Genomic DNA, 71157 nt, shown 5'->3' with positions numbered 1-71157 from the left:
CTCAGCTTTCTGACTTATGCCCGTCACCTCCTTGCTTGCCACCACCGAACCCGTACAGGCCCACTATTGACCCACTGGTTGCTCTGCAAGCTCCCGTCGTTCAACAACCCCTTTGTAGCCATGGTGTGGACGGCGGTGAACGGCTAGTCTTCCCCCATGTTCACCGCCCCTTCGGCCCAGGCAATTTAGTAACCTGGCAACAGCAGATGCCCCACCTGCATGACCACCCAGAGAAGGTTCTGCAGACCATTCGGTCTGTGTTTACTGCATTCAGTCATACGTGGGGAGATGTTCTGCAAACCATTCGGTCTGTATTTACTGCGTTCAATCCTACATGGGGAGATGTTCAGGTAATCCTGGACACACTTTTCACCCCGACGAGAAATATTCCATTCTGGATGCCAATCGGCGCTGGGCAAGGGAGGATAATACCCAGACTCCTTGGCCCCTGACTGATCCCGATTGGAATCCCAATATGACCGACCAAATGGGCCTTTTAAAGCCTGGTAAAAATGGCCTTTTGGAGGCTATATGCAAAGCTGGTAGTAAAACGGCTAATTGGTCTAAAATTTGTGAATGCCAGCAGGAGCTTAATGAGCACCCCTCCGCCTTTTTGGCTCGGTTGTCCAAACAGGTTCGTGTATATGGGGGCGGTATAAACTCTGAGGCGGAGGAAAACCGTCCTATGCTGGTCTCCTTTTATGTCGATCAAGCAACATCAGATATAAAAAAAAATATTTCTCTAAACATGTTCCCGATTGGCCGGGAAAGCCCTTACACGAAGTAGTGTGCCTGGCCACTTTTGTGTTCAATAGTAGAGATGAGGAAAAGGCAAAAGAAAAGCGTAAACAGAAGAAGGAAGAGGTTGGTATGCTGGCAGCAGCATTGTAGGTACCCTTTGGCAACCAGCCCTGGCAGGGTCGGGACAGTTCAGGAGGGAGGGGTCGTGGGTGAGGAACAGATTGGGGAGGAGCATGGAACGGGGGAAGGAAAGGGAACTGCAACTATTGCAAACAACCGGGACACTGGAAAAGAGAGTGCCCCCTGCTTCCCCGAGGGGCTCCTTGGAAAAGTCAGGTAGAGACTAATTCTTCCTTTCCACCTAACGCTTCCCAGGACCTTGTTGACCCCTAGTGACTAGAGGCGGAGATTTTGGGAACCTTGGGAGAGTTGGAATGGGATTTGGGGTTACAGTCGCAAATTTATCTAAAAGTTGGGGAACAGCTTGTGCCTTTTTTAGTAGATACTGGTGCCACCCTCTCCACTTTAACTTTTGTTCAGGGCTCTCTTTCCAAAATCAAAGTTTGGGTGCAGGGTATAGAGGGCAATCCGTGCCCGGCTTCCCTATCCTACCCTGTCCCTGTTGAGCTTGGTTCTTTAATGCTCCCCAGGACGCTCCCCAGGCCTTTGGGGAACTGGTCAAACCCCTAGTCCAGGCCACCACAACATCGACCCCTGATCCTGTCTCCTGGACCCCGGAAATGGAAGCCGCTTTTGAATCCACCAAGAGGGCTCTGATCTCTGCGCCCTTGGGATTCCCAGATTACGGTAAACCATTTTCTCTTTTCGCTCACAAACACCAGGGGGTGGCCAGCGGCATCCTTTTGCAATACCTGGGGGATCGCCCACGCCCCGTAGCCTATTACTCAGTGCAGCTGGACACTGTCATTCAGGGCTCTGTCTCCTGTGTGCAATCGATTGCCGCTGTCATGGTTGAACAGCCACGACCTATTCTTTTGGGCCACCCTCTGACTGTCTGGGTCCCTCACGAGGTTGAGGTTCTCTTAAAACAACATTCTACACAGGCATTGTCTCCACAGCGGGCTCATAAATATGAACTAATCCTCTTGGCTGCTGACAACGTTACTTTACGCTGCTGCAACGTCCTCAATCCAGCCACGATGCTACCCATCCTGGAGGATGGTACCCCTCACCCTGTATGTATGGATGTCGTCGTGCAGGATGGTAAGCCTCGCCCGGATTTAGCTGACTCCCCTTTGACCAAGCCCGATTTACTCCTTTTCACCAATGGGTCCTCATACTATTTAGATGGCCACCAGGTCTCAGGCTTGACAAAGCCCTGGCTGGGATGATTTAATTGGGGTTTGGTCCTGCTTTGAGCAGGGGGTTGGACTAGATGATCTCCTGAGGTCCCTTCCAACCCTGATATTCTATGATTCTATGACTCTCCCATCCACTCCTCATTGCTCAGTGGGAGAGCACAAAGATTTCTATTAGGGATCAGGAAGACATCTTACCTCTAGTTGTCTTCTATGGGGAAAGAAGACCTTAAAACTCTTCTCTCCTTGTATTTTCAGGAGATGACTGCTAGCCCAAGTTTGCAGCTTCTGGTCTCCTGCACTCCATACCGTATGTCTTTGTGAGGAACATCTGCTCGGCCAATAACCCTTCAAACCCTCCTGCCTGCACCCCTCTTTCTATAGGAGCATAGCTAGAAACACTCCCAGGTCCTGCTCCTGCTGCATATGGGTCCTGTGACATTCAGGGAATGTCTACACTGCATTCAGGAGATAAAAGCTAGCTTGAGTAACAATAGCAATGTCATCGCTGCATTGGGTAGCTCCAATATGGACAGGGCAGTACAGAAAGAAAGTTTAAGGTGAAAATTGGAGAATACCAGCAGACAATAGAGCTGGCTGACTTTTTTCAAAGTTTTGACAAAAATGCTGTCAAGGCTGATTCCACACTCTGGTACTGCAAGTGTAGAAGGTGGGGCCTGCTAGGATTTTAAAAATTAATACTTGCCACTCCATGCTTGTATTAAACTCCCAAAGTTACAGTTCCTCTCTGACCTTGGCTTGGTAAACACTTCCACCACGCAAATGCAAAATCCCTTTTGGAACCCAGGAAGACACACTTGGGAATTCCTTCCTGTGGGGTACCCTCAAGCCCTTTCACCTCCTCCCCCCTCTGGGAAGAGCTGAGAAAGAAAACAAAGGAAATTAGCTGTTGCTACCAGCTAATTAAACAACATATGCACAAACCTCTTAGGACACCAAAAATCCAACCCTGTTCTTTAAAACAGGTAAATATTATTAAAAACAGAAAAGAAAGAAAAATGCACCTGTAATTTAGGCATTTGCTAGATTCCAAAAATTAAGCACCCAAACTAGCTTTCTTGACGGTTCAGCTTAAAGGTGACAAGCAAACAAAAGCATCTGGGGTTAGCACAGAGGAGTCCATTAGCCATAAGAAATAAACAGAAATAACCCTAATTGGGTCTTTCTAAACATTCCTGATCCACTTACACATTTGGGAGTCCCAAATAAGTAGTTCTAGGTATGATCTGATGATTTATGATCATACCTGTCTTAAAGCTTCTCATAGCATAACTGCTCCCTGTTCCCCTCTTTCACAGAGCAACAACAACAGAGACACAAAGGGGAAGTTTTTTCCACATTTAAAAAAGTTCTAGCCTTCCCATTGGCTCTTTTGGTCAGGTGCCCACTCCCTTTTCTTCACCTGGGGGACTTTGTTAACCCTTTACAGGTAAAGCAAGCAGAGAACAGCCACCAAAAGGGACTTTTTAGCTAATTGGCTGGCTGGGTGTCCATAAAAGAGAGCTACCTGCCCCCCCCCCCCCCGGCCCTTCATTTATCACAAATGCATTGAAACCATAAACTTTAACCAAAAAAAGGAGTGGGGGAAGAAATAAGAACATTTTGAATTTCAACAAAAGGGGGATGGGGGAGAATGTAGGGAGGAAAAATGTCAAAGTTTTTATAGTTTTTGAGCAACTATGCAGCTGGCTGAAATTTTTTATATTTCAAAATTTCATTGAATAAGTACAGATAATTTTTCAACAATTTTGTTGTTGCATCTTCCCCACCCCTCACAGCTTTAGTGGGAAGTGACTATCAAAATAGTAACTGTAGGGGACTTAGGCACCAGAATTTAAGAGTTCGAAATAAGACTGGGTGACTTAAGCAATCAATTAAAACAGCTTGAGAACTGAACATCGAATAAGTCATTCAGCAAAATTATTCCATGGATAATGTTGAACAATGACTATATTCAAGGGAATTGATTTCAGAGGGGTAGCGGTTTTAGTCTGTATCAGCAAAAACAACAAGGAGTCCTTGTGGCACCTTAGACACTAACAGATTTATTTCGACATAAGCTTTCGTGGGCTATAACCCACTTCATCAGGTGCATCAGATATATGAAAGCTTATGCCCAAATAAATGTGTTAGTCCCTAAGGTGACACAAGGACTCCTCATTGTTTTTATTCAAGGGAATTGCAATCCATTTGGGGGAAATTTTCAAACAGGCAAAGTTAATTTAGGGCCAGATTCTATAACTCGTTTAGGCTCCCAAGCCCCTTCTCTCTTCCCAGGGGCAAAATGGGATCCTCCCTTCCCACCAGTTTTAAACCCTGCTCTGCTGTGAGAACCCACACTCCTGGGCTGTTCACGCACAGCCTCTGATCATCACAGCATGTAAGCTGCTCCTTGGATTGTGCAACCGAATGATACTGGCCAATATCTCCAGCCCCAGACACAACTCCAGGAACCTCTTTCTTGCAGTGTCCAGTTATGACCACTGGACGCTGCAAGCTTATATGAGTTTGTCAATTTAACAAAAAAATTGGTATGTACCAGGCTTGTTATTCCAAGGAGAGTCTCTGACATGCTTCAAACCAAACACACTGCTTCAGTAGGATAAACAAAGAGATTTATTAACTACAAAGATAGATTTTAAGTGATTATAAGTCAAAGCAAAACAAGTTGGATTTGGTCAAATGAAATAGAAACAAAACACATTCTAAGCTGATCTTAACACTTTCAGTGTCCTTACATATTTAGCTGCTGCTCACCACGGGCTGGCTGGTTGCCCTTCAGCCAGGCTCTCCACTTTGATCAGTGCTTCAGTCGCTTGGTGGTGATGTCTGTAGATGGAGGTGGAAGAGAGAGGAAGAGCATGGCAAACATCTCTCCCTTTTATCATGTTCTTTCTTCCCTCTTGGCTTTGCCCCCCTCTTTCAGACTCAGGTGAGCATTACCTCATCGCTGTCCCAAACTGACCAAAGGAAGTGGGGTGATTCACTCAAGAGTCCAACAGACCCTTTGTTGCTGCCTAGGCAAGTGTCCTTTGTTCCTTTGAGGCTGGGCTGGGTTTGTCCCATACATGCCCTGATGCGGTGTGAACTGCCCCTCTGCCCTTGGAGAGTTTTGCCTGGGCCTATTTTAAGCCATGAGGACACATTGTCATCCTCATAACTATATATATGAATTTACAGCCCATAACATTACTATACCATTACTGTAACAACCATTACTATAACATCACTATAAGAACAATGCTCAGTGCATCATGAGCCTTCCGAAGACTCCCGATATGACAAACTTTGCATTGGATACCACACAGTCATATTATAAGGATGAACATGGGAGTGCAGAGTGTTCCCCCAAGGTACAGAACGTCACACCTCCCCTATTAGCTTACTGCAAGAGGGTTAGTCACTGACTAGTTCAAAGGTAGTTTGTGTTATAGTTCTCTTGGCACCCAGCCATCAAGGCCATCAGACGGTGTGCCTCAATTTCCTCATTCACACACAGCAAACCAGGTTTTTTATGGTTTCTCTGCTGTGATAAGCTATAAACCTGTTTACAGGTATTAACTGAAAAGTAGCATTATCATAAGGTTTAACATCCATGTCAAAATTCTTATCCCAAAACTTAACATTAATACAAAATTTTTATCTCAGATGTACATTTACCAGTATCTTTATGATATCACGCCCTCTTTTCAGATAGCGTAGTGTAAGGTTAGTTTGTTCATTACCCATGCTGTCCTTTGAGTCTCTCCCGTGTAATCAGTCACTGGATTGCTGGCACCCAAAGGCCTAGTTTTGGAGGCCATGGGTCTGCCCCTGTGGAACTGTGTAGGTCCTTGGGGCCCAGCACACTACAGGGATCTCTCCAAAGGGACTGGTTACAGGCTGTGGCACAGACCAGACCCTGTGACTCCATGACACCCTGCCTCAGGCCATTGAGAAGCTACTCAGACTCCAGCCTCCCAGCTGCCTCCTACAGGGCATCAGAGGATGAGACTAGAATGGAAAAATCCAGTGTCTACCTTCCATTCTCCCCACATCAATGAGGTCTAATGCCCTGATCCTATTTCTGATCTCCTAAGTCCCAGGATAAATCCAGGATAATGCCAATAAAAGTTAATCAATGGAGTCATTCCAAATTGACACCAGTGTAACGGAGATTAGGGTCAGACTCATGCGAAAGTGCTTAGACTCCTTTATTTAGTAATGTCTCCCTGTGTTGTTTATTGCCATATCTTAGATTTTAAACAAATTTTGTTCATCTTCTCTCAAGTGTTTTTCCTCCTTGGACTGTTCTGGTTTCTACCACCAGCAAGCACTCAGATGACAAACAGAATTGATAAATTCTCAGGTTAGTGAAACATAATGCCTTGTGTAACGTTTCTGTGTACATAATAAGTGAGTATCATATAGAGTGTCTGCCATGAAATTGGTATTGGCTTGGCAGCTCTCAACAGCATTATCTGGACTCTAATGTGGGGGTTCACTGATCTGGGTCATTAGGCGCAGCGGAATGCCCAGAGGGGTGGGTCCATCTCAGGTTCTAAACAGACCCTGAAGGGAAAACCCAGAATTTTGAGAACAGGGAAGATTGGGTGTCAGGAATAATTCCTCCTTCTCTGTGTTCGTTTATTCATTCACTCCCTCTTTCTCCCTCTGTTACTCCTTAGGGTATTCTAGTTTTAGTCTGCTCACACTCTGTCCCATGGTGGACAAGAACCTCTTTCTGCTGCCATGTCCCACTGAGAGGTCTTTTAATAGTGTCACTAGGCCATACTGAAAAGCCAGAGGTGGGCCCAGAAAGCGGTAGCTGGTGACTTCCTATACTGGACTGCAGTCCCTGGAAGTCTGTCAGAAAGGAGCGAGGGAGAATGAAGTAGCAGTAACTCTGGATCTGTCGTTTTGGCAGCTTCCTCTTTAAGGAGCTGTGAGTATTACAGAATTGCAAATGAAAATTGAGATCCTGATCAATTTCATGTGGAAACTAGAAGCGCTGGGAAATTCTTATTGCCAAGAAGGCCAGTGGCACATTGGGCTGTATTAGTGGGAGCATTGCCAGCAGATTGAGCGAAGTGATTATTCCCCTCTATTCAGCACTGGTGAGGCCACACATAGAATCATAGAATATCAGGGTTGGAAGGGACTTCAGGAGGTCATCTAGTCCAACGTCCTGCTCAAAGCAGGACCTAATCCCCAACTAACTCATCCCAGCCAGGGCTTTGTCAAGCCTGACCTTAAAAATCTCTAAGGAAGGAGATTCCACCACCTCCCTAGGTAACGCATTGCAAGGCTTCACCATTCTCCTAGTGAAACAGTGTTTCCTAATATCCAACCTACACCTCCCTCACTGCAACCTGAGACCATTACTCCTCATTCTGTCATCTGGTACCACTGAGAACAGTCTAGATCCATCCTCTTTGGAACCCCCTTTCAGGTAGTTGAAAGCAAATCCCCCCTCATTCTTCTCTTCTGCAGACTAAATAATCCCAGTTCCCTCAGCCTCTTCTCATAAATCACGTGCTCCAGCCCCCTAATCATCTTTGTTGCCCTCTGCTGGACTCTTCCCAATTTTTCGACATCCTTCTTGTAGTGTGGGGTCCAAACTGGACACAGTACTCCAGATGAGGTCTCACCAATGCCGAATCGAGGGGAACGATCACGTTCCTTGATCTGCTGGCAATGCTCCTACTTATATAGCCCAAAATGCCATTAGCCGTCTTGGCAACAAGGGCACACTGTTGACTCTTATAAAGCTTCTCATCCACCGTAACCCCTCAGTTCTTTTCTGCAGAACTGGTCCCTAGTCTGTAGCGGTGCATGGGATTCTTCCGTCCTAAGTGCAGGACTCTGCACTTGTCCTTGTTGAACCTCATCAGATTTCTTTTGGCCCAATCCTCTAATTTGTCTAGGTCCCTCTGTATCCTATCCCTGCCATCCAGTGCATCTTTCCATTATCCCAGCTGAGTGACATTAATATGAGTCTATTACCCCTTTTCAGCCACTGGAGCAGAGATGGGGCGTGACGGGTTGGGTCACAGAAACCCCTTTGGGAACTGCCACCTGATGTGCTGTGACTACCTCTGAGCTGGTTTTCCTTGGCATCTTGGGACTTCAGTGCCTTGCCTGGTTGTGCCAGACACACTAGCCTGCTACAAACACAGACCCAGGTGCAAACCACGTCCCCCAAAATCTGCAGGCTTTACTGAAAACAGCTTAAGAAGTGCTCCTGTCTCCAACACCCAGATACCCAGTTTCCAATGGGATCCAAACCCCGAATAAATCCGTTTTACTCCGTACAAAGCTTATACAGGGGAAACTCATAAATTGTTTGCCCTCTGTAACACTGATAGAGAGAGATGCACAGCTGTATGCCCTCCCAAGTATTAATACATACTCTGGGTTAATTAATAAGTAAAAAGTGATTTTAGTAAATATAAAAAAGTAGGATTAAGTGGTTCCAAGTAATGACAGACAGAACAAAGTGAATTACCAAGCAAAATAAAACAGAAACACACAAGTATAAGCCTAATACAGTAGGAAACTAAATGCAGGTAAATCTCACTCTCAGAGATGTTCCAATAAGCTTCTTTGACAGACTAGACTCCTTCCTAGTCTGGGTCCAGCAATCACTCATACCCCTGTAGTTACTGTCCTTTGTTCCAGTTTCTTTCAGGGTGGAGAAGCTCTCTCTTGAGCCAGATGAAGACAAAATGGAGGGGTTTCCAAGGGTCTTACATAGTCTCTCTTATGGGTGGAAACCCCTTGTGTTTTACTATGCAGAATCACAGCTACAAGATGGAGTTTTGGAGTCACATGGGCAAGTCACAGGTCCACGCATGACTCAGTTCTTTACCGGCCGACACCATTGACTACATGTTAGTTTGAACGTTCCCAGGAAACTCAGCTGTGGATTGGCATCTTTCAGTGTTTGTTGTTAGTTAAGTACTCCTAATTACTTGAATAACCACTTCACAGTATGTTGACCACATCTGTTTTAAATGCTTCCTACAGCAAACACTTTAAATACAAGCATAGAGCCAACGCTCATAACTTTTTATATAAAAATGATACATGCATACAAATAGGAAGAAACATTCAGTAGAACATAGCCTTTGCAAAGATATGTTACATGGCATATGTAGCAAAAAACATATTCCAGTAATGTCATATATACATTCATAAGCATATTTCTATAAAGCATTATGGGGTACAATGTCACATGGGGATTGTGTCCTGAAACAAAAAATGGATTAGACTGAAAACCTTGAACACAGTCCCAGAGCCAGGTGTGGGCCCCAGTTATACCAGTGTAAATCCAAAGACACGCCACAAGAACCCATGGAGTTAATCCTGATTTACACAGGTGTAAACACTCAGAGCTCAGATACCATGGTGATGGGTGTGGAATAAGAACCTGGGGGGATAGAGAGAGATTAGAGAGAGATGTGAGCAAGTCTGGCCTGCTGGTGCCAACAGAGTATGCAGATTACTCTCTCTCTGGCAGATGCTGCAGTATTGATGGAGAGCCAGATACTCAGCTGATGTAAATCGGCTTAGCTGCATTGAAAGCAGCGGAGCTACCTGTTTTACACCATCCGAGGATACAACTGCGCTGCTGGAGAAATGGAGCAGTACAAACCCTGTCAGGCACAAGGAAGGAGGCCCTGAGGTAAGCGTGATGTAGATATTGAGGAAGTGGGGGCTGCTGTGGGGAAGTGGCCTAGGGAATCGTACTTGTCCTGTTTCCAAAAAGTCAGCTACCAAGAGTTGCTACTATCAGGAGCCTGGAGTAGAGGGTGGGCCCAGGCTTCCCCATCCCTTCCCTGACTAATCACTGAGACTGGGAGACAACAGAGACTGTGTGAGGGAGTGTAGCTTCTCCTCACCTTTCTTGTTGGCTTATGATGAAAATGGCTCAGTAGGCTGTGACCTTTGCCTCTAGAGGGAGAAGGGCTATGTAGAGGGTCACAGTGAGCCTCTGAGGCTAGCGTAATCCGCCAGGAAGCACAGGACTCGCTGAGACAAGGTCAGAGCTTTGCCACATGACATTGTGGATGGAGCGGCAGAGGAGGAAGGTGAGGATGGTGAGATCCTGAGGTTCCTACTCAGACATTACCCCAGCAAAGCCACCAATGGCTCAGGGTCCAGGCCTCTGAGCTGAGTCTGAGAGTGAGATACCTGCACTGTTGTGGGACCCATAAGGAGAGCAAAGCTGGAGAGATGGTCACAACTGCAGGTGGTGTGAGTGCTGTTTGTGTGCAGAGCGGTGCAGCCGGCTGGAGACCAGGTGCCTTCCTCAGTGGATGCAGGGAGCCTCTTCCTTGGCTGTCTTTGCCTGGAAACACAATAGCACCATTATCATCCTCATGAGATCACAGAGATGATGTTGTTTCTGTTATTGTGTGTCTATATTCCACGCAGTAACAAACCCAAGGCCACGTAGTGCTCCATGGCTCTCCCCATGCAGCACCCAGTGCCCATGGGTCATTTGATGATGACAGTGGAGAGAGAACTCCGATCCCAGAGCTCTAAAAGCAAAGGCCCTGCTACCTGAGAGCCCTTGTTAGCTAGCGGACTACAGGGCATGTGGCACATGGCCAAGCCTTTTTCCTTCCATCCAGCAGAGGGCAGGGGTACAACTCCCCCCGCAAACTGATTTCTGTATCAAAGAAAGCACTGTTTCATGCTGATTCCCTGAACCACATAAGGTATAGGAAGCTGCTTTCTCATTAGTTTGGATCAGGGGTGATCCAGGCAGAGCTGGTACCCTGGAGCACTTTCCACGATGAATCATTGCACCGTGTCACACGGGGTTAACCATCGTTACCTCCCCCAGTAAAACAGATCCAGTGCATCAGGAATAAGGAGGTCTCTCCACTTCTCAGACACAGTGGGAGCCCAGAAAGGAAGCACAATCCAAAGGCTCAGCAGGTGAGTCCCAGACAGGGAGCAAAGTGAGGGGATGCCCACACCTCTCTCTGGTGCAGGGTCAAGTTCACAGCTCTGGAGAGGTGAAGGGGTCTCCCATCTCCAATGGCCCCACTCACCACCCTGGAGTTCAGCTGAACATTCCTCCGCTTCTCACCAGCTGGTAGATTCCCCTCACTGAGAAATGTCTTGTTAATGATGGAGTCCAGGGTGGAATAAATAATACAAGCAACAGCCGTGAAACCTGTTGGAACAGGAGATGATACCTCGTTCTGGACATAGGGATGCTGAAGTTGAAGAAAGAGCCAGCCAGGTGCAGCTAACAGGGAATTTCAGAGAGCATAGCTGCAGAGCCTATGTTTGGAGTTAGAGGGACTTGGTGAGCTGTTTGGTGGTGGTTTGTCTCCATGTAGCTGGAATTTGGGGCCCCTGGAGATGTCGGGTGAGAGAAGTCTGTTCTTGTCTCTGTGGGGGGCAGAAGAACCACCAAGATCTGGAAGCTGAAGCCAGACAAAATGAAACTGGAAATCAGACACCACAGCGAGAGCGATTAACCATTGGAACAAACTCCCAAGGGAAGCAGTGGATTCTCCACCCCATGCTGTCTTCAAATCTAGACCGACTGCCCTTCTGGAAGGCACCAGGCAATTTAGACAAACACAAGTTATTGGGCTCAATTCATGGGGCCAGTTCTATGCAGAAGGTCAGACCAGATGATCCAATGGTTCCTTCTGGCCTTAAACTCTATGAGACACCCAATGACCAGTGAGACTGTGGCAGAAATGGGCATCGAACTCAGGAGTCCTGCCTAATCACTGGAGCAGGCTACCTCCCTGGTCTGAGGCCAGAGAAGCATTCCATCTTGGAAACATTAAGCTGCAGAAAGCCGAGGCGAAGACATGACTTCTCAGTGAAGACAAGCAGAGAAGTTGGTCAGGGAGGAGCTTTCCCTGGTGCTGGAGGATTCGGGAGCAGTATCAGGACTTGTCTACTCTGCAAGTTACTGTGCTGCAAGCGAGGTGGAGAATCTATGGCGCACCAGCTTGCTGCGCAATAACATCCCTTGCAGGCACTGCTGTAGCACGCTGAACTGCAGCAATGCTGACAGGGGATTTTACTGACCCGCAAGCTGGTACGCTGGAGATTCACAACCTGGCTTGCAGTGCAGCATCTTGCCATGTAGACAAACTCTCAGTTAGGTCGTATGAGCCTGAAAGTGGGAGTTGAGGGGAAATGTTATTCTGGTTCCCACCCAGGGAGATGCTCATCTCCAGCCTGGGGTTTAGCTGGCTAAGAATCCCCTCCCCTTTCCATTCATACCACAGAGGCCCTCTGCTGAGCCATCTCCCCTCGGAGCCCCCACCTCTGTGAGACAAGCAGAAATGAAGGCGTCTGCACAGTCCCATGGCCAACAGCCTGAGAACTACTGGCACAGTCAGCAAGGTCCCCACTAGTGCTGGAGCCAGAGACGAGGCTCCTGGCCTGGGGATCCACGGGGACAGAGCAAGAATAGAACCAGGACGGGGGTTTGGTGCCTGGGAATCGCTCTGTGCTGCAGTTTGGTCCCTGGGCATCTCCATCTCCTGGATGGTACCTTGTGTGGTTGCCATGGTGACTGTATCACAGGGAATGTCCATCGTCTCCTCCTGAGCTCTCAGCCTGAGGCCCCGCTGTCTGCACTGCAGTTCCCTGTGACATGCAAGTCTCAGTACCTTGTGGGAGGGGAGGGGGGAGAGGAAGTGACAGAGCTTCCCACACTGAAACCACTTCCCCAGGAATCTGTCCATTCTTGCCCAGATCCTTACCCCTCTCCCACTCTGCCTGGGGTGTGAAGGTTTTTGGGGTTCTTCCCTGTTGGGGAAGGGGATGGTTTGGGGCTCCCCCTCTCTGCCTCCCCTTGGCCCATCTCCCTGTATCCCCTCCCCACTTGCTGGCTGTATCTCCCTGGGGGTTCTGCATCCCCTCTGCACTCACCCAGCTGGTGGAGTGGCGTTTGGGGTGGGGGCAGAATGGGGGGAGAAGTGCCTGGCTCAGCATAGCTGACCCTAGGGGCAGACTGCAAGTATTGCATTGAAAACCTCAGGCATTTTCTGATACACCTCAGGGCACTGGCTGGGCTGGATTAAAATTCCTGGGGCAGGGGGCAGTGCTGTTCTGTGTCTGTTTTAAATGCACTGTATAATCTTCTATCCCACAGCAGCTGAGAGCCAGATGGCCCCTTCACCTGTAGATCCTGTCCTCCCGTTCTGAGTCTTCATCTCTGGAGACCGGAGCGCAGTGGCCAGCATGGCCTGTTTCACGGCCTGCATCAGGAGCGTCACAGCCGATGCCACCTCTCCCTCGCTGGCAGCGGCCCGGAGGGAGCTGCTGTTCAGGAGGGAGTCGAAAGGGCGAGTTGCTTCCTAGCGATGGGGCAAGACACACCTTGTGAGTGAGGAATCTGGGGGCTCCAGTGCCACATCCCGTGTGGGGACAGTGACGTTGCTTGGGGACACTGGGGGTCAGACTGGCCTTTCCCAGCTAGGGGTGCTGCACGCCATGTACACTCACCACTAGAGCGTGCATGCACACACACATCCCCAGTGGAAAGCATAGATATTTTCTGAAGAGTATCTATCTGCACCTCTTCCTGCTGTGAGACCCCTACATGAACTAAGGGGTCACTGGGCTCTGGGGCACACCCAGGGCAGACCCTCTCACCTGTAATGGTAACGCCACACTCCACATGTGGATATGAAAATCTTTACAGTTGAATTCATGAAAGAGTAAACCCCACAGCTGCTGCTGCTCATCTCTCCCTGCAGAGAGACCCAGGGCAAAGGGTGAGTTCTGCAGGCACCGGAGGGCAGTGCAGAACTGAGGCAGGTGTCTCCTCATTGCCATTTGGCATCGCCACATGCAGAGGCCTGATCCTGCCAACCCTAACCGTAGCCATAGAGCTTTTCAGGATTGGGCCCCAGCTATGAAAGGTACAAACAAAAAGGCAAGATTGGTGATTTGGCGTCACTGGAAGGGCAGAGTTAAGCTTGTTGGTGCCTGAGCTGTGCATTTCTGACCTTTCTGATAAGTAGGTTTCCTTTCAGTTTAGTCGGGTCTGGCCCATGCTGAAGGACAATGGCTTTGGGGGTAAGGCACAGGACTAGTACTCAGGAGATCTGGGTTCAGCTCCTGGCTCTGATGTTGACTCTGGGTGCTCCTGGGCCGATCCCATAATCTCTCTGCACCTCAGTTTCCTCTTAAGCAAAGCATGGATAATCATCCTTCCTCTATTTGGTTTGCAAGCGCTTGAGGACAAGAAGTGTCTGTGACTCGCTCTTTGGAAGGGCCTAGCACAATGGGGAGCTGATCTTGGCTGGTGCTTCTAGGCACTACCGTAATACAAACACCAAAGCTTTTAGTCTCGACGTTTCTGTAGTGTTGGCAGAAACACTGAGCAAAACACCCAACAAATGAATGATCAGTTCAAAGGTACCTGCAGAGAGAAGTTCCTGCACCTCTCTAGGGTCCCCCTCTGTCTCCCCAGCTGCTCACCGCACCCAGCTCCGGACTGCTCCAGCCACAGTTCCACCACTCGGTCTCTGCACTGCTGCTGCTCTGCCTCCAGCTCCCTGGGCTGCTTCTCTGGCCCCTCTGGCTCTGGTTGCTGCAGCTCTGCTCCCAGGACAAGTCTGCTCTGCAGGCTGCTTCTGTGACTCTGCTCCCAGCACTGACCTGCTTCGTGGGCTAATTTTCTGGCCCCTCTGGCTCTGGTTGCTGCAGCTCTCCTCCCAGGACAGGTCTGCTCTCTCTGGGCTGTGCCTCTGGCTCTGGTTGCTGCAGCTCTCCTCCCAGGACAGGGTCTGCTCTCTCTGGGCTGCTTTTCTGGTCCCTCTGGATCTGGCACAGCTCTGCTCCCCAGCTTACCTTGGGCCCCTGCTTTCTCCTTAGCTCGGCCCCACCCTGTCCGACCCAGGCAATTCCAGCTCACGAGGAGGATGGGACCTCCCTGGCCTCCTGACTCCCTGATTAGCCTGCTCGCCCTGTCATTCAGGCTGACCTGGAGCATTGGCCTCTCCCCATTGTTCCTGGGGACTGTCAGTCTCAGGGTCCTGATTCCCCATCAACCCTTCCCCCTTTTTAGTACTGGGAGCTAGCAACTAAAACACCCCCATTGAATGTTGGTAAGGGGGCAACAGTCCTCTTACACAAGCACAAAGACATTCCCTTTTATAGCCCAGCTGCACTGACCTGGGACATGGAACCCAGGTGTCCAGGGCCCTGAGAAGTCAGTTAGAAAGGACCCAGAGGGGCTTTCCGGTGAGCTGGAGACAGTGAAACCAGCTGGAAACCCGGGGAGGTGGAGCCAGTGCAGAGGGTTTGCACAGGAAGCAGGATGCCTGGGGGGACACGGCTTTGGGATTCAGGATCCTGGGCTCCCGGGCAGGTGTCAGCCTCTTTCTGCTGCTGCAGTTGGAGGGAGGGGGATTGCAGGGTGTGATGGGATGAAATCCATGTTGATGAGTGACCCCGGTCGGAGCAGAGATCTCTCCAGTCTATCATGAGCCAACTCCTCAGGTCAGGAGTCTCTGTGGGGCTGGAGAACAGGGATGGGGACCTGAGGGGCTCTTCTTTTGCCCCATCACCTTGGATGGTGTCTGCTATCATCAGGTGCTAATGGATGCAGCATCACATTGGGCCCCATTCTTCTCTCACTGTTGATCTCAGCCAAGTCAATGGAAAGCAGAAGTGTCATGGCCTCACTCTCCTGAAAGCTCCTGAATCAAAAGGGTTGTGAAGTGATGCAAGAATAGTCACATCTGTTTTTTGCTATACTTGCCCAAGGCTAGCCCTACCCTGAGAGGGGCCAATCACCTCCAGGAGGCACTGGTGAGCAACCTCAATTCCTTCTGAGTGAAGGAAACTCCGCGTTTCCCAGGGGACACTCAGAACCTCACAAACTTTCTAGCAAACACATGGAACTTGGAGTTTGGAGGAGTCTCATAGACTTTAAGGTCAGAAGGGACCATTATGATCATCTAATCTGATGACCTGCACAACGCAGGCCACAGAATCTCACCCACTCACTCCTGTAACAAACCTCTGACCTAACTTTGAGCTATTGAAGTCCTCAAATCGTGGTTTAAAGACTTCAAGGTGCAGAGAATCCTCCAGCAAGTGACCCGTACTCCACACTGCAGAGGAAGGCGAAAACCCCCAGGGCCTCTGCCAATCTGCTCTGGAGGAAAATTCCTTCCCGACCCCAAATATGGCTAAACCCTGAGCATGTGGGCAAGACTCAGCAGCCAGACACCCAGGAAAGAATTCTCTGTAGTAACTCGGATCCCACCCTATCCAGTGTCCCATCACAGGCCATTGGGCATATTTACCGCTAATAGTCAAAGATCAATTAATTGCTAAATTAGGCTACCCCATCCTACCATCCCCTCCATAAATTTATCAAGCTTAGTCTTGAAGCCAGATATGTCTTTTGCCTCCACTGCTCCCCTTGGAAGGCTATTCCAGAACTTCACTCCTCTGATGGTTAGAAACCTTCATCTAATTTCAAGTCTAAACTTCCTGATGGCCAGTTATTCTTGTGTCCACATTGGTACTGAGCTTAAATAATTCCTCTCCCTCCCTGATATTTATCCCACTGATTTATAGAGAGCAATCATATCTCCCCTCAACCTTCTTTTGGTCAGGCTAAACAAGCCAAGCTCTTTGTGTCTCCTTTCAAAAGACAGGTTTTCCATTCCTCGGATCATCTTAGTAGCCCTTCTCTGTACCTGTTCCAGTTTGAATTCATCCTTCTCAAACATGGGAGACCAGAACTGCACACAATATTCCAGTTGAGGCCTCACCAGTGCCTTGTATAACGGTACTAACACCTCCTGATCTCTTCTGGAAATACGTCAACTGATGCATCCCAGGACCGCATTAGCTTTCTTCATGGCCACATCACATTGGCGACTCATAGTCATCCTGTGGTCAACCAATACTCCGAGGTTCTTCTCCTCCTCTGTTACTTCCAAGTGATGCGTCTCCAGTTTAGAACAAAAATTCTTGTTATTAATCTCTAAATGCATGACCTTGCACTTTTCACTATTAAATTTCATCCTATTACTATTAGTCCAGTTTACAAGGTCATCCAGATCTTCCTGTAGGATATCCCAGTCCCCCTCTGTATTGGCAATACCTCCCAGCTTTGTGTCATCCGCAAACTTTATTAGCACACTCCCACTTCTTGTGTCAAGGTCAGTAATAAAAAGATTAAATAAGATTGGTCCCCAAACCGATCCCTGAGGATCTCCACTAGTAACTTCCTTCCAGCCTGACAGTTCACCTTTCAGTTTGACCCATTGTAGTCTCCCCTTTAAACAGTTCCTTATCCACTTTTCAATTTTCATATTGATCCTCATCTTTTCCAGTATAGCTAATAATTCTCCATGTGGGACCGTATCAAATGCCTTACTGAAATTGAGGTGAATTAGATCCACTGCGTTTCCTTTGTCTAACAAATCTGTTACCTTCTCAAAGGAGAAGATCAGGTTGGTTTGGCATGATCTACCTTTTGTAAAACCATGTTGTATTTTGTCCTAATTACCATTGACCTCAATGTCCTTAACTACTTTCTCCTTCCAGGCACCTGGAAGTCAGTCTGTGTGCACATGGCTGGAATTCTAGCTGTGGTGGTCACACATCTGAAATAGTTGTCTTGATAAAAAAGCAGTTTAGTTTTACAAGCATGGAATCCTCTCCTGTTATTACCCAACATGCAGTACATGAAAACTGGTGGCTGGGGTCTGCCTAGTGAGACCCACAGCTCAGAAGAGCGTGTTTAACAGAAAAAACAAAGCAGCACCTAGAAACGGAGCAAACAGCCACTAAACCAATTCCTGCTCCAGGGCTGGCTATTTCACAAGGAGTAAGTACCACAGGCACTCACTACCAACCAACAGGTGAGGGACTGAGCAGTGATCCCAGGAGTGAGTAGGAGCAGGGAGGTGATTTCACCTTTGCATATGGCATTGAGGAGGCATAAACTGGAATACTGCCTCCCATTCTGAGGTCCCATTTGGAAAGGGATGTTGAACAATTGGAAAGGGTGCAGAAAAGAGCTACAAAAATGATTGAAGAGCTGAAGAAATGCCTGACAGTGAGAGCTCAATCTGTTTAGCATATCAAAATGAAGATCAAGAGGGGAATTTGCCAGCTCCTGAGTCTTCAAATCCAGACTGGCTGCCTTTCTGGAAGATGCTTTACTCAAGCACCTCTTTCTGGGCTGAATAGAGGGTAACTGGATGAAATTCTATTGGCTGTGTTACACAGCAGAGGAGACTTGATGATCTAATGATCCTTTTGGGCCTTAAAATCTGTGACTCTGAACAATTCCTCTTGGCACAGATACACCAGAGAATCTAGGCCGGTGAATCTAAGGTTTCACTGTCAGGACAGTATCTCAGATGGTGGAACATTCATATTGGAGGGACCAGAAGTAATTGTAAATTACATCAACTTAGACCCTTCTGGACTCTCCTAATCCATCCCTGAATTCATCCCACTGACTTCATTCCACTCACTGGACAGAGTCCTGTCACCTCGGCTTCCCACGGCGACTCAGAGGCTATCAGGAAAGGAAGAGCGCTGAGGCTTCTGAGCTTTGCAGATCCCTTATCTCAGAAAAACAACACAGGAAGCCAACCTGATGCACATCTTGTTACATGCCATCATATCAGCCAAAAGTATTGCAGACAGGAAAGAGCTATCTTCCCACCCTGCCTTGCTCACACTTCCTGCTGCCCCACCTCACCGCCCAGCCTGGGCACCTCATAATCATTTGCTTCCCCAAGTAACTTATTCCTCATGGGTGAAATTTACCACAGTGTAGAGGGCTCAACACCATTTGAGTCCTGGCCTCAACAGAACGTACATAATGCCCAGACTGAGCATTGCTTACCATCAGAATGGACTGAGATTTCAGTGTCTTGGTGTCTTTAACTATTCATCCTAAGGCAGTACAAATATAATGCTTAGGTCACTTATATACACTCTCCTAAACCCAGGAATACACTTTCTGGAACATAACATATCTTAATAAAAAGCCAGACCTTCATCCAGATGGCAGTGTGGCTCCTTATCAGTGAGAAGGTGTTGGTTCTAGCTCACATCTGCAACTGTCTCCTTCAAGAAGCAGATTGTCAATGCGCCAGATCCCCAGCTGGTGTCAATCAGCATCACTCCATTGGAGTCAACAGGGCCAGATCCCCAGCTGGTGTAAATGGGCAAAGCTCCATTGGAGTCAACGGGGCCAGATCCCCAGCTGGTGTAAACCAGCATCGCTCCATTGGAGTCAACGGGGCCAGATCCCCAGCTGGTGTAAACCAGCATCACTCCATTGGAGTCAACAGGGCCAGATCCCCAGCTGGTGTAAATGGGCAAAGCTCCATTGGAGTCAACGGGGCCAGATCCCCAGCTGGTGTAAACCAGCATCGCTCCATTGGAGTCAACGGGGCCAGATCCCCAGCTGGTGTAAATGGGCAAAGCTCCATTGGAGTCAACACACCCATTCACACCCTCTGAGGATCTGGCCCTGTATGATGAACTTCCACACACTCGGGCGTAGGATCATGCCCAGAACTAGTGCAGGGACGAGATGGGGTGATTAACGAGAATGAGGAAGCTCTTGAAAAGTGTTCTATGTCTAACCTGGGGGAGTTAAACTCAGGCTCAGCACAGAGGCTGTTTGAGCCAAAACACTGAGCTGGTGTAGGAGACCAAGCCCAGACTGAAAGGGATAGTGAGGCTCCCAGCATAGGCTGAGCTACACGTCCCCCACACAACGTGGACCATGCACTCTAACTGTCCCCGTGCCAGAGCAGTTCTTTCCCAGCAGCACTAGTGTTGTGGATGTTCGATGCAGTGGCTGGTTGTGTCGGGAGCACTGAGTGCACCCAGCTGATGAAAGGCTGGCATTTCGGGGGGGGCTTGTGGGGCACGGAAGCTGTGGTAATGACACAGTGTGACTGTGTTGGAGAAGTTGGAGCCATGTCATGGGAACTGGCTGTGCTTTTTATTTCCTTTCTTTTGTGGGTTTCATTGTGAACGTGTTTCAATGTAACAGCCGTGATGAAGTGAGCTGTAGCTCACGAAAGCTCATGCTCAAATAAATTGGTTAGTCTCTAAGGTGCCACAAGTACTCCTCTTCTTTTTGTGTTTCAATGTGTATCATTACAAAGCTTATAATCTACTGTGTGTTCATCCTATTTCTATGTATTATTCTTGTATCTAAAACTAGAAATATGAAGTATAATTCTGAATAATTCCAATGGGACTTCAAAGTGTGGGCCATTAATTATAGCTCGGAATCTTGATGGCTCCCATTAATTAGAACAATTGACTGTAGATGGCTCTGTTTACCTGCAAGCCTGGTGACATTGTAACTAGGTTGCATCCAGTTAAAGATGCAAACAGAACAAAGGGATCCCAGTCATGTGGAATCCCCTGCTTTTCACATAAGATGCCTGCTGGAACTAACAAGGTCTGTACTGGGGGAAGGATTGGGCCCAGACTAAGAAGGAGTCTAGTCTGTGAAAGAAGCTTATTGGAACATCTCTGTGGGTGAGATTTACCTGTATTAAGGTTCTTAAATGTATTAGGCTTAGATTTGCATGTTTTGTTTTATTTTGTTTGGTCACTTACTTTGTTCTGTCTGTTATTACTTGAAACCACTTGCATCCTACTTTTTATACTTAATAAAATCACTTGTGTTTATTAATCTGTGCCTAGATGATCCTTGACCTCCACTCCATCCTCAGTGTTTAGATTTTTTCTTTGTTTTCTTCTTACTTATATGGCTATAGAACCTTTTACTATTGGTTTTAATTCCCTTTGCAAGGTCCAACTCTACTTGACTTTTAGCCTGTCTCACTTTATCCCTACATGTTCTGACCCCAATAAGGTAGCTTTCCTTGCTGATCCCTCCCATCTTCCACTCCCTGTATGCTTTCTGCTTTTTCTTAATCACCTCTCTGAGATGCTTGCTCTTCCAGCTTGGTCTACAACTCCTGCCTGTGAATTTTTTCCCCTTTCTTGGGATGCAGGCTTCCGATAGCTTCTGCAGCTTTGATTTAAAGTAATCCCAGGCCTCCTCCTAGTTGCAGATTCATTTTTGTTAATCCTTCCGTTCAGTTTGCACTGAATTAGCTCATGATCACTTGAACCAAGATTGTCCCCTACAACCATTTCTTCTGTGGGGTCCTCACTACTCACCAAAACCAAATCTAAAATGGCATCTCCTCTAGTCAGTTCAGCAGCTACTTGATGAAGGAATCCATCAGCTATCGCATCTAGGAAAATCTGAGCCCTATTATTATTACTAGCACTTGTCCCCAGTCTATATCTGGGAAGTTAAAGTCTCCCATGATCACTCAGTTTCCATTAGTATTTACTTCATTAAAAATATTAAAGAGGGCTCTATCCATATCCAAATTAGATCCCGGCGGTCTATAGCACACCCCAAACATTATCCCAGGGGAGGCTCTAATAGTTTTCTTCCCCCATGTAATTTTTGCCCAGACTGACTCCGTCTTATCCATTCCTTTGCTTCTTATTGCTTTACATTCTACCTCATCATTGATATACAATGCTACAACTCCACCTTTACCTTACCTTTATTTCGATCTTTCCTAACAGCACATACCCTTCAATACCTGTAGTCCAGTCCTGACTACTATTCCACCATGTTTCTGTTATCCCTATAATATCTGGTTTCACTTCCTGAACCAGTAGATCTAGTTCCTCCATTTTGTTACCTAGGCTCCTCGCATTGGTGTACAAACATCTTAATTTTTGCCGTTTGGCCTTGCTCACATTCTGTACTCTATTAGGCACGGTCATTCTACAGCCAGTATAACCTATTAGACTGGTATCCACACTGCCCTTCCTCCTTATGCCCATTCTCCTACCCACGGCTGTATCCTTTCTTACTTCGTTTTCTTCCCCCTCAATGCTAAAATCCAGCATAGAGATTACCTGGACATCTCCCAACCATCTCCCCCAAATTCCTAGTTTAAAGCTGTCTTAATCAGTTGTCTCAGCCTCCATCCTCAAAGTCTATTTCCTTCCTTACTCAGATGAAGTCCATCCCAAGAGAACTGTCCTCTGTCCATGAATGCCTTCCAGTGGCCATACATCCCAAAGCCCTCCTTATAGCACCACTGCCTAATCCATCTGTTGATAGTCATAATCTTGTCACACCTTTGTTGCCCTTCTCTAGGAACAGTCAGAATCCCACAAAAGATCACCTGAGCCTCGATTTCCTTAAGCATCTTCCCCAGCCTAGCATAGTCTCTCTTAATACTCTTCTATTCTCTGGATCAGCTCTAGTTACAGGCCTGTCTATTCTTCTCAGTAAAGAGTCGATCACATAGACCTGCCTTTTCCTGGTGACGGTGCTATTCTCCAGTCTATCCCCTGTTCCCTCTGGCTGCAAGTTCTTCCCATTCCTATTCTCCCTTGTAATCCTCTTCAACCCATCCTGTATCCTCCTGGGGCTCATGTTTGGTGTTGTCTCCATTGACTCTTCCCCTTTTCCTAGCCGCTCTTCTCTTCTTTCTTTGCCCTTTCACCTTCAGTCACTACCTGCTGAGCCCCTTCTTCATTTTCCAACTCTGCAAACCTGTTCTTGAGCTCTATTTCTCCTTCACTAGCCCATCTTTTCCTCTGCCTGGTTCTTTTAGTCACATGCTTCCACTGACCACTTTCCTCACTCAGCAGTCTCCTCTCAGAATTCCTCAGTCCTGCTTCCATCTGCAAGTCTGAGCTTTTCCCTTCAGATACCTCATGTCTTTGCTCCATAATCTGCTCGAACTCCTTTCTAAACTCAACCAGACTTTCCACCTGCATCTCCAAACCTCAGATCTTTTCCTCCATCAGCTCTCTCAGATGGCATTTCATGCAGACAAAAACTCTTACCAGGTACTCCCTCCAGGACCATGTACATACCGCAGCTTCCCACATCCGGTCATCTTCATTGTGTCTTCCACTGCCTGGGTCACTCCCACTGCTGCTTCTGTGTCTGTCATCGCCTTCCTACCTAAATCCTGTTAATCTGGGAAACACAAACCACACCAAAACACCACCCCCCACAGCAAAAACAAACCCCAAACAAGCACCACAAACACAAACTACCCTTACAAACTCCCCCTGAAACTCCCCTGTTTACAGCTCTGTTTGCTGGCTCCCGTGCTGCTACAGGAGTCTGTATCTTTAAATATTCATGGTAAACAGGCCCAAAGGGGATGTTAGATGGGGTGGGATCCGAGTTACTGCAGAAAATTCTTTCCTGGATATCTGGCTGGTGAATCTTGCCTATATGCTCAGGGTTCAGCTGATCGCCATATCTGGGGTCGGGAAGGAATTTTTCTCCAGGGCAGATTGGAAGAGGCCCTGGAAGTTTTTCGTCTTCCTCTGTAGCATGGGGCACGGGTGACTTGCTGAAGGATTCTCTGCTCCTTGAAGTCTTTAAACCACGATTTGAGGACTTCAATAGCTCAGACATAGGTGAGAGGTTTATCGCAGGAATGGGTAGGTGAGATTTTGTGGCCTGCATTGTGCAGGAGGTCAGACTAGATGATCATAATGGTCCCTTCTGACCTTAATTCATAGATTCATTGATACTAACCCAGAGTAAGTAATTAATGCCTGGGGGAGTAAACAGCTGTGCATATCTCTGTCAGTGTTATAGAGGGTGGACAATTTATGAGTTTACCCTGTATAAGCTTTATACAGATGAAAAACAGATTTATTTGGGGTTTGGATGCCATTGGGAGCTGGGTGTCTGGGTGCTGGAGACAGGAGCACTTCTTAAGCTGTTTTCAGTTAAGTCTGCAGCTTTGGGGGCGTGGTTCAGACCCTGGGTCTGTGTTGCAGCAGGCTTGCATATCTGTCTCAACAAGGCAGGGTCATGAAGGCATACTGCGGCAAGGTGAGATACCATCTCATCAGCTGTGTGTTGGCAGTTTTCATGTTGCCCAACCACCCTAAGGGCTCATGATCGGTTATCAGAATGAAGGGTTTCCCAAAAAGATAGAATCTAAGGACCTCAATCACCCATTTGATGGTGAGGGTCTCCTTTTCTATAAATCGCATCATGGCATTCTCTGGGGAAGAGCTTCCGGCTAATGTAGAGGACAGGGTGCTCCTCCCCATCCACCTCCTGGGACAAGACCTCCCCCAGCCCCACCTCCAAAGCATCCGTCTGGACCAGGAACTCTTGGTCAAAATTGGGGCTAAATAGTACAGGTTCCTGACACAGGCTCTCCTTGAAGGTTTGGAATGCCTCTTCGCATTCCACAGACCAACGTACTCGACGTGGGCTGTCCTTAGTTAAAAGAGCCGTGATGGATGTGAACTGGGAGATGAAGCGTCAATAGTATCCTGCTACGCCCAAACACTGCTGTACCTGCCATTTTGTAGTTGGCACTGGGCAGGCCTGCAGGGCTTGAACTTTCCCTACAAGGGGCAGTACGAGGTCTCACCCTAGGGTATAACCCAGGTAGGTAGTTTCCTGCCATCCAATCCAACATTTCTTCGGGTTGGCCATGAGGCCTGCTTTCTGAATGGTCTGCAGGACAGCTGCTACCCAGGCTAAGTGTTCTTCCCAGTGGGGACTATTGATAACAATGTTGTCTAGGTAAGCAGCTGCTTAGGTATGCAGAGTCAGGAGGTGATCCATCATGCTCTGAAAGGGAGCTGGGGCCCCATGGAGGCCGAAGGGCATCCAGACAAATTGATACAGCCCCGTTCGGGTGGCGAACACTGTCTTCTCTCTGGAACACAAAGGTCCAGGGAGATCTGCCAATACCCTTTTGTGAGATCAAGTGTGGTGATGTAATTCGCAGTTCCCAGATGGTCGAGGAGCTCATCAATCCGGGGCATCGGATAGGCGTCAAACATCGAGACTGCATTTACCTTCTGAAAGTCGATACGGAGGTGATGGCTCCCATCAGGTTTTGGGACCAGTACAATGGGGCTGCGCCACTCAATGACTCCCAGTTCTACCATTGTTTGGACTTCCTTCTCCATGATCTCTTGCATCTGCCATGGGAGGGGGTGGGCCGCTTCCCGGACCACCTGTCCCGGGGTTGACTGGATCGTGTGCCGTACGATGGTGGTCTGGCCAGGCTGTGTGGTGCAAGTCTTCTGGAAGGCTTCCAGGAGGCACTGAGCTTCTTTCCGTTGATCAGCTGATATCGTGTCACCCAACTGGGGCTCCTCCGTTTGTCCAACTCAGGCACTGGGGGCGATGAGCAATCCTTCCCAGGCATGCCAGGGTTTCAGGAGGTTCATGTGGTACATCTGTTTCTTCTTCCGCCAGTGGTGCTGGTGAACCTCATAGGTGACAGGCCCCAGCTGATGGACAATTTTGTATGGGCCTTGCCACCGGGCCAGGAGTTTTGACTCTTCTGATGGGAGGAGTAGAAGTACCTGGTCCCTGGGTGCAAAGCTTCTTGATCGGGCCCCGTGGCTATAGCACCGCTCCTGGATCCCTTGGGCCACCTGAAGATTTTCTCGGGAGTGGGTCCTGGCTCGGTCAAGCTGGTCTCACAATTGCAGTACATATTGGTGAATCTCCATGATAGATGAGGGGGTGTACTCCCAGGCCTCTCTCCTGAGATCCAGTACCTCACGGGGCTGGTGTCCATACAAGAGTTCAAAGGGGGAGAACTTGGTGGATGACTGGGGTACTTCGCGGATGGCCAGGAGCAACGGTGGAACTAGCTAGTCCCACCATCACAGTTCTTGAGGAGGAAACTTCCTCAGCATTGTCCTGAGCATTTTATTAAAGCGCTCGATGAGCCCATCCATCTGCGGATGGTATATGGACATCTGCAGCTTCCGAAGGCCGAGCAGGGCGTACACTTGACGGAGTAACTGGGATGTGAAATTGGTCCCCTGCTCAGTGAGGAGCTCTCTGGGAAGCCCCACCAGGGTGAAAACCTTCATCAGCTCAGCCGCGATAGTGTGGGGCTGGAGTTCCACAACGGGATGGGCTCAGGGAAGCCGGTGGCATAGTCCAGGACGACGAGGATATGATGGAACCCAGCCTTGATCTTGGACAGGGGCCTGATCAGGTCCGTGGCAACTCGCTCAAAGGGCACTCCCACCACAGGCAAGGGAACAAAGGGTCCCTTCGACACCCCAGGGTTGGTAGCCAACTGGCAGTCTGGCCATGAGTGGCAATAGTCCCTTACATCCCAGTGAACTCCCGGACAATAGAAGCGGGATAAGACCCAAGCCAGGGTCTTTTCTTGTCCCAGGTGGCCGGCCACAGGGATGTCGTGAGTGAGCTTCAGAACACTTCTCCTATGGCACTGGGGAACGATCAGCTGGGTCTGGACCTCCTGGGTCTGGGGGTCCCGCTCTACCCAAGAGAGGCGATCAGCTGTGAGCTCAAACTGTGGCAACTGTAGTGCTCTCTGGGGGTTTACTACAGTCCCATTGACGTGGGACACTTGGTTATAGGCATGTTCAAGGGTGGGGTCATCCCATTAGTCTTGAGGGAAGTCGGGTAGGGAGGTTCTTGGAGGGTGTTCCCCCCACTGGATCTGGGGGCGAGGTTTGGGTCCGGGACTCATCAGGGTTTTCTTCTCCCTGTTGCTCTTCCTCTGGTTCATGGTGTTGCTCTTAATTGGCCTCAAGATCCTGGTCTGCTACTACATCTTCCCCTAGAGCTGTCAGAGGAAGAGTCCCCCGAAGGCTGGCCTCCCAGAGAAGGTCATTAAAGCCCAGCCAGTCCCGGCCAAGAATGACGGGACAGGCAAGGGCGGGGGCCAACTCTACCATCATCTCCTCGGTCACCCCATTTATCGTTAAAAGTACCTGGACCCGTGGGTACACTTTATGTCTCCGTGACCATACTGGAGTCAAATCTCTCCGTCGGTCCTTTTTGGGTTCGGGATGACTCCCTGCCATATGAGGGTGTGCCCACATCCTGAATCCAGGAGGGCCGTGACTGGCTTGGGGCCTACTTCCACTGACGTTGTCAGCTTCGGGGAGGATGGCTTGCGGGTCAGGGATTCTCTGGCGCAGACCTGGCCAAAGCTACAATCCATCTCAGGACATTAGTGCTGTAAGTGTCCGAAATGGCCACACGTGAAGCAGGGCCCCATGTCTCAATGTGCTGGCAGAGGCACTGCTTCTAGAGGTAGGCTCCGATGATAGTCTGGGCCCACCAGGCTCAAGGCTCCCCGAGAAGCGTGCCCTGTGGATGATTGGGTGGGGAGTTACAGGTGCGGTTCTCTGAGTTGCGGGCACCTGGGTGCTGCTCAGGTCTGGGTTCGGGTGTTTGGGTTGATACTGGCTGCCAACTAGACATCGAACCGTTGATCACTACCCATTGAGCCCGACAATCTAGCCAGCTTTCTATTCACCTTATAGTCCGTCCATACAGTCCATACTTCTTTAACTTTCTGGCAAGAATACTGTATCAAAAGCTTTGCTAAGGTCAAGATATATCACATCCACTGCTTTCCCCATATCCACAGAGCCAGTTATCTCATCATAGAAGGCAATTAGGTTGGTCAGGCATGACTTGCCCTTGGTGAATCCATGTTGACTGTTCCTGGTCACTTTTCTCTCCTCCAAGTGCTTCAAAATGGATTCCTTGAGGACCTGCTCCATGATTTTGCTGGGGACTGAAGTGAGGATGACCAGTCTGTAGTTCCCCGGTTCTCTTTCTTCCCTTTTTAAAATATGGGCATTATATTTGCCTGTTTCCAATTGTCCGGGACCTCCCCCGATCACCACAAATTTTCAAAGATAATGGCCAATGTCTCTGCAATCACATCAGCCAACTCCCTCAGCACTTTTGGAGCCATTAGATCTGGACCCATGGACTTGTGCATGTCCAGCTTTTCTAAATAGTCCTTAACCTGTTCTTTCACCACTGAGGGCTGCTCACCTCCTCCCTATACTGTGCTGCCCAGTGCAGCAGTCTGGGAGCTGACCTTGACTGTGAAGACTGAGGCCAAAAAAACCCCCAAACCCAAACCCAAAACCAAAAAAAAAAACAACCCAAAAAACCCAACAACCACATTGAGAACTTCTGCTTTTTCCACATCCTCTGTCACTAGGTTGCCTCCCCCATTCAGTAAGGGTCCCACACGTTCCCTGACCACCTTCTTGTTGCTAACATACCTGTAGAAACCCTTCTTGTTACCCTTCACATTCCTGGCTCGCTGCAACTCCAATTGTATTTTAGCCTTCCTGATTACACCCCTGCATGCTCGAGCAATATTTTTATACTCCTCCCAAGTCATCTGTCCAAATATCCACTTCTTGTAAGCTTCCTTTATGTGTTTAAGCTCACCGAAGATTTCTCTGTTAAGCTAAACTGGTTGCCTGCCCTATTTGCTATTCTTACTGCACTTCGGGATGATTTGTTCCTGCCACCTCAATAAGGATTTTTTAAAATACAGCCAGCTCTCATGGACTCCTTGCCCCCACATATTAGCCTCCCAGGGGATATTGCCCATCAGTTCCCTAAGGGAGTTTAAGTCTGCTTTCCTGAAGTCCAGGGTCTGTATTTTGCTACTCTCCTTTCTTCCTTTTTTCAGGATCCTGAACTCAACCATCTCATGGTCACTGCTGCCTAGGTTGCCACCCACTTCTACTTCCCCTATCAATTCTTCACTGTTTGAAAGCAGCAGGTGAAGAGGAACATGGCCCCATGTCGGTTCTTCCAGCACTTGTACCAGGAAGTTGTCCCCAACACTCTCCAAAAACTTCCTGGATTGTCTGTGCACTGCTGTATTGCTCTCCCAGCAGATGTCGGGGTGATTGAAGTCCCCCATTAGAACCAGGGCCTGTGATCTGGAAACTTGTCATAGTTGTCTGAAGAAAGCCTCGTCTATCTCATCCTTCTGATCCGGTGGTCTATAGCACACGCCCACCACGACACCACTCTTGTTGCTCTAGCCTCTAAACTTAATGCAAAGACTCTCAACAGGCTTTTCTCCAGTTTTAAACTGGAGCTCTGAGCAATCACACTGCTTTCTTACGTACAATGCAAGTCCTCCACCTTTCCTCCCATACCTGTCCTTCCTGAACTGTTTATACCCATCCATGACAGCGCTCCAGTCATGTGAACTGCCCCACCAAGTTTCTGTTATTCCAACCACATCATAGTTCCTTGAGTGTGCCAGGACTTCCTATTCTTCCTGCTTGTTTCCCAGGCTTCTTGCGTTCATGTACATGCACCTAAGAAAACTAGCTGATTGCCCCTACTTTCTCAGTATGAATCAGGAGGCTTCCCATCATGTACACTCCTCCTTGTGTTTCGTCCTGGTATCCCACTCCTCCACTTACCTCTGGGCTCAGGTCACCGTCCCCTGCTGAACCTAGTTTAAAGCCCTCCTCACTAGGTTAGCAAGCCTGCCTGCAAAGATGCTCTTCCCTTTCTTCGTTAGGTGGATCCCATCTCTTCCTAGCAATCCTTCTTCCCAGAACAACATCCCATGGTCCAACAACATCCCATGGTCTAAAAATCCAAAGTCCTGTCTCCGACACCACCTGCGTAACCACACATTCACCTCCACAATTTGACAGTCCCTACCTGGGCCTATTCCCCAGCCCCACCCCAGAGCCTGAACCCCCAGCCAAAGCCCTCAGCCCCCGACCCCAGCCCAGAACTCCTTCCTGCACCCCAAACCACTCATCCCTGGCCCCACCCCAGAGCTTTCATCTGCAGCTGGAGTTCCCACCCCTTCCTGCACCCAACCGCTTGGCCCAGCCTAGAGCTCCCTCCCGCACCCTGAACCCCTCATTTCTGGCCCCGCCCCAGAGCCGACACCCCCAGCTGGAGCCCTCACCCCCTCCTGCCCCCCAACTCCCTGCCCCAGCCTGGTGAAAATGAGCGAGTGAGTGAGGGTGGGGGAGAGCGTGCGACAGAGAGAGGGGGGGATGGAGCAAATGAGAGGCGGGGCCTTGGAGAAGGGGCGGGACAGGGGCAGCGTCTCGGGGCAGGGGCAGGGCAGGGGATAGGGCTAGGGTGTTCGGTTTTGTGCTATTAGAACTTTGGCAGCCCTAACTACATACTATCAGTACCATTCTAAGGAGCCTGACGGGTTCTTTAAAATAGTTATACCAGCAAACCCTTCCTAGTGTAGACAAGGCCTTAGTTCCAATCAGTTAGATTTGCGCAAAACTTTTGAAGACAATGGGGTTGCTCCGGTGTCACTGAGGTAATTCAGATTTATACCAGTGTAAATAAGATCAGGAGAATTTCCAGTAAAAGCTGGATGTAAATGACAGGAGACTAAAGCCCAGACACTCTGTTTTTTCCATTCAGGTCTCATCCTCTGATATTGCTTAGGGGCATGGGTCTGAGGAGTTTTTCATTCTCCTAGCACTGCAAGTTTTGAGGATGAGACAGGGCTTTCCCTGTGTGCCCTTATTCATTTGGCCTCTGGTTACACAGGACTCTCCCATCCACTCCTCATTGCTCAGTGGGGGAGCACAAAGATTTCTATTAGGGATCAGGAAGACATCTTACCTCTAGTTGTCTTCTATGGGGAAAGAAGACCTTAAAACTCTTCTCTCCTTGTATTTTCAGGAGATGACTTAATGGGATGATTTAATTGGGGATTGGTCCTGCTTTGAGCAGGGGGTTGGACTAGATGACCTCCTGAGGTCCCTTCCAACCCTGGTATTCTAAGATTCTATCATTCTATGACTGCTTGCCCACTCCCAAGTTTGCAGCTTCTGGTCTCCTGCACTACCCATACCATATGTCTTTGTGAGGAACATCTGCTCGGCCAATACCCCTTCAAACTCTCCTGCCTGCACCCCTCTTTCTATGGGAGCATAGCTAGAAACACTCCCAGGTCCTGCTCCTGCTGCATATGGGTCCTGTGACATTCAGGGAATGTCTACACTGCATTCAGGAGATAAAAGCTAGCTTGAGTAACAATAGCAGTGTCGTCACTGCATTGGGTAGCTCTAATATGGACAGGGCAGTACAAAAAGAAAGTTTAAGGTGAATATTGGAGAATACCAGCAGACAATAGAGCTGGCTGACTTTTTTCAAAGTTTTGACAAAAATGCTGTCAAGGCTGATTCCACACTCTGGTACTTCAAGTGTGGAAGGTGGGGCCTGCTAGGATTTTAAAAATTAATACTTGCCACTCCACGCTTGTATTAAACTCCCAAAGTTACAGCTCCTCTCTGACCTTGGCTTGGTAAACACTTCCACCACCCAAATGCAAAACCCCTTTTGGAACCCAGGAAGACACACTTGGGAATTCCTTCCTGTGGGGTACCCTCAAGCCCTTTCACCTCCTCCCCCCTCTGGGAAGAGCTGAGAAAGAAAACAAAGGAAATTAGCTGTTGCTACCAGCTAATTTGTCAACATATGCACAAACCTCTTAGGACACCAAAAATCCAACCCTGTTCTTTAAAACAGGTAAATATTATTAAAAACAGAAAAGAAAGAAAAATGCATCTGTAATTTAGGCATTTGCTAGATTCCAAAAATTAAGCACCCAAACTAGCTTTCTTGAGGGTTCAGCTTAAAGGTTACAAGCAAACAAAAGCATCTGGGGTTAGCACAGAGGAGACCATTAGCCATAAGAAATAAACAGAAATAACCCTAATTGGGTCTTTCTAAACATTCCTGATCCACTTACACATTTGGGAGTTCCAAATAAGTAGTTCTAGGTATGATCTGATGATTTATGATCATACCTGGCTTAAAGCTTCTCATAGCATAACTGCTCCCTGTTCCCCTCTTTCCCAGAGCAATAACAACAGAGACATAAAGGGGAAGTTTTTTCCCCATTTGAAAAAGTTCTAGCCTTCCCATTGGCTCTTTTGGTCAGATGCCCACTCCCTTTTCTTCACCTGGAGGACTTTGTTAACCCTTTACAGGTAAAGCAAGCAGAGAACAGCCACCAAAAGGGACTTTTTAGCTAATTGGCTGGCTGGGTGTCCATAAAAGAGAGCTACCTGCCCCCCCCCCGGCCCTTCATTTATCACAAATGCATTGAAACCGTAAACTTTAACCAAAAAAAGGAGTGGGGAAAGAATCAAGAATATTTTGAATTTCAACAAAAGGGGGACAGGGGAGAATGTAGGGAGGAAAAATGTCAAAGTTTTTATAGTTTTTGAGCAACTATGTAGCTGGCTGAAATTTTTTATATTTCAAAATTTCATTGAATAAGTACAGATAATTTTTCAACAATTTTGTTGTTGCATCTTCCCCACCCCACACAGCTTTAGTGGGAAGTGACTATCAAAATAGTAACTGTAGGGGACTTAGGCACCAGAATTTAAGAGTTCGAAATAAGACTGGGTGACTTAAGCAATCAATTAAAACAGCTTGAGAACTGAACATTGAATAAGTCATTCAGCAAAATTATTCCATGGATAATGTTGAACCATGACTATATTCAAGGGAATTGATTTCAGAGGGGTAGCGGTTTTAGTCTGTATCAGCAAAAACAACAAGGAGTCCTTGTGGCACCTTAGACACTAACAGATTTATTTCGACATAAGCTTTCGTGGGCTATAACCCACTTCATCAGGTGCATCAGATACATGAAAGCTTATGCCCAAATAAATGTGTTAGTCCCTAAGGTGACACAAGGACTCCTCATTGTTTTTATTCAAGGGAATTGCAATCCATTTGGGGGAAATTTTCAAACAGGCAAAGTTAATTTAGGGCCAGATTCTATAACTCATTTAGGCTCCCAAGCCCCTTCTCTCTTCCCAGGGGCAAAATGGGATCCTCCCTTCCCACCAGTTTTAAACCCCTCTTTCTGTGGCCTGCCATCAATAGATGCCTGAGTGTGTTCGAAGGCATCAGCTAAAAGAGCCATCTCATCCACAGACTTGACATCTTCGTCCCATAGACACTGGTTTACTTCAGCCTTATATATGCTTAAGAAATGCTCTTGAGCAACAAGATCAAGCATTCCTTGAAAACTTGCCACCTCTTTACCCCTCACCCATTTCCCCAACAAATCTTTCATTTTGTTTACATATTCCCCATTACTCGTCCCAATATCCCTCTTAAGATTCCTAAATGTAACTCTATATGTTTCAGGGGTAATCTGAAATCTTCGCAAAACAGTATCTTTAAATTTATAGTAGTCTAAAGCATCTTCAATAGGCATTCCATTGAATACACTTCGAGCTTTACCAGTTAATTTCGCAATCAGGGTAGGAACTCTCTTATTATTTCATGTATTACACACAGCCTTTCAAAGGTAGTCAGATATTCAGCAATATCATCCTGAATGCAAGACATAAGAGTTCCCATTTGTGGATTTTTGGAGTGATGAGAGTTGTTGGGGTCGGGGGGTTCTGGTTCTGCTTCTCTAGCAGGTCCAGTTGGTGTTTTCGCTCTCTCTCTCCCTCTGTTCTCTTTCTTCCCACTCTCTTTCTCTTTCTTCCCTCTTTTTCTCTTTTTCTTCTATGGCCCTTCTGTGTGTAACCTCCTCTCTGGCTGCCTTCCTGGCTGCCTCTGCTTCCATAGTTTCCCTGGCTGCAGCTGCTTCTTTGAGCCTCATTTCTGCCTGCCACATTTGAAACTCGCAGTCCTTTGCCTTCTCTGCCGCTTCCAGTCTGGCCAGATCTAGTTTTTTAGCTGCCTCACTGGTAGTCATATTTCTGCTTTCTTGTGCTTATTTCCCTTTCCCGAAATAAACAAACAGAAAATAACAAAATTGTGACCTCCTCCTGACTGTTTTTAGCCAGTGCACTTAAGACTCAGTTAAAATCACAAATATTGGTGCTTAAAGTGTGAACTCTACTTGGAGTAACAAGCTGCACATACAACCCTGCTCTCTGCCCCACTGTGATGTTCCCCTCTGGTGTTATCTGGACCGGTGATCTGCTAGATCAGTCCAATTCTTTGACTCTGGGAGCCAGCCTTACCCTGCTCTGCTGTTAGAACCCCCACTCTTGGGCTGTTCACGCACAGCCTCTGGCATATAAGCTGCTCCTTGGATTGTGCAACCGAATGACACTAACCAATATCTCCGGTCCCAGACACAAACCTAGGAACCTCCGTCTTGCAGTGTCCAGTTATGCCTGCTGGACGCTACAAGCTTATATAAATTCGTCAGTGCAACAAAGAAATTGATATGCACCAGGCTTGTTATTCCAAGGAGAGTCTCTGACACGCTTCAAACCAAACACACTGCTTCAGTAGGATAAACAAAGAGATTTATTAACTACAAAGATAGATTTTAAGTGATTATAAGTCAAAGCAAAACAAGTTGGATTTGGTCAAATGAAATAGAAACAAAACACATTCTAAGCTGATCTTAACACTTTCAGTGTCCTTACATATTTAGCTGCTGCTCACCGCGGGCTGGCTGGTTGCCCTTCAGCCAGGCTCTTCGCTTTGATCAGTGCTTCAGTCGCTTGGTGGTGATGTCTGTAGATGGAGGTGGAAGAGAGAGGAAGAGCATGGCAAACATCTCTCCCTTTTATCATGTTCTTTCTTCCCTCTTGGCTTTGCCCCCCTCTTTCAGACTCAGGTGAGCATTACCTCATCGCTGTCCCAAACTGACCAAAGGAAGTGGGGTGACTCACTCAAGAGTCCAACAGACCCTTTGTTGCTGCCTAGGCAAGTGTCCTTTGTTCCTTTGAGGCTGGGCTGGGTTTGTCCCATACATGCCCTGATGAGGTGTGAACTGCCCCTCTGCTCTTGGAGAGTTTTGCCTGGGCCTATTTTAAGCCATGAGGACACATTGTCATCCTCATAACTATATATATGAATTTACAGCCCATAACATTACTATACCATTACTGTAACAACAATTACTATAACATCACTGTATAGCATCATGAGCCTTCCGAAGACTCCCAATATCACATACTTTGCATTGGATACCACACAGTCATATTATAAGGATGAACATGGAGGTGCAGGGTGTTCCCCCGAGGTACAGAACATCACACCTCCCCCATTAGCTTACTGCAAGAGGGTTAGTCACTGACGAGCTCAAAGGTAGTTTGTGTTATTGTTCTCTTGGCACCCAGCCATCAAGGCCATCAGGCGGTGTGCCTCAGTTTCCTCATTCACACACAGCAAACCAGGTTTTTTATGGTTTTTCTGCTGTGATAAGCTTTAAACCTGTTTACAGGTATTAATTGAAAAGTAGCATTATCATAAGGTTTAACATCCATGTCAAAATTTTTATCCTAAAACTTAACATTAATACCAAAATGTTTATCTCAGATGTACGTTTACCAGTATCTTTATGATATCACACCCTCTTTTCAGATAGCGTAGTGTAAGGTTAGTTTGTTCATTACCCATGCTGTCCTTTGACTCTCTCCAATGTAATCAGTCACTGGCTTTTCTTTCCCTCCAGCATTCCCCTCTGTGTGGGCTCTTAATATAATCATGTTTCTGGAATTTTGGTGCCTCAGAGTCTGGCAAGATAGGTGTTCAGGGGGATCCTGCACATTGGCTGGCCCTTTGGGGAGTGGTCTCCCAATCCCAGGACTGTACATAGGTAGAAAATCCAGCTCCCCTTTTGGGGTTACCCGGTGTTTCCTCCTCCCAGCGCTGAGTCCTTCCCTGCCCCCTAGTGGGCTGTGATCGGGGCTCTCTGGGCGAGGTGTGTTTACCCTTCGATCAGATTCACCTTCTCCCAGCAGCCTTCCCGTAACTGCTCCCTGTCTCTCACCAGCCTGGGGGAAAACACCCCCTTCTCTGTCAGTTGGGTCATTTGTATTCTGGCAAACTACCCTCTGGCAATTTCCTGGTCCCAACTCCTCTGTTATCACAGGCATTGGAGCTGCATCTTGATTTAAAGAGACAAGGTTACTTTCCAAAAACTTATCAGAAATAGCATCCTGAAGAACAGGGACCTGGATTGGGGTACCCTCCGCCACCCCTTTCTCTGTCCCTGAGAAGTCAGCTGTGTGACTGCTCCCCTCCAGGAGGCTCCTTGTCAAAACCTGGGTCACAGACTGAGTGCCTGGGTGCATAGATCCTGACCCAGCCACCCTCCTAGTGTCCCGGGCATCCTGCGCCGAGTGACTAGTGAGGAGACATTCCTGTACCCCCATTATTCCTTCCCCAGTTCCCTCCTCTGGGCCCTCTCCTAAGACACATTCTACTGTGGGTCATCAGCAGGGATTGTACCTAGAATCTTCTGCACTGAAAGCATGAGCCTTGTACCCTTTTAGCTAAGGGATATGCAGCATGAGGACTGTCTGATTCCCTGTTGGCCTGTGAGGGCACTGTGATGAAGCGGGACTGTTCTTAACGTTTCCTCTGAATATTGTGGGGGTGCCTCAGTTTCCCCTAAGCAGTTCTTAAGTATCTAGCTGGTGGGATAAGGGTGTATGATCATTGCAGAGCCCTAGAGGACAGGTGTGTGCAGGGGCTGGACACAGAGAATGGCCAACACCCTGTTTCCTGGCAACTGGTGGCCTGGCCCCTTCCCCCCTGCAAGGTGAGAGCTAAAGGGTCGGAGATAAAGAGATCAGGTGACCTCCTGGCCCGGGAAAGGGACAAAACCCAGGGGAGGAGGGGCTGGAGAGAGTTTCAGTTTGGGGCTGGCTGGGGACATGGAGTGAAGGGCAGATGTGGTTGTCTGGCTCACTGCCCCCCAAAATGGACCCAGCTGAGGGGTCCTTGTTCTCTGCACCTACAAGCTCTGTTTAGACCATGTTCCTGTCATCTAATAAACCTTCTGTTTTACTGGCTGGCTGAGAGTCACATCTGACTGCGGAGTTGACCCTCTGGCTTCCCGAGGAGTCCCGCCTGGGCGGAGTTGCTGTGGGAAGCGCACGGAGGGGCAGAGGATGCTGAATGCTCCGAGGTCAGACCCAGGAAGATGGAAGCTGTGTGAGCTGTGTATCCTGAAGACAGTCTGCTCCCAGAAAGGAGACTTCCCCAGAGTCCTGACTGGTTTCGTAGGGAGCAGTTCCAGAGCATCGCCCGGGGACTCTGTGACAGGCACCTAGCACACTTCAGGGGTTGGGGAAGATAATAAATAATAAAGGGCCCGTCCCCTTAGTGGGATCAGCTGCTGACTTCCTTGAGGTGAACTTGGCCCAAAGACTCTGTTTCCAGACACCAGAGATAAGGGGAGTAAAGAGGAAGTTGCTGTGAGCGAGTTTGTGTCAGTTCTGCTTGTGGGTTTGTTTCGGGTTAATAAGGAAGGTGCCAGGGTCAGAATCCCAGAGCTTGTCTTCTGAGCAGCCATGGCACACCGAGGCTTCGTGTTCCCTCCAAGTAAGTAGAACCGAGTTAGTGATGACAGAGCCGTGGTGTATGGGAGAGTGTGGCAGGCAAGCCGCTATCCGCTGAATAGCTGGGAGTAGCCAGCTGGCAACTTATTGGAGATGCCAGGGAGGGGAAGTTAGAAGTGTTCTGTCCTTAAGTACTTCGGAGGTTCCCTGGCCTATCAGGGTACATCTACACAGCCTGTGGCAGGGACCCTCCAAGCCCACCTTGACAGACTCAGGCTTTTGCTACCATGATAAAAAGAGCGGTGTAGTCAGCACTTTTGAGTTGTGGTTTGGACCAGCTGAGGCCCATTCCTTTCCCTAGACTTCAGAGCCTGACCTCCAGTCCAAACCACCCGCAACTTAGAAGCTCTGTGTACTCAGCTACTTTTAGCACAGGAGCCCGAGCCCGAGTCTGTCGAGCTGGGTTCTGAGCCCTGCTGCTGCAGTCTGCTGCGCGGTGTAGATGTACATTCTGTTACCAGCTGGGCTTCACAGGTGGACAGAGAGCAGCTGCAGCACCAACTCTTGGCTAAACAGATTAGCAAGATACATGCTCTCCTGCAAACTTATGGTGCATCTTGCCCCTCTCTAGGGCGTGTGTTTGTTTTCTTGCTGAGCATTGGGCATGCTGACCCAGGAGGAACAAATGGGAGAAGGTTATATCTGACAGAACCCAAATGACAGGGGCAAAGGGGGAAAGCCCTGTGTGGTGATTGTGTGAATTTTGGTAATGATTTATGATTCCTGTGCATGCTTCAGTTTCCCTCCGGCCTTTGCATTTCTGTGCATTGAGCGTAAAGGGATATGATGTGGTATTTGACTCAACAGTCTGGCTGGAGACCAGAGTCATTAACAAATTAAGTAAAGAAAATTTACACCTGTGAATGGAGGGTCTGGAAAAGACAGCGGAAACCGCAGTGGCCAGGACATTCACTCCTTGTGACCAACAGCTGAGAGGAAGGAGATTTCCTGGAGGCTTGCAGGGCAGCAAACCAAATGCACTGAGCGGGAGAACAAAGGGGAAAGGTGACAGGTGGCTGGGTTTAGAGCTGAGCTTTCAGGGACACAGGAAACACACCTGGAACTAAAGGAACAGAGACGGTGAGAGAGCGCCAAGATGGTTTGTTCCTACAGCAGCCTGACTCATGGGAGCCCTGGCATTGGTCAGCATGGACCATGTCTTAACCTGTGCCTCTCTATGCTAAAGTCAGGACTGTTGGATTCTGTAGGCCAGGTGGCTAATACATTCTTAGCTTGTTTTGGAAAGGCTGCCTGGCATTACTGAAAATACTCACTGAGAGCATTGTTCCCTGAAGGAGTACAGAACAAACCTCCCACTGGAGTCTGGCTCTGCTGGACCTTCTACAGGGAGCCATGGAAAATGATGGGGATTGCTGGCACTCAAAGGCCTAGTTTTGGAGGCCACGGGTCTGCCCCTGTGGAACTGTGTGGGTCCTTGGGGCCCAGCACACTACAGGGATCTCTCCAAAGGGACTGGTTACAGGCTGTGGCATAGACCAGACCCTGTGACTCTATGACACCCTGCCTCAGGCCATTGAGAAGCTACTCAGACTCCAGCCTCCCAGCTGCCTCCTACAGGGCATCAGAGGGTGAGACTAGAATGGAAAAATCCAGTTTCTACCGTCCATTCTCCCCACATCAATGAGGTCCAATGCCGTGATCCTATTTCTGATCTCCTAAGTCCCAGGATAAATTCAGGATTACGCCAATAAAAGTAAATCAATGGAGTCATTCCAAATTGACACCAGTGTAACTGAGATTAGGGTCAGACTCATACAAAGGTGCTTAGACTCCTTTATTTAGTAATGTCTCCCTGTGTTATTTACTGCCATATCTTAGATTTTAAACAAATTTTGTTCATCTTCTCTCAAGTGTTTTTCCTCCTTGGACTGTTCTGGTTTCTACCACCAGCAAGCACCCAGATGACAAACAGAATTGGTAAATTCTCAGGTAAGTGAAACATAATGCCTTGTGTACATTGGTGAGGCCTCATCTGGAGTACTGTGTCCAGTTTTGGGCCCCACACTTCAAGAAGGATGTGGATAAATTGGAGAGAGTCCAGCGAAGGGCAACAAAAATGATTAGGGGTCTGGAACACATGAGTTATGAGGAGAGGCTGAGGGAGCTGGGATTGTTTAGTCTGCAGAAGAGAAGAATGAGGGGGGATTTGATAGCTGCTTTCAACTACCTGAAAGGGGGTTCCAAAGAGGATGGCTCTAGACTGTTCTCAATGGTAGCAGATGACAGAACGAGGAGTAATGGTGTCAAGTTGCAGTGGGGGAGGTTTAGATTGGATATTAGGAAAACCTTTTTCACTATGAGGGTGGTGAAACACTGGAATGCGTTACCTAGGGAGGTGGTAGAATCTCCTTCCTTAGAGGTTTTTAAGGTCAGGCTTGATAAAGCCCTGGCTGGGATGATTTAACTGGGAATTGGTCCTGCTTCGAGCAGGGGGGTTGGACTAGATGACCTCCTGAGGTCCCTTCCAACCCTGATATTCTATGATTCTATGATTCTATGTGTAACGTTTCTGTGCCCATAATAAGTGAGTATCATATAGAGTGTCTGTCATGAAGCTGGTATTGGCTTGGCAGCTCTCAGCAGCATTCTCTGGACTCTAATGTGGGGGTTCACTGCATCTGGGTCATTAGGCGCAGCGGAATGCCCAGAGGGGTGGGTCCACCTCAGGTTCTAAACAGGCCCTGAAGGGAAAACCCAGAATTTTGAGAACAGGGAAGATTGGGTGTCAGGGATAATTCCTCCTTCTCTGTGCTCGTTTATTCATTCACTCCCTCTTTCTCCCTCTGTCACTCCTTAGGGTATTCTAGTTTTAGTCTGCTCACACTCTGTCCCATGGTGGACAAGAACCTCTTTCTGCTGCCATGTCCCACTGAGAGGTCTTTTAATAGTGTCACTAGGCCACACTGAAAAGCCAGAGGTGGGCCCAGAAAGCTGTAGCTGGAGACTTCCTATACTGGACTGCAGTCCCTGGAAGTCTGTCAGAAAGGAGCGAGGGAGAATGAAGGAGCAGTAACTCTGGATCTGTCGTTTTGGCAGCTTCCTCTTTAAGGAGCTGTGAGTATTACAGAATTGCAAATGAAAATTGAGATCCTGATCAATTTCATGTAGAAACTAGAAGCGCTGGGAAATTCTTATTGCCAAGAAGGCCAGTGGCACATTGGGCTGTATTAGTGGGAGCATTGCCAGCAGATTGAGCGAAGTGATTATTCCCCTCTATTCAGCACTGGTGAGGCCATACATAGAATCATATAATATCAGGGTTGGAAGGGACCTCAGGAGGTCATCTAGTCCAACGTCCTGCTCAGAGCAGGACCAATCCCCAACTAAATCATCCCAGCCAAGGCTTTGTCAAGCCTGACCTTAAAAATCTCTAAGGAAGGAGATTCCACCACCTCCCTAGGTAACGCATTGCAGTGCTTCACCACTCTCCTAGTGAAACAGTGTTTCCTAATATCCAATCTACACCGCCTCCACTGCAACCTGAGACCATTACTCCTCATTCTGTCATCTGGTACCACTGAGAACAGTCTAGATCCATCCTCTTTGGAACCCCCTTTCAGGTAGTTGAAAGCAAATCCCCCCTCATTCTTCTCTTCTGCAGACTAAATAATACCAGTTCCCTCAGCCTCTCCTCATAAATCACGTGCTCCAGCCCCCTAATCATCTTTGTTGCCCTCCGCTGGACTCTTTCCAATTTTTCGACATCCTTCTTGTAGTGTGGGGTCCAAAACTGGACACAGTACTCCAGATGAGGTCTCACCAATGCCGAATGGAGGGGACCGATCATGTCCCTCGATCTGCTGGCAATGCTCCTACTTATACAGCCCAAAATGCCGTTAGCCTTCTTGGCAACAAGGGCACAATGTTGACTCGTATAAAGCTTCTCATCCACCGTAACCCCTCAGTTCTTTTCTGCAGAACTGCTGCCTAGCCGCTCAGGCCCTAGTCTGTAGGGGTGCATGGGATTCTTCCGTCCTAAGTGCAGGACTCTGCACTTGTCCTTGTTGAACCTCATCAGATTTCTTCTGGCCCAATCCTCTATTTTGTCTAGATCCCTCTGTATCCTATCCCTATCCTCCAGCATATCTACCACTCCTCCCAGTTTAGTGTCATCTGCAAACTTGCTGAGGGTGCAATCCACGCCATCCTCCAGATCGTTAATGAAGATATTGAACAAAACCAGCCCCAGGACCGACTCTTGGGGCACTGTGCTTGATACCGGCTGCCAGCTAGACTTGGAGCCATTTATCACTACTTGTTGAGCCCAAGGATCTAGCCAGCTTTCTATCCACCTTATAGTCCATTCATCCAGCCCATACTTCTTTAACTTGCTGGCAAGAATACTGTGCGATACCGTATCAAAAACTTTGCTAAAGTCAAGGAATAACACTTGGAGTATTGCAAACAGTTTTGGTCCCCCCACTACAGAAGGGATGTGGACACATTGAAGAGAGTTGAGTGCAGGGCAATGAAAATGATTAGGGGGCTGGGGCACATGACTTACGAGGAGAGGCTGAGGGAACTGGGGTTAATTTAGTCTGTAGAAGAGAAGAGTGTGTGGGGGGATTTGATAACAGCCTTCAACTACTTGAAGGGGGGTTCCAAAGAGGATGGAGCTTGTCTGTTCTCTGTGATGGTAGATGACAGGAAAAGGAGCAACCGTCTCAAGTTGCAGTGGGGGAGGTATATGTTGGATGTTAGAAAACACTATTTCACCAGGAGGGTGGTGAAGTACTGGAATGGGATCCCTAGGGAGGTGGTGGAATCTCCATCCTTAGAGGTTTTTAAGGCCTGGCTTGACAAGCCCTGGCTGGGATAGTTTAGTTGGTGTTGGTCCTGCTTTGAGCAGGGGATTGGTCTAGCCCAGTGCTTCTCAAGCTATCTGATGTGGGGGACCAGCAATTTTTTTTCCAATGTGCGCGCAGACTGGCAGCCGATGGCTTGCAGACCAGCGCCGGTCCACGGACCACCACTTTGAGTAGCACTGGTCTAGATGACCTCCTGAGGTCTCTTCCAACCCTAATATTCTATGATTCTATGATCCTACAAATGGAGCTAAATCCTGAGAGGCATTGAGGACCGGCAGCCAGGGCCGGCCCTAGACTAAATTGTGTGCACCCCCTTCCATTTGTTAAACCTTTATATACCTTATTTTTGATTGCATTTGTAGTCCATTTCATGACTTTGATGCATTATTTGTATGCATGATTTATCTCTGTCTCATAAGATTAATGGTTGATACTAGGGTTGCCAGGCATCCGGTTTTCAACTGAAATGCCCAGTCGAAAATGGGCCCCGGCGGCTCCGGACAGCACCACTCACCGGGCCATTAAAAGTCAGGTCAGTGGTGCAGTGAGGCTATGGCAGGCTCCCTGCCTGCCCTGGCTTTGCGTAGCTCCCTGGAAGCAGCCAGCACGTCCGGCCCCTAGGCTCAGCGGTGATCAGAGAAGCTCCAAGTGCTGCCGCTGCTCCCAGGGCCAGCTCCGCAGCTCCCATTGGCTGGGAACTGTGGCCAATGGGAGCTGTGGAGACAGCGCCTGTGGGCATGGGCAGTGCACACTACACAGAGCCACCTGGCTGCTCCTCTGCCGGGGGGGCAGAACATGCCGGCCACTTCTGGGAGAAATGTGGAGCCAGGGCAGGAAGGGAGCCTGCCTTAACCCCGCTGCGCCACCGACTGGGAGCTGCCTGAGGTAAGCGCCGCCCATCCAGAGCCCCCACCCTGAACCCCCTACCCTAGGTTGGAACCTCATCCTGCACCCAAACCCCCTCCCAGACCCCACACCCCTACCTGTACTCCAACCGCCTGCCGCAGGTCAGAACCCAATTCTGCACCCTAATTCCCTCCCAGACCCTGCACCCTCACCCGCATCCCAAATCCTTGCCCCAGGTTGGAACCCCCTCCCACATCCAAACTCCATCCCAGAGCCTGCACCCCCAGATAGAGCTCTCACCCCCTCCCACAACTCAACCCTCTGCCCCAGCCTAGTGAAAGTGAGGGAGGGAGGCAGAGAGCGACCAATGGAGGTAGGGAGGCTGGAATGAGTGGAGGGCAGGGCCTTGGGGAAGTGGCGGGGCTTGGGGAAGGGGGCAGGGGCCAGGGTGTTTGGTTTTGTGCAATCAGAAAGTTGCCAAGCAGGTGCTGCCCTGCTCCGTGTATAGTCACAAGGGCATGGCTGACAACATTCTAGGAGGCTGGAGGAAAATGTAGTTCTCAGAAAATCTGGAAGGTTCCATGAGATCCTATAAAGGTCCAGAACATTCTAGGAGGCTAGTGAAAAATGAATCCATATATGAAATACCTGAAACATTTTACTTCAAACATTCTGTTTTCCCTTTTGTCGCTAACAACCAAAACAGCACCCCGAGCCCGGGGCCCCCCAAACCTGGCGCCACCGGTGGTTGCCTGGGTCACCTGCCCCTAAATCCAGCCCTGCCGCCAGCTCCCATTCAGGCTAAGAATGATGGGCCTCATTCTCTTCTCACGTACATCAATGTAAATCAGGAGAAATGCACTGAAATCAATGGCGGTCATATGGTGTAAGGGACAGGAGAAGGAAGCCCAGCATTTCACAATATCTCCCCTCACTGATCGTATTAAAGGGCCTGAAGCTAGACAGTCAGATTCTCAGCTAGTGGAAATTTGAGAAGCTATAATACATTTGGCCTTAATTTTCTTTCCACTCAGGGCAGAGAGAGAGCTCTGGCAGTGAGGATAAAATGTTTATTGAGGGATATGATGTTTCTGGATCTCTCTATAAAGAGCCAAGTGGGATGTCAGCTGGGGGGTAATGGGCAGAATCCTCATGTTTTGTAAATCAGCAAAGGTCTGTTTGTAGTCAGTGGTGCTACACTGATTTACACTATTTGAAGATCTGGCCCTATATAATTAAAAGAGAAATAAAGGAAACTTATTAAATTAAAGTTTTATTTAACTTTTTAAATCGTAATTTTATTTATCTGTTTCTTATGTGTGTTTAATAAAGAATTCTCTCTCTCTCTTTCTGTGTGTGTATATATACATATATATATATTTAACAGTGGTGGTTACAAAAGGAGACCATGCCAGTGATAATTTGACACAAGACCCCAAATCACACGTATGTGTTTAATGTTGTAATAGTACAAAGGGGTTTTATTACTACTGTACCCCAATAGGTCCAAGGCACCTACCCTTCTCAACACAACAGACTAAGGTTCTATTCCCAATGCTGAGAAGGGTTGTAGGTTTTAATGCTTAGAGCACAAGAGACTGAGAGTCAGGAAACCTGGGTTCTATTCTTATTCTACTGCTGATTTGTGGGGTTACTTTGAGCAAGCTCCTAACCCTCTCTGTGCCTTAATTTCCCCCTCAGTGCAATGGGGACAGTAATATTGACCCATCTCCTGGTGGGACTGAGAATTTTTTAAAGTGTTTTGAGCTTAGACAGGAGGTGCTAGGGGAGGGCAAACAATTATTCTTAGAACTGAGTCCAAATCATTAAGTGTGCATCTGGATCTGACATTTTTCTGTGTTTCCATGAGTGTTTGGATACAGGATTCTGTCTAAGTTGTGCTTGTTTATTATTTAAAATAATGTTTACTATTGATAAAAATTATTTTGATTTAGATTACAAATATAATGGGGAAAATTTCTAGCTGCATTAAGATTTTCAAGCTCCTTTTCTTTTTTACTGGGCCTTAATTTTTGGCCTGAACAAAGTTGATCCAGTCCCTTTTACTCTATCCACCTCTTGACAGTGTCTCTCTCCACCTCTAACATTTTATTGCTATTTTTCCTTGCAGGCACATGTCAGACTGAGACTCTGGGAAGAGAATTCATCACCTCCTACATGGAGGACTGTGGGAACTCGAGTCAATTTGAAGTGCAAATTACTGGTTACTTTGCCTTCACTTCAGTGTCTGTTTCCATCTCCAATTACACGGGTAATGGGGCAAGGTTTGAGAATAAGACTATGGTAAATCAGGGAGAGATGGTGCCGGTCAGGCTACCAGAGTCAGTGGGAGTTAAGGGCAGTACCAAGTTCTCCAAGGTGGTCCTAGTCAAGGCTGACAAAGATATCTCGGTAGTGTCTGTCAGCAACAAACATGTGAGCCCTGAGACCACTGTGCTGTATCCTGTCTCCAGCTTGGGAAATGAACACTATGTAGTGACTCCCTCTACGGAATCCTTCGATAGTTACCCAGAGTTCTCTATTATAACATACCAGGAGCCCAACTCTGTGGACGTCCATGTGAAAGGCAAGTTACATTACCTAACACAGGTCTACTCCACTGGCAACAAACTGGGAATTAAGCTCCCCAGTTTCCAAGGCATCCAGTTACAAGGCATAGAAGATCCGTCTGGCACCAGGATTGTCTCAGAAAAGCCAGTGGCCGTCTTGGTTGGCCAGGTGTGTTTTTGTAATAGCACAAAATGCAACCACGTCTTTGAGCAGCTCCTACCAGTCTGCAGCTGGGGTACAACATACATCATTCCTCCCTTACCCTGGCAGAAAGTAGATGACATAGTCTATATCACTGCTTCCCAGAGCACGACTGTGTATCAACGAGGGGACAAGCAAGAGAATGTTACTCTAACAGGAGGCAATGTACTCCAACTTCCTGTCAAGCCCTCAATCCCAGTCTACATCTCTGCTAACGTGGGCATCCAGGTGGTGTTCTACAGCCTGGGCGCAGCTATCCCTAATTCCTCCCACGCCTTCCTGATGAATGTTCCAGATGTTGCCAGTTACTGCCTGATGTATTCTCTAAATGAGCAGGAGGGCTTCAAGAACTTTGCCTTGATGGTGGCCAATAGATCAGAGACTCGCGCCATCATCTTAGACAATCAGCCTCTAAGGGATGTGAAGTGGAACCCAGTCCCTGGCACTGAGTTCGTTTGGGGCATGCGTACGCTTGGACCTGCCATGAGATCCCATGCTGTGGAACATGCCAGCTCTCCATTCGCACTCCTGAGTGTTGGCACTGCTGCCATGGACAGCTATGGGATTCCGGGTTCCTGCAGGAAGGGTGAGTAGCCTGGGTTTTAAATCTATTTTGACCACAGTTTCTGTGCATGATGCAAAGAAAACAGTGTCACAACCGGGGAGGCAACCATGGGCCTGGTGTAAAGTCTGTTGATCTTGATGGGGCTCCATTGAGTTACACCAGCTGAGAATTTGGCCCAGCATGCCATCCTAGGCCACCACTAGCCACAGTTACTCAGGGTATGTCCTTACTACAGAAGCTACAGCAGCAGGTACGGCGCTGCAGATGTGCCTCTGAAGCACTGTCGTGTAGACACTTGGTACAGCGATGGAAGGGGTTTTTCTGTCACTGTAGTTAATCCACCCCGCTGAGAGCTGGTATCTGGGTTGACAGAAGAATTCTTTTGTCAACCTAGTGGTGTCGACACTGGGCTTTGGACGCCTTAACTTCATCTCTTAGGGGGTGTGAATTTTTCACACCGCTGAGTGACATAGCTAGATCTACCGAAGTTTTAGGCGTAGTCCAGGCCTAAGATTGTACCTGTGTTGCTAGCTGCACTCAACTAGTTTCCGCCCAGCTCATGTAGTTAGGCAGCTGCTCGCCAGCTGGTCTGAATTGGTTTAAGGACCATTGCACTTTTCCTCCTACACTTGGTTGTGATGCCCTCTGGGTACCCAAGGGAATTTTGTGCCTGATTCTTACTTATGCCACTCCTGTGCTTGCACCGGGGAAGACTATAGAAGACTTCTTCTCTTGTCCTAGCTACCACCTCTGAGAGGCGGATTTACTACAGCAATGGAAGAACCCTTCCATCACCATCGTCAGTGTCTACACTACAGTGGCACGGCTGCAGCTGCACCACTTTAGCGTTCCTAGGGTAGACATCCCTTGATGAGACTCAGGCCTTTTAGAAGTACAAGAGCAGGGTTAGAACAGTTCTTGGGAAGGGAAACTTCTCGAGTATTGATGTAACAACTGTCATCTTGGTAATCCCCAAGGATCAAACCCAGGACCTTTTAACTCCATGACTCCATGACATGATTGAGCTAAGAGACAAACTCCCATAGCTAGGAGCTGTAGCAGAACCAGACCTTTGGTGGAGCAGCCCCAGAGGACACATAAGACACACTGATCAATGAGACACACAGACAAAGCTTAAGTGAGTATTAACCAGGTGATGTGTGGACACACACCAGGCTTTTAGGGCTGAATGTATTGCTAACTGATTATAAACTCAGTTGAAAGTTGTCAGACAGGGCTAAAGGGATCAATGGAGCTAAAGGGAGAAAACACCTGCTGGGTTTCAGGAGATCATCAACTTTGTATTCTGGAAGGAAGAAAGGATGGCCTTTGTGGCTAAAATGTTAGGCTGGGACTCAATTGATCAAGCTTCCATTTCCAGCTCCGTCACAGAGTCCGTGTGAGTGTGGTCTTAGGTGTGTCACTTTGGCCAAGATTTTCAAAATCGCCTTGTGATTTTGCTTGCCTAACCTGACACCTTAAAGGGTGAGTGCTCAGCACTTTTGAAAGTCAGGGCCCTTTTAAGATGTCTCAAATCACGAGACACTATTGAAAACCTTAGTCCTGCAGATGTTGACTTGATGTAATTGTCCGTGCCTCTCTTTCTGTTGCTAGATGTTACCTTTAAATGCCAGACTGAGACTCAACAGATAAGAGAGCAGTTGAAGAAGTGCAGAGATGTCTTTCAGCAGGTATGTGTAAGGGGTTTATTTGGGCTTTGAGGGTTTTCACAAAGAGTACACAGAAAACTTTGAGCCTGAGGATTCTCTGCTTATCCAAGGTTTACCACTGACTTCAGTGGGAGCAGAATCAGTCCAACACAAAGTGCTTTTGAAAACTCAACCTTCAATACTATGTGAAATATCAGCATGTCTGTGGGCTTCAGCACACTTAGCCTTAACATGTCTTAATCTGTGGACATTGTAGTGGGACAGCCAGCCAACCATAGGTCAAAGCAAGATCACGATGAGGAACCATTTACCTTAATTTTGGGTGGCCTTTCCATGCTTGTAGAAATAACCCATTTCCTCTGATTGTTCTGCAGGGCAACACCAGTGAATTTTGCTCCTTCATGAATTCAACCTTAGTGAATTTGGAGACCATATGTGCAGAGGACAAAGCAGCATCGCTGGAGGTTAGAGGTTCTGCCCCTACGTGGGTGGGCACTCCATGGCCAAATGCCCTGCGCATTGGTATAGCCCTCTCACTTTGGGGGAAATTGTAGCTGCTCTTCAGAAAAGGGGTGTGTGTGCGCATGTGCGTGAAGTGGCAGGGGATCTGGGTTCTGTCCCCACTGGTCCTCGGAAGATCCAAATTGCTTCCGGGGGCAACACAGAGAGAACCGAGATGTCTGCTGATTGGTTGTAATGTTCTCTGGCACCTACACTGAAGGGACCAGGGATGAGGAGCGAATGACACACAGTGTTAGACGTACCCTGGCTTCAGGTTACTGTGAAGTCCTGAGCAAGCCTCAGTAGCCTCACTCGCTCAGTAAAGGGCTCCCTCTTGGAGAATGCTGCAGTCCCTCTGAGTGGGAAGGTCACTATGAACCCGTATGTCCCTAAGAGGGTCATTGTTTCCCTGGGAGTCTGAAGAATGTGGCTCATGAACCACTGAAATCCTCCGTCCTTCTCAGGGTGTTTCCTTTCCCAATCCCAGGAAGTTGCTCTCCCCTTTGGTTCCTTGCTGAATAGCTCCTTCCTCAGTGCTGGTGGGACTGAGAGCAAGAGGGACGTGGCCTCCGCTGTGACCTTCCTCCTGCAGAGTGTGGAATTGGCTGCACTGACGGTTGCTTTGCGGTCTCCGGAGAATAAGACGAATGTGACAACAGAGTTTATGGGTGAGGAGGATGAGAGGCTCCCACATCGCCTCGTGGCAGCTGTGAGATGGGGGTTATACTCTCTTCAGTGCAGAACACCACTGCAGCCTCACTGCCCCTCCTTCAGGGTTTAAAACCCAGCCCTGGGCGGCAGCTGAATGAGCCACTGAGAGAGGTTAACCATTGAGAGAAACTAGCCCCAGGCCCCTCCCTCTCTGCCCAAGGCCCATCCCCTCCTCTTCCATCCCCCATCTTCCACTAGAGCCCAGAGAAACCTGCCTCGCACCCCGCGCTACCCCAGACCCGGAGCGTCAGTTGGGTAGTGCAGCCAGAGCACCCCCAGCCCTAGAGTGCTGGGCAGCCGGAGCATCCCCAACTCCAGCGCCGGGCAGATGGGCAGCCAGCGTGACGTGGCATGGCCCCAGCCCCAGTGCCCCCAGCCCTGGGCCTTGTGAGCACCTGCCTGCCCCAGCCTGCCTGCCCCAGCCTCTCAGCCATGGAAGAGTCGGAAGGGAACTGGAAGCAGGCAGGAGGGAGCCTGGGGGCAAAGCATGGGCGGGGCCATGCCAGGCTGTTTAGGGAGGCACAGCCTTCCCCGGCCTATGCTACCCGCCACCCATAAACCCAGCCCTGGGGCTTTGCAGCAATGGCAGCTGCCTGAGAGGGGTTTAAAAGCAATGCCAATCTCCTGTCGCCACAGGCAGCTGCCATTAGTTCCTCCTTTCACTCCCTGCCGCAGCAATACCCCTTCTTGCTGCTTCCCCTGCTAAAGCGCAGAGGTGAGGCAGCAGGGAGAAGTTGCCTTCTGCCTCTTGGCACAGTGGCATCTTCATGGGGGCGCAGGCATGATGGATCACAGAAGGTCAGCCAGAGGGGCTCAGGGAAACACAGAGAGATGGGGGTGAGGAGGAAGGGGGAGGGGTGGTGGGATTCTGAGATAGTGGAGCTCCAAACCTGCCTTGTCCTTGCAGCAAGAGGCGTTGCCATTTCCCTCCACAGCTATCGAGACGCTCCTCATCCCAGCTGCAAGTCGCTGTGATGAGGTCTTCAGGCTGACAGGTCAGGAGGAGACAATGGACATTCACTGCAATGCCGTCACCAGAGCAGCCACAGAAGGTACCATCTTGGTGCTTCCCAGGCACTCACCCCTTTAGACACCAAACCTCGGCCCTAGTTCTCCCCTTCCTCTCGCCCCACGCTGGCTTGCTTGCCTTTGTTATCCTGACACTAGTGTGGACCTTGTTGGCTGAGCCAGTGTTTCTCAGGCCGTTGAGCTCTGCAGAGCCCTTCATTCCTGGCTGTCCCTCAGCATGAAAACCAACCCATATGGGGCAGGGAGGAGAGAGAAGCTTTGATGGGCATATGAATTGGTCCAGAGAATGGAAAGATCAGAGGTCCGTTGGCCCAACACATGATGTCCTGATGATGAGCCCAGCTAGGCCCCAGGTTGACGTGTGTGACTTCCTGGAATGGAACCAGGATAATATTGACCAATTTTACTCCAATTTTCAGGCCAGTATGACGTAACTGGGACTGGTTCTTAATTCTTTAGCCCCAGGGAAAGCTCCTCACTAACCATCCCCTCTGCCTCTCCTAACCAAGAAAAACTATGGCTTCACCTCAGTGCCTTTCACCTAGGGCTGTGTACCGAGCTGGATAAGGTGCAGTATGGGGGTATGATTTCTAACGAGCACTAACTAACTGTGCATTAATTGGTCCGTATAGACCCTACTAGTCTGCACTAAAGTTTCCCTAGTGTGCTTTAATGTACGTTAGTGCACTTTAGGAATCACACTCCCATAGTGCACGCCAGATGTTTCTAACACAGAAATGCTTCTGTGGAAGAAGAGGGAGGAGGCAACATATTCGAGTGGTTAAAGCTCAAAATGCTAGCCAGGACTCCTGGGTTCTTTTCCCAGCTCTGCCCCAGACTCGCTGTGACCTTTGGCACGTGGATTGCTCTTTCTTTGTCTCAGTGTCCCTGTCTCTATGATGAGGCATCATTTCATGTTTTCAGATCCTTGGGCTGTTGCTTTTATTTCTTACTCCACCCTGGACTCCATCATTAACACGACATTACTTGATGAGGGAGATCTAATGGCTGATGAGAAATTGAGGAATTTTCACCTGAATTCCAGGGTGGTGAGTGGGGCTATCGGAGATGGGAGGCCCATGAACCTCTCCAAACCTGTGAATTTCACCCTGCGCCATAGACAGGTGAGTGTAGATCCTTTTACTTTGCTGTGTGCCCAGGACTCCAGCTGGTCACTTGAAAGGTGCGTCTTCTGTAGGGCATTTGAGTTCTGCTGCCTTTCTGGACTGAGAAACAGTTATCTGAGAAAGAGAGGGAGCTTCTTCAGTCCTGACGCTGGGGAGGACATTACATAGCTTTCACTCCAGGCCTGACTGGGTTATGATTAATCATGTAAAATGCTCAGGAATAACAATTGTGCCTGGCTCACTCCTTAGAGCAGGAATAAATGGAAGGCAATTCCCTATAGCAGTGGTCCCCAAAGTTTTGAGGGTCGCACCCCCCCGACCCCATTCACAGCCCTCCCCCTGAGCCAGGGCCGGGAGCGGGGCCATGGCTCGGGGGCAGGAGGAAAGGACACAGACAGGGGTAAGGGGGCCAAGGCTGGGACTGCAGCTGGTGGTGGGTCTGGGTCTGGAAGCAGGGCCAGAGCCGTGGCTGGGAGCTGAGGCTGGGAGCAGGAATGGAGCAGGAGCCAGGCTGCGATGGGGGCCAGCAGCTGAGTCCATGGCGAGGTGCGGCTCCACTCCCAGCCCTGCCCCTTCCCCCAGCCTGGGCCGGGAATGGAGCTGCAAGAGGCTGGGGCTGGGAGTGGAGCCATGCTGAAGCTGGGGACGGTGCCAGACATGGGGCTGGAAGTCAGGGATGCGACTACTGGTGGGACCAGAGCAGAGCTCAGGGTGGGGAGGGGCTGGGTGGTGCTTCCTTTCTGCCCCCCATGGGGGCTGACCCAGGACCTGTCATGTCCCTCCAAAGGGGGGCGCACCCCACAGTTTGGGGACCTCTGCCCTATAGATAGAAGAGTTCAGGGAAATGGCATGAGATGGTGCCGTCTTTGACAAAGTCATGAAGCCGTTGATGACTTCAGGTTTATTATTGTCTAAGTATTTATTATTGTCTATTAGAAACGTGTGACAAAAGAAACAGTATTCTCCCCATGACCCAGTGAGGATAAGGATGGGGTGTTTTGGTTTCCAGGCAAAGAAAGAGGAGGAAGAGACTCGCTGCGTTCACTGGAAATTCATCCTTGGGAAAGGCACCTGGGCTGAGGATGGCTGCAAAAGTCTCCAGACGAACAGCAATCACACCATCTGCAGCTGTGACCATCTCTCCAGCTTCGCACTCCTGATGGGTCCCACTGGAGTGGAGGTATCTCAGTGTCAGACTCAGATCAAAGGGCTGAACTCTGAGCTCCTTACTTGGACAAAATCAGTGGGAATTTTGCCTGAATGACCGCTGAGTAGGAACCTCAGGGTATAATCTGTGGCCATACAGGATGCGTGGGGTTTTGATCTGAGGTGCCTAGAGTAGCCCACACTGAAAATGCCAAGGTCACGGCAGGCTGCAAAAAGGAGAGCAGATTTCCCCAAAACTGCTGGTTAACACTGTAGTTAGAATCACCAACCAGTCAGAATCTGTGCTCCAGATCCCCAACACTGGTTATTGAGAAGCTGAAAAAAAAAATCACACAGCCCCCTTTATTGCATTCCATGCTGCCAGTCAATCTTTTAGTATCTAAAACTAAAGGTTTTTGTTATAAATGAAAAGAAAAGAAAGAGAAGAGAGTTGTTAAATGATCAAAGCAATCCGATACATATGACTTCAAGGTCCATATATCAGGTTCTTAGCAGCGATGGTGAGTTTGCTGGCTTGTAAAGTCCCTCTGGAACACATCCAAAGCTTAGATGGGTCTATCAGACCTTTGTTCAAAGCTTCAGTTTGTCGAGAAGTTACTCCAGAGGTGAGAAGCAGGATTGAAGACAAAATGGAGCTGATGCAGCTGCCTTTTTCTTTCCTTTTCCATGTGGCTTGTACTTCCTCTGTCTCAAACACAAGCTCACAGCACATGGGCATGGAAAGGTACTTGGAGTCCCCTGTTCATAGACATGTCCCTACATATCCTGCTGACTCTTGGGCATAGCCCCTAGCTTCTCTCAATGCGTTCATTCTAGAGCTCAGCGATTCTCAAACTTTAGGAACCTGAGGACCCCCATTTTGATTTAAAATTTTTTGCAGACCTTAAACCCCCTGCTCAGACCCAGGCCCCACCCCCATTCCATCTATTCCCCTAAGGCCCCACCCCACGTCTTCCCGCCCCTGGTCCACCCCTGCTCCTCCTCTTCCCTGTGTCTGCCCCCTCCCCCGAGCGCCCCCCATGCCCACTCCTTCCCCTCCCTCCCAGTGCCTCCTGAACGCTGCTGAACAGCTGTTCTCCGGCATGCAGAAGGCACTGGGAGGGAGGTGGAGGACTTGGTCAGCAGGGTCTTCGGACCCCCTGGCGTGGCCTCGCGGACCCCCGTTTGAGAAACGCTGGTATGTTACACCAATAAAAATGATACCAACAGGATCTTGTGAGAGGGACAAGGCAAATTGCCACGTTTATTGTAAATACAATAAAATATTGCTATATGCAATTTCTATATAGATCCATTCACACACACAGACATTCACACACAGGTTCTACATAAAGGCTGTTATAGTTACCTGCCTAGATGTTGCTCATGCCGTGGCCTGGACACGAGAGTGGAGCCGAGTCGTTGTCAGATGCGCATCCGATGCTCCTGGAGGGTGGTCATAGAACCAGACTCAAAGAACACATGAAGTATGGGCGGGGCCACAGGGAGAAGAGGTGGGCTGGGGAGCTACCCTGGGAAAGTACCAGATTAAATCTGGGAAAGTACCAGATTTAAGATGGATTCCAGTATCATGTGACATACTCTCCATTCTTCCAGCGCTGGCCCGCACGTACCCGGAAAGTTTGCAAATAAACAGATTTCAGAGTAACAGCCGTGTTAGTCTGTATTCACAAAAAGAAAAGGAGTACTTGTGGCACCTTAGAGACTAACCAATTTATTTGAGCATGAGCTTTCGTGAGCTACAGCTCTCTTCAACGGATGCATCCGATGAAGTGAGCTGTAGCTCACGAAAGCTCATGCTCAAATAAATTGGTTAGTCTCTAAGGTGCCACAAGTCCTCCTCTTCTTTTTGCAAATAAACAGAGCCATTTACAGGTGATTGATTCTGAAGCACCCTTAATGGCTTCCACTTAACATGTGTACATCAGTGATACAAGTTTATATCTGATTCTCCTAACTCCAAACATAGAAATAATACATGCAAACAAATGGGATGAACACACTCAGTAGATCCTAAGCTTTGTAATGATACCTTACAAGAGACCTTTTGCGTAAAGCATATTTCAGAAACATCATAGTTACACTCATAAGCATATTTTCATAAAACATTATGGAGTGCAACGTCACGCGCACATTCTGCGTAGGGAGAGGGTACGGGGGTCTCTGTGGGGAACTGTGACTCTCCATCTCCGTGAGGCGGGCCGGGTGGCTCAGTATCCTTGCTGCCTCGTCCTTCTCCCCCCACCCACAGCTTGACTGTGAACCACGGATAACTAATCTCTGGGAACGATTTTCCAACCAGTTATGCACCCACCTAAAAGTGGCTCCATCTAGGTTGTATTTGCCTAGTTTGTTTATGGGAAGTCTCAGAAGCCTTAGGGCTTGTCTACACTGGCAATTTACGGCGCTGAAACTTTCTTGCTCAGGGGTGTGAAAAAACACCCCCTGGAACACAGCAAGTTTCAGCGCTATAAAGCGCCAGTGAAGCAGTGCACCAGGTAGCTACGCCTCTCGTGGAGGTGGGTTTTTTAAAGTGCTGGGAGAACTCTCTCCCAGCGCTCTGCTGCGACTACACAAGCCGCGGTAAAGCGCCACGATGGCAGCACTTTAGCATTGCCAGTGTAGACGAGCCCTTGCTAAAGTCAAGAAATACCACATCTACCTTGTCACCACCATCCACAAGGCTTGTGACCCTGTCAAAGAAAGCTATTAGGCTGGCTTGACACGATTTATTCTTGACAACTCCATGCTGACTGTTATTTATCACCTTTTTATCTTCTAGGTGTTTGTAAACTGATTGCTTAATTATTTGCTCCATTATCGTTCCGGATACGGAAGTTAAGCTGACTTTTCTGTAATTCCCCGGGGTGTCCTTACTTCCCTTTATTTCCCATGTAGCATCTCAGGGCTCACTGGTGAGTCTCCCTTTGCTGTGTTACAGGAGAGTTATCCACTGACCGTCGTCACCTACGTGGGACTGACCTTCTCCCTGCTGTGCCTCCTCCTCGCCATCCTCACCTTCCTCCTTTGCCGCTCCATCCGCAATGTCAGCACCTCCCTCCACCTGCAGCTCTGCCTCTGCCTCTTCCTGGCCGACCTGCTCTTCCTCACCACGGTGACCCGCACCCGCAGTCAGGTCTGTTACCCGCTTTTATTCTTGGTTTAAAATTGAGCTGTGTCCAGATCCTCTGTCAGCATTTCTAAAGCTCCCCTCACTCCAGCACCTTTTTATACCCTCAGCTGGATGGTAACATTTATTCCATGTTCTTTAGTCCCACAGAAATAATTATTTACTCCCCTCCAAAAGAAATCTCTCTGGGTGAAACCAGTCCTTCCCTTTCCCTTGTGGGCTCCATCCTTCATCAGACAAAGGAACCTCAATTTCCAGAGTCACAGTTCCCTGCCTGTCCTCTCTGCCCCCGCACTGATGGGCAGATGCAAGGCACCTATATCTTGAAGCAGATACAGAGAAGAGAACCGCCACCATCCAGGTCTCTCCCTATTATGAGGACCGGGAACTTGTTTATGTCCCTGCTCCCTATCCTAGGATTCCTCACAGTATCCAACAATTTCCATGATTCATTTGGGAACTACAACCCCCAGAAACCATCTTTTCTGAGTGGAGATCAGGACTGGCCTGGTCTCTGAATGATTGAAAGGGCCAGCCAGCTTGCCCTTAGACAAGCCCTCGTAGACTGAAGAATGTATTTTCTCTGGGAGAGAGCCGTAACTGGAGAGATGTGTTAATAAAGAGCCCTATATGATCCTCACAGAAGTCCCCCCACCTCCAAATTCAGTGTTTCCCTTCCCAGAAGCAGTGTCCCAGAGCTCTCTCTCGTCCTGTCCTCAGGTGGTGTGTGCTGTCATTGCTGGCTTCTTACACTACCTCTTCCTGGCTGGCTTCACCTGGATGTTCCTGGAGGGGCTGCACCTCTTCCTCACCGTCCGGAACCTGAAGGTCGTGAATTACACCAGCGCCAGCCGGTTCAAGAAGAGATTTATGTACCCGTTCGGCTATGGATTCCCAGCCCTGGTGGTGGCTATTTCTGCAGCGGTGAATCCTGGAGGCTACGGAACTTCCAAATAGTAAGTGCAGTGCCCATCCCGAAGGGGAGCAGGGATGTGGCTTCCATGTGGTTGTCTGGCTCACCCCAGGTCTGACTTGAACCGAGATTTCCCTGCCTGGGAGCTGACTGTGACACTGAGCTGCCCTGAGCGCTGTAGTTGAGTTGCCCACCTGTCAGACATCTACACTTCTCGCCCCACTGATGATGCGGAAGAACAAGCCAGAAAGATCCCAGCTTGACTTCCAGCTCCCAGGCTGGGTTTGTGGCATTGGTGGGTAGGAAACAATGCACCTTCTTACTGTGGGCAAATCCCTGAGGATCCCCTCTCTCAAGTGAGCGACTCCACTAAAACAGGGCATGGCAGGTTCTAGACACCCCAGGCTAGATCCTCAGCTGGTGTAAATCAGGGTAGCTTCACTTCCTTCAGTGCAGCTAGGCACATATACATCCACTGCATGTCTGGCCCTCCCTCAATACTGTGCCCATCCACCAGAAAGGGTCATTTGAGGAGGTGGAAGAGGAAGTGGAGGCTGAAAGCAGGAGATGCTGAGGTAGATGGGGAGGGCTGTTAGCCTGCAGCCCGCAGGAGAGTCGGCCATGTCACAGGCTGGCTGAGATCCATCTTGCTTTTGAGAGCCAGCTGCCCTGTGACACCCTCTCTCTGCCCGCAGTGCTGAAAAAGGGTCGTAATCCCATTAAAGTCACCTTCTTCTTGCTCCCTGCCTGTAGCTGCTGGCTCAGCCTGGAGAGAGGATTTCATTGGAGCTTCCTGGGACCAGTCTGTGCCATAATCCTGGTGGGTACCTCACAGAACCACAGGGCCCCGTTCTCCTCTCTCCTCTGCAACCCTGTGGAGCCAAGAGAGGAATATCTCCCAGAGAATTTAAGATGAAAGAGTCCAAGAAGATCCCATTTCATTCCTCCCTCTTTGGCCAGTGCAGGATTTCCCACTAACAGAATAGCCTACGTTCTATGGAGGCAGTCCGGGCGAATGGGTTGGGCACTGGGTTGTGAGTCAGGGGACCTGACTCTGCCACTGGCCTGCTGTGTTAACTTGGGAAGTAGCTTCCCCTTGCTGTACCTCTGTTTCTCCTCCTACCCTTTGTCTGTCTTGCTCATAGGCACCGAAAAAAATAGCGGATGCTCAGCACCCACTGGCAGCCAGCTCCCCACTGCCGGCGGCCGTGCCGATCAACTCCTCCCCCTCCATCCCAGCGCAACCCGCAGTCAGCTGTTCTGTGGTGTGCAGGACGCACGGTGGGGGAGGGGGCGGAACTGGGTGGGAAGAGGTGGGGTGGGGGGTGGGAAGAGGCAGGTCTCACGGAGTCCCCGGGCGATGCTCTGGAACTGCTCCCTACGAAGCCAGGCAGGACTCTGGGGAAGTCTCCTTTCTGTGAGCAGCCTGTCTTCAGGACACACAGCCCACACAGCTTCCATCTTCCTGGGTGTGACCTCAGAGCATTCAGCATCCTCTGCCCCTCCGTGCGCTTCCCACAGCGAGTCCACCCAGGCAGGGCTCCTCAGGAAGCCAGAGGGTCAACTCCGCAGTCAGACGTGACTCTCAGCCAGCCAGTAAAACAGAAGGTTTATTAGACAACTGGAACATGGTCTAACACAGAGCTTGTAGGTACAGAGAACAGGACCACTCAGCTGGGTCCATTTTGGGGGGCAGTGAGCCAGACAACCATGTCTGCACTTCACTCCATGTCCCCAGCCAGCCCTAAACTGAAACTCTCTCCAGCCCCTCCTCCCCTGGGTTTTGTCCTGATCTCTTTGTCTCCAACCCTTTAGCTCTCACCTTGCAGGGGGGAAGGGCCCAGGCCACCAGTTGCCAGGAAACAGGGTGTTGGCCATTCTCTGTGTCCAGACCCCTGCACACACCTGCCCTCTAGGGCTCTGCAACGATCATATACCCTTATCCCACCACCGAGATACTTAAGAACTGCATAGGGGAAACTGAGGCACCCCCACAATATTCAGAGGAACCATTAAGAACAGTCCCACTTCGTCACATCTCTCCCCCTTTCGAGACCGAACTGAGTGGGGTCACTTTAGCTGGTGACCTGGGGAAGTTCTAACCCACCAATGTTCCCATAGATGCCCCAGCATCTCTTGGAGAAGGAGTGGGGTGGGGGTGGGGCTTGGGGTGGGGTGGGGGGTTGAGTGGCCCAGAGGAAGCCGGTCTCTGTGGTCTTGCCTAGTTATTTTGCAAACAAATGCTCCAGGACAGGGGCTGCCCCTTTCTAGGTGTGAGAACAGAACCCAGTGCCATCTCAGTTGGAGCCTCTAGGTGCTACCACAATATGATTAATTATAATATGTCATTACTCATGCAATGCTGCCATGGAAGCAAGTGGGACCTCAGCCAGAATGAGAATAGTTTTGTCCCGTGCCTTGTCCAGCCTGGCTGGTAAATAACCCAAGTGATGGGGGAAGGGAAGGTGGCTGCAGCGTGGGGAGTTTGGGGAAGGAAGGGAACATGTGTTGTAAGAGATAAAGGTTGCAAATGTCCTTGCAGATTCCTCCCCATCTCAGGCAGCGGGTTAAGAATTAATTTCAGTCTCAGAATTGAAGGGAATACTCTATAGATAGGATCTAGAAGCTTTGGGCCAAATCACACAGCTCTAAATCCGGAATAACTGTAGACCCCACTGGAATCAGTGGAGTCACTCCAGATTCAGATAAGAGCAGAATGTGGCCCTCTGGCTGTATGATCACATGTGATGCATTGCAGCCCTGCCTTTGCCAACTGTTCCCTGCATGGCCTGGGACCAAGATCTGGTAGCGAATGGTATATGACCCACCTTGACGAGCAGTCACTGGTCTGCAGCAGTCTGATCCCATAGGATTCTTCTGTGCCTCAGGCAGAGAGACTGGCCTTGGCTAGCATGTTTTACAAGGAATATTTCATGCTGTTTCCACAGATAAATTTAACATTTTTTATTGCAACCCTCTGGATCCTGAGAGACAAACTCTCCTCCCTTAATGAAGATGTGTCCACTCTCAAAGACACCAGGTAGGACAGCACTATATCTACTAGAATAGGGGTGGGCAAACTTTTTGACTCGAGGGCCACATCCGCGTGGGAAAATTGCATGCAGGGCCATGAAAGTAGGGCTGTGACAGGGGCTTGAGGTGCGGGAGGGAGTGTGGGGTGTGGGAGGGGCTAAGGGCAAGGGGTTGGGGGGGGAGGAGGGAGTGGCAGAGTGTGGGAAAGAGCTCATGGCAGGGGTGTAGGGAGGGGTCCAGAGTGGGGGAGGGGGCTCAGGGAAGGGAGTCAAGATGTGGGTTACAGGAGGGGTTCGGTGTGCAGGCTCTGGCCTGGCGCCACTTACCTGGAGTGGCTCCAGGGTGGCAGTGGGGCTCAGGCAGGCTCCCTGCCTGCCCGCCCTGGCCCTGCACCGCTCCCGGAAGTGACCGGCGCCACATTCCTGCGGCCCCTGGGAGATGGGGGGCCAGAGGGCTCCGTGCGCTGCCCTCGTCTGCGGGTTCTTCCCCCGAAACTCCCATTGGCCGTGTTTCCTTGTTCCTGGCCAATGGGAGCTGTGCGGGAAGGGGGTGGGGGGAAGGGGTAGAGGAGCGGTGTTGGCAGGCGAGGGCAGTGTGCGGAGCCCTCTCCTCTCCCCATGCCCGTGCCTAGTGCTGTGTAAGGAGAAATGCAAGTCTGTGCTGATAGTGAGAGCTGGGCCATGTGCTACTTAGGGAGGAAACTCATCTCTTTTCCCTGAGGCTGTGGATACTGTCGAGGTAAAGTGCCATCCATTGAGGACGAAGGCAAGTGTGGCTTACTGTTGCTCTGTAGCAACCCCTCTGTCTATCTATGGACCAACATAGGTGGATTCCCGAGAGCCCAATATCCTGTTCCCTCTTGATTGTCACATTGCCAGGGCCTGATGTGAAGGGATTAAAAACAAAACCGTAATGAGAGGTTGAACTATTTGCTTTGGAAGAGCCACCTGTGGGAGGTAAAGGTGTGTGTGTGGGGGGGAGATGGTTGGGCACAATATTGTATTTTGGATTCATAGGCGTAAGTTGCCATTGTGTTCATCTTGACAGTACCCCTAAGTCACAGTAAAGCGGGTGCCAGCTGTTTCACCCCACACTGCCCGCAGCCCCCTGACTCAGTCATTCACCAGAGGATCATTATAATGGGATCTCTCTGTCTGCCTTTATCCAGACTACTGACTTTTAAAGCTATCGCCCAGCTATTCATTCTGGGCTGCACATGGAATCTTGGTCTCTTCCAAGTTGGCTCAGCAAAAATGGTCATGGCGTATTTATTCAACATTGTCAACAGCCTGCAGGGAGCCTTCATCTTCCTGGTGCACTGTCTTCTCAATCGCCAGGTAACGCCCATGGCATGTCATCAGCCACCCAGTGACTTCACGGGACTAGCAGTGGCCTGTCTGAGGGTGTTAGTTACATGATGTAGTGACTGTGTCCTTTATTCTCCAGGTGAGAGAGGAGTACAGGAGGTGGATTAAAGGCACAAGAAAACCCAGCCCCACAACTCAAACGTTTAGTCCGTCTGTGTCCACTGTCACAACCAGCACCAAGATGGTAAGAGATCCTCTATTCTGTTCCAATATCAGCCTCCAAAAGTCGCATCCATCTGGTTCTGTCAGAGCTGCTGAGATGCCTTGTCCCCTGAGTGACACATGCTTGTTTTAACCCATCTGAGAACGGCATTGGGAGTCTTAGTGAGGTTCAGTTGCATCCAAATCAAGGGGGAATCCCAGGTCTCCTAGAACCCAGCACAGAACTCCTCTTTTCTTGCGCACCTCCACGTTCCCTTCCCTTTGCTTCTTTGCAAGCTCCATGCATCACTCGCTGTGGAATGGGCTGGGATACAAATTCAGGTAATTATCCAACTGGGGAAGTTTGCAAACCAAAATCTGGGTGGAAATCTTCCCAGTGCAGATGGGCCAGGCCAATGAAGAGTTAGCACTGGATGGAATTTCCTCTGGCTCTGTTACCTCTACTGGGAAAGGATCCAGAAGCTTTGTCTGGAGCGAAAAGTGGAGACTTATAGCTGGGAAAATCTCCCTGCTCCAGTCCCAGCACGAGACACCACAACCTTTGTCTGGAAGTACACATTTCTGGTTTATTTAGAACAGCCTCTATTAAGCGCTACTTTATGGCTTACCTGTGCATGGGTTGGGGAAGGGAGTGGGCTTTGTCTACGCTTGTTTAGTTATTTTCCTGCACGTGATGTCACTTTAGTGGAGGCTGGCTGAATTTTTGCAGACTCTGCACTATTCCTGAATGAGGACCCAGTCCTGATCCCATTGAAGTTGACTGGAGTTTTCCCATGGGATTGGCACTCAATGTATATTTGTTTTGCTGGCAGGTGAGTTGGGGAGAGCCCTCCACTTCATCTCCATGAAACAATCATCTCTCCAACCAACGATGTTTATCGTACAGCCGGCTTTGCTGTGCCAGCGGGGCAGTTGCCGTTCTTCATCCCAACTACATACAAAACCTGGAAGGGGAAGTGGGATTGGACAAAATCCTCTCTCTAATCCAAATCCAAAACTTCTACTGAATTCAAAGGCCACCCTAGGGTTTTAGCTGGGTGTGTCTCCCAGATTTAAAGGGCCAGATCCCAGGTCAGAGAGCAGTTATTTCTTAGGGAAAGCACAACATGTGGGGGAGTTGGGGGGTGGGAGGCGATTTGCAGAGGCCTCGCGTGCTATGTGTGTGAGCTAGCTCTGCTGTTTCACTGTAATGCGTAACTAATAAAATAACCTGCTTATGGACCTTGGTTGCTTCTTTGGTTTGAGGGTTTGCTGTCAGGTTCTGCCTGTTCTGGAAACCTAGGGCCCAGTTCTAAAGCCTCTTCATGCCAGTCTGGCTTAAAGGTGTAAAGCGGCTTTAAAGTGGGCAGCAATGGCCCTGTGATTAGCCCTCCTGGGCAGGAGTCCTTCCTGGCTGCTGTGGAGCTGGCATAAAATCTCTCCATTAGCCCTGCTCCCAGCCCCTGGCATGGGGGTTGTGACTGGTGGGGTGGAGGTGCTGCTGAGGGCATGGCTGAGGCACACTGCTTCGTGTGCACACTGCTTCCCAAGGCCCCGAAGGACCCTTGGAAATGCACGAGTTTACACCAGCTGAGGACCTGGCCTGTAACCGCGTTTCAGCTTCAGCGATGTCACTGCACCATTAAATGCTCTTGATGTTACCTGGCGATTGAGGAGACACTGCACCCAGGAAGATGAAGGCTCCCTGCAGGCTGTTGACGATGGGGACTGCTGGGCCGACTTGGAGGAGACCAAAGTTCCATGTGCAGCCCAGAAGGAAGAGCTGGGCAATAGCTTTAAAGGTCAGTAACCTGGATACAGGCAGATGGAGAGATCCCGTTACAATAACCCTATGGAGAGCAATTGGGTCAGGAGGATCTGGGCAGAGTGGCGTGGAGCTAGCAGCCCCTGCTTCCTGTGTGGGACAGGGCTACTGTCAATGAGAACACATTGGGAATTTGTTCCCATGGATCCTAGATATGCTGTTCCCCTCCTGCAATCCCTCACCCCCTCCACATGCCAAGGACCTTCCAAACCAAAGCATTTGACCCTCCAGGGTTGCTTTGTTCCCTTCTCAACTATGGTCTCTGAGAGTGGACACATCTGCGCCGAGGGAGGAGAGTCTGTTTCTCAAGATCCACAGGGTCGGGGCAAAGAACGTCACATTTATCTGTGGAAACAGCTGAAAATATTTCTTGTGAACCGTTTCATCCGGGGCCAATGACTCGAGCTGAGGCAGAGAACGATCCCAGGGGAGAGATCTGAACACTGCAGAACCAGGGACCATTGATCCCCTCTTCTGTAATATCCTCTGGCAGCTCTCGGTCCCTCCCCATGCACAGAGCTGATGGCACAGCCAGGGCTGAGATGGATCAATGGGATCACAGAGGCCAGATTCTGCTTAGAGTTAAAAATGAAGTGACTCCAGTTGGCTCAGTTTACACCAGTGTACCTGAGAGCAGGATCTGTGTCAGAGTTTCCAGCGCCTGTCTTTAGGCTCTTCCCTGCCACTTTCAGGCTGCAACTAATCTCCCCATCCCAGGCTCTGGGAAGAAACCGCATGGACTTTTGTCATCTTCACTCCACCCAATGTAGATCCTTTCCCCCACCAAACACTTGCATGGTGCAGCCCCTCCCTTCCTCATTCCTTGGGTCAGTAACTGGACTAGACCAAACTCTTGCTGTCCTCAAGGTAAGCTCCCACTGGTTTCTGGGATTATGGCACAGACTGGACCCAGGAAGCTCCAATGACAGGCTCTCTACAGGCTGAGCCAGCAGGTACAGGAGGAAGGAAGAAGAAGAAGCGCAGGCTGTAGCTCATGAAAGCTTATGCTCAAATAAATTGGTTAGTCTCTAAGGTGCCACAAGTACTCCTTTTCTTTTTGCGAATACAGACTTACACGGCTGTTACTCTGAAACCTGTCATTATCCCAGCTGAGTGACATTAATATGAGTCTATTACCCCTTTTCAGCCACTGGAGCAGAGATGGGGTGTGACGGGTTGGGTCACAGAAACCCCTTTGGGAACTGCCACCTGATGTGCTGTGACTACCTCTGAGCCCATTTTCCCTGGCATCTTGGGACTTCAGTGCCTTGCCTGGTTGTGCCAGACACACTAGCCTGCTACAAACACGGACTCAGGTCCAAACCACGTCCCCCAAAAGCTGCAGGCTTTATTGGAAACAGCTTAAGAAGTGCTCCTGTCTCCAACACCCAGATACCCAGTTCCCAATGGGATCCAAACCCCAAATAAATCTGTTTTACTCCGTACAAAGCTTATCCAGGGTAAACTCCTAAATTGTTCGCCTTCTATAACACTGATAGAGAGAGATGCACAGCTGTATGCCCTCCCAAGTATTAATACATACTCTGGGTTAATTAATAAGTAAAAAGTGATTTTATTAAATATAAAAAGTAGGATTAAGTGGTTCCAAGTAATGACAGACAGAATAAAGTGGTCCTGGTGGCATGTGCTCAGTCTCAGGGGGTGGAAACATCCCCCCGGGAATCCCCTCTGCGTCCTGCACAGCCAGAATACAGGGAGCACAAAGGGGTTCAAAGTCACACACCCCAGCCCTGCTGCGAGTGGAGAAACAGAGCAGGGGAGAATCAGGCCGTATACGACTGCAGGTGCGGGTCACCACAGTGAGGAAGAGCAGGTAGGCCAGGAAGAGGCAGAGGTAGAGCTGCAGGTGGAGAGGGGTGCTGACTGTGATGGGGCAAGGCCAGCTGGCTATAGGAAAGTAGTGGGAGAAAGATATATTAGCCCCAGGCTAAACAAATCCCTGTTACCAGGGTAAGCAAATGGCAGTTGCTCCAGATCAATTAAGGCACCTGGGGCCAATTAAGATCCTTCCAGAAAGCAGGTAAGATAGCTAGGTTTGGGACACCTGAAGCCAATCAGGGGCTGGCTGAAACTAGTTAAAAGCCTCCCAGTCAGGTGGGGGCGCATGTGTCAGGAGCTGTAGGAGGAAGCTGCGCTGCTGGAGAAATGGAGCAGTACAAACCCTATCAGGCACAAGGAAGGAGGCCCTGAAGTAAGCGTGATGTAGATATTGAGGAAGTGGGGGCTGCTGTGGGGAAGTGGCCTTGGGAATCGTACTTGTCCTGTTTCCAAAAAGTCAGCTACCAAGAGCTGCTACTATCAGGAGCCTGGAGTAGAGGGTGGGCCCAGGCTTCCCCATCCCTTCCCTGACTAATCACTGAGACTGGGAGACAACAGAGACTGTGTGAGGGAGTGTAGCTTCTCCTCCCCTTCCTTGTTGGCTTATGATGAAAATGGCTCAGTAGGCTGTGACCCTTGCCTCTAGAGGGAGAAGGGCTATGTAGAGGGTCACAGTGAGCCTCTGAGGCTAGTGAAATCCGCCAGAAAGCACAGGACTCACTGAGACAAGGTCAGAGCTTTGCCACATGACGTTGTGGATGGAGCAGCACAGGAGGAAGGTGAGGATGGCGAGATCCTGAGGTTCCTACTCAGACATTACCCCAGCAAAGCCACCAATGGCTCAGAGTCCAGGCCTCTGAGCTGAGTCTGAGAGTGAGATACCTGCACTGTTGTGGGACCCATAAGGAGAGCGAAGCTGGAGAGATGGTCACAGCTGCAGGTGGTGTGAGTGCTGTTTGTGTGCAAAGCGGTGCAGCCGGCTGGAGACTAGGTGCCTTTCCCAGCGATGAATTTCCAGTGGATGCAGAGAGCCTCTTCCTTGGCTGTCTTTGCCTGGAAACACAATAGCACCATTATCATCCTCATGAGATCACAGAGATGATGTTGTTTCTGTTATTGTGTGTCTATATCCCACGCAGTAACAAACCCAAGGCCATGTAGTTCTCCCCACGCAGCACCCAGTGCCCATGGGTCATTTGATGATGACAGTGGAGAGAGAACTCCCATCCCAGAGCTCTAAAAGCAAAGGCCCTGCTACCTGAGAGCCCCTGTTAGTTAGCAGACTACAGGGCATGTGGCACATGGCCAAGCCTTTCTACTTCCATCCAGCAGAGGGCAGTGGTACAACTCCCCCCGCAAGCTGATTTCTGTATCAAAGAAAGCACTGTTTCATGCTGATTCTCTGAACCGCATAAGGTATAGGAAGCTGCTTTCTCATTAGTTTGGATCAGGGGTGACCCAGGCAGAGCTGTTAAGCACTTTCCACGATGAATCATAACCCAGTGTGACACGGTGCAAACCCTCATAACCTCCCCCAGTAAAACAGCTCCAGTGCATCAGGAATAAGGAAGTCTCTCCACTTCTCAGACACAGTGGGAGCCCAGAAAGGCAGCACGATCCAAAGGCTCAGCAGGTGAGCCCCCGACAGGGAGCAAATTGAGGGGATCCCCACACCTCTCTATGGGGCAGGGTCAAGTTCACAGCTCTGGAGAGGTGAAGGAGTCTCCCATCTCTGATGGCCCCACTCACCACCCTGGAGTTCAGCTGAACATTCCTCAGCCTCTCACCAGCTGGTAGATTCCCCTCACTGAGAAATGTCTTGTTAATGATGGAGTCTGGGGTGGAATAAGTAATACAAGCAACAGCCGTGAAACCTGTTGGAACAGGAGATGATACCTCGTTCTGGACATAGGGATGTTGAAGTTGAAGAAAGAGCCAGCCAGGTGCAGCTAACGGGAATTTCAGAGAGCATAGCTGCAGAGCCTATGGTTGGAGCTAGAGAGACTTGGTGAGCTGTTCGGTGGTGGTTTGTCTCCATGTAGCTGGAATTTGGGTCCCCTGGAGAGGTCGGGTGAGAGAAGTCTGTTCTTGTCTCTGTGGGGGGCAGAAGAACCACCAAGATCTGGAAGCTGAAGCCAGACAAAATGAAACTGGAAATCAGACACCACAGCGAGAGCAATTAACCATTGGAACAAACTCCCAAGGGAAGCAGTGGATTCTCCACCCCATGCTGTCTTCAAATCCAGACCGACTGCCCTTCTGGAAGGCACCAGGCAATTTAGACAAGCACAAGTTATTGGGCTCAATTCACGGGGCCAGTTCTATGCAGAAGGTCAGACCAGATGATCCAATGGTTCCTTCTGGCCTTAAACTCTATGAGACACCCAATGACCAGTGAGACTGTGGCAGAAATGGGCATCGAACTCAGGAGTCCTGCCTAATCACTGGAGCAGGCTACCTCCCCGGTCTGAGGCCAGAGAAGCATTCCATCTTGGAAACATTAAGCTGCAGAAAGCCGAGGCGAAGACATGACTTCTCAGTGAAGACAAGCAGAGAAGTTGGTCAGGGAGGAGCTTTCCCTGGTGCTGGAGGATTCGGGAGCAGTATCAGGACTTGTCTACTCTGCAAGTTACTGTGCTGCAAGCGAGGTGGAGAATCTATGGCGCACCAGCTTGCTGCGCAATAACATCCCTTGCAGGCACTGCTGTAGCACGCTGAACTGCAGCAATGCTGACAGGGGATTTTACTGACCCGCAAGCTGGTACGCTGGAGATTCACAACCTGGCTTGCAGTGCAGCATCTTGTCATGTAGACAAACTCTCAGTTAGGTCGTATGAGCCTGAAAGTGGGAGTTGAGGGGAAATGTTATTCTGGTTCCCACCCAGGGAGATGCTCATCTCCAGCCTGGGGTTTAGCTGGCTAAGAATCTCCTCCCCTTTCCATTCGCTGGGCCCACTTCATACCACGGAGGCCCTCTGCTGAGCCATCTCCCCTCGGAGCCCCCACCTCTGTGAGACAAGCAGAAATGAAGGTGTCTGCACAGTCCCATGGCCAACAGCTGAGAACCACTGGCACGGTCAGCAAGGTCCCCACTCATGCTGGAGCCAGAGACGAGGTTCCTGGCCTGGGGATCCACGGGGACAGAGCAAGGATAGAACCAGGACGGGGGTTTGGTGCCTGGGAATCGCTCTGTGCTGCAGTTTGGTCCCTGGGCATCTCCATCTCCTGGATGGTACCTTGTGCGGTTGCCATGGTGACTGTATCACAGGGAATGTCCAGCGTCTCCTCCTGAGCTCTCAGCCTGAGGCCCCGCTGTCTGCACTGCAGTTCCCTGTGAAACATGAGTCTCAGTACCTGGTGGGAGGGAGGGGGGAGAGGAAGTGACAGAGCTTCCCACACTGAAACCACTTCCCCAGGAATCTGTCCATTCTCGCCCAGATCCTTACCCCTCTCCCACTCTGCCTGGGGTGTGAAGGTCTTCGGGGTTCTTCTCTGTTGGGGAAGGGGATGGTTGGGGCTCCCCCACTCTGCCTCCCCTTGGCCCATCTCCCTGTATCCCCTCCCCACATGCTGGCTGTACCTCCCTTGTGGGTTCTGCATCCCCTCTGCACTCACCCAGCTGGTGGAGTGGCGTTTGGGGTGGGGGCAGAATGGGGGGAGAAGTGCCTGGCTCAGCATAGCTGACCCTAGGGGCAGACTGCAAGTACTGCATTGAAAACCTCAGGCATTTTCTGATACACCTTAGGGCGCTGGCTGGGCTGGATTAAAATTCCTGGGGCAGGGGGCAGTGCTGTTCTGTGTCTCTATTGAATGCACTGTATAATCTTCTATCCCCCAGCAGCTGAGAGCCAGATGGCCCCTTCACCTGTAGATCCTGTCCTCCCGTTCTGAGTCTTCATCTCTGGAGACCGGAGCACAGTGGCCAGCATGGCCTGTTTCATGGCCTGTATCAGGAGCATCACAGCCGATGCCACCTCTTCCTCGCTGGCACCGGCCCGGAGGGAGCTGCTGTTCAGGAGGGAGTCGAAAGGGCGAGTTGCTTGGGGACACTGGGGGTCAGACTGTTTTTTCCCAGCTAGGGGTGCTGCACGCAAATGTACACTCACCACTACAGCGTGTCTGTGACTCGCTCTTTGGAAGGGCCTAGCACAATGGGGAGCTGATCTTGGCTGGTGCTTCTAGGCACTACCGTAATACAAACACCAAAGCTTTTAGTCTCGATGTTTCTGTAGTGTTGGCAGAAACACTGAACAAAACACCCAACAAATGAATGATCAGTTCAAAGGTACCTGCAGAGAGAAGTTCCTGCACCTCTCTAGGACTCCTGCAAACTCAGGGCTGCGGTTATATATGGGCACTTGGAGCAATGGAAAGAGAGGCACAGATATTAGAGCTTTTACATCAGATCACACTGGGGGAAAAATCCCCTTATCTTCCCAACCCCAAAGGCTGCCCTCGGTCTGCCTGCCAGTCCTGTGCTGCCGATAGTCTAGTAAGTGCCTGCTGCAAAAATCCTCTCCCTTCCTCCCCCTCTCACTCTGCCTTTCTCTCCTCCATTTACACTCCCCTGTCTCCCTTTCCCTGCTCCTGTTCCTTTGATCCCTCACATGAGCCTGGGCTTCTGCCTCCCTTCAGCTGATCAGAGTGTTTCACAGGGTGACGGAAGGAATTTAAGGCACACTCCCTACAAACACAGGGGAGCTGGTGGCCTTGAGCCTGTGCATCAGCGCTAGAGAGCACCCTGTCTGGGAGGGTGGGAGAAACTAATTCTTACCCCATCCTCCTACCGCACCTGCAAGCCAGCTTCATAGATCTCTTGATGGGTTTCCATCTACCCCACAGACAGACCTGCTGGATACAGACACCTCTGCTCGCTGGGGGAGAACTCACCTTTACATGTGGTTTTGTTCTGTACGCAGGTCCCGACCCTGGTGGAAGGGATGCGGCTAGTTGGCCACTCACATCAGTGACCCCCCAATGGTGTTGATGCATCAGGCTCCCGGCCCACAGATGGCTGGGGATCTGCTGCATTCATTAAAAACTGGGAAGGGAAATGAGAGACGCCCCATTGAGAAGCTGTTTTGAATCACTGACCATGGAGTTGTCATCAGCAGTGTTTTGATCCCAGACTTTCAGTACCACAGTGCAGGCCTCAACCGTGCAAGTTAAAGGAGTAGTTTCAATAGCTGGCAGCAGCAGCAGGTTGTTATCCTCCTGGTGGACAGACGCAAGATGGGGACATCGGCCAATTCCGCAAGATGGGCTCACTGCCTGATTACTGTCCATCCCAGGACTTTGCTATCAGGCTGCCTAGAAATTGCCTAGTGGACTCTGGTATCTCTCCTCACCTCGAGGACACGAGTGGGGGGGATCATTGTTAAATGGTCTCACCTGTCCTATCTTTGCAGAGTTTGAAAATATCCTTGTGATTCTGCCCAAATCCCGAGTGACATTTACAAGTGTCATTCCCAAGAGTGTTGATGCATCTCTCATGCGGTTCACAGAGGGTAGCATTTTGTTGACACTTATCCCTTTTCTCATTGCAGATATTGACAAAACTGTCAGTGAGACCTGGGCCCAATTCAGTGACAATGGAAAGGCGGGAGCAGAGCAGAACTGGTCCCAAAATGCGGTTATTCCTACAGAATTTGTAATAAAATCAAACAAAAACGTTAACCAAGGGCCGCCAGGCAGCAGGGAGGGATGGCGGGGACCTCACCCTGGCAGGTGTTCTCACTCAGATCCATGAAATTCTCTTTCACGGGATCAGGCTTTTATCCATCTACACAGATGCAGTGGGAACTTCCAGTGACATTGTGGCACTTTGTGAAGGGTCTGCACACGAGGGGACCCCGGTCATTTCCAAGTGTAAGCGGGAGAATAGTCCCGCTATTGTGGGAAACTTTCCCGGCTTCTGCACTACCCCGGTGAAGTGGGCTAGCAAAAGGATCTGAGTCCTCGCTCCCACTTCCTTTACCCAGTGGCCTTCCTGCCCTTGAGGGCTCCCCTTCCACTCTCCTGTCTGGCAGAGTCCTCGTAACCCCAACAAGGCTGGGCTCGACCCCCAACCCTGCTGTGGTCACCTAGGACAGGGGCTAGGATGTCCCCACTCCGGGGTACTCTCTCTGCACTGGGCACTTCTCTGACCCACTGACCATTACATACAAGTTACAAGTTATTTAATCAACAATTAATTTTAAAAAGAATAAGGAAAAATGAGAAAGTTTAAAGGAAATACACCAACCCGCCCTGTGGCAGGGAACATCACAAACAGGGTCTCTGGGATGTCAGGGCAGTTCACAGTCTGTTCCTTGTAAGTCCCATCCCAGGAAGTTCCTCACCTACAAGGCAGGCAACGATACTGAGGCCTTCTTAGAAAACTTTGAAAGGGTGTGCCTTAGGTACAGCATCTCTACCGACCAATACA

The 71157-nt window shown here is 49.5% G+C and overlaps 1 protein-coding gene and 1 pseudogene across 1 annotated transcript; one reads left to right on the top strand and one right to left on the bottom strand.

Annotated features, from left to right (window-relative positions):
- Positions 1-37177: 37177 nt before the first annotated feature.
- LOC142069668 (adhesion G protein-coupled receptor E1-like) lies at positions 37178-62308 on the top strand. The gene is made up of 16 exons (XM_075121628.1): positions 37178-37248; positions 39138-39215; positions 45072-46298; positions 47892-47968; positions 48322-48411; positions 48936-49116; positions 50095-50211; positions 51113-51312; positions 52325-52495; positions 55424-55618; positions 56333-56568; positions 57279-57345; positions 59474-59565; positions 60727-60895; positions 61005-61109; positions 61900-62308. The coding sequence occupies exons 1-16, from the start codon at positions 37218-37220 to the stop codon at positions 61933-61935; spliced, it is 3072 nt and encodes a 1023-aa protein (XP_074977729.1). The 5' UTR covers positions 37178-37217; the 3' UTR covers positions 61936-62308.
- Positions 62309-62708: 400 nt separating this feature from the next.
- On the bottom strand, positions 62709-70105 carry LOC125628869 (adhesion G protein-coupled receptor E3-like; annotated as a pseudogene).
- Positions 70106-71157: the final 1052 nt, after the last annotated feature.

This window comes from Caretta caretta, chromosome 20, assembly GCF_965140235.1.
Source record: "Caretta caretta isolate rCarCar2 chromosome 20, rCarCar1.hap1, whole genome shotgun sequence".
Taxonomy (NCBI): domain Eukaryota; kingdom Metazoa; phylum Chordata; order Testudines; family Cheloniidae; genus Caretta; species Caretta caretta.
The sequence above is the reverse complement of the archived record's forward strand: the minus strand, read 5'-3'. Positions and strand labels throughout refer to the sequence as shown.

What these genes read in the sequence shown, in the direction of transcription:
- LOC142069668 (XM_075121628.1), top strand. Translation starts at nt 37,218, where the DNA reads ATGGCACACCGAGGCTTCGTGTTCCCTCCAA. An exon ending in AGGCTTCGTGTTCCCTCCAA is followed by an intron (nt 37,249 to 39,137) that starts GTAAGTAGAACC and finishes TCTTCTCTCAAG; the next exon opens with TGTTTTTCCTCCTTGGACTG. An exon ending in CAGTCTGTGCCATAATCCTG is followed by an intron (nt 57,346 to 59,473) that starts GTGGGTACCTCA and finishes CTGTTTCCACAG; the next exon opens with ATAAATTTAACATTTTTTAT.